Raw genomic sequence first — 72,089 nt, 5'->3', positions numbered from 1 at the left:
GTTTTTTATTTCAACTAACAGCAGCCTATTCTGTGCACCTTTAGGGATCTGACATATGTGAGCCTTCAGCCTTTCCTAGTTACACAGCTTCAATCATATATTATACCTGGGGCAACAGGTGTGATTTGGTCATAGGTTGTTTGAGAAAGGAATTCTTTCCACACTGAAAAATTCTTCATCGCACTTCAATGTGTTTGCTCTGCAAATGAACTACTTTGTTAGGTGAACTCTAGAAGAGGATTACATGGAAAATATTTTATGACATGATTCTGCCTATTCTGCAAGACTCTTTTTAAGATTCATTCCTGTACATTTAATACTGACCAATTTAACTTTCAGTAGGTATAGTATATGAGGGGAAAATATTTAAAGGGATAGTTTGCCTTTGGGTTTCATTTTAGTATGCTATTGTATGTCTAGTTCGATGTTTTTGTAGTTGTTGAATTATATGCGTTCTTCTGACTCATTTCATTCCAGCTTTCAAATGGAGGTCACTGAACCCATCTAAAAAACAAATGCTCTTTAACTTTGCAAATGTGTTGTTATTGCTACTTTTTATTACTCATCTTTCTAATATTTCTAATCTTTCTTGAAGTTTTTTCTAAGTCCCAAAAAACGCTGGTGTCTTTTACTTTTTTAAGGGTGATAGGCTGAAAAAGATTGTACATTTTTTGGGGGTACCCTCCTTCCCACCTACATTTCCTATCATATGGCACATAAACTATACAGTGGGCACATGTGTAGGGCAAAATAACAACTCTATTTTATTTTATGAAGCTTTCACAGGCTTGTGTAATGTAATGTATTTGCTGCTACAATAGACTTGGCACAAAATGACATTCACATTTGAACATTCTCCAGGAGACAATTGGCAAGCTGTGCCAAATGCCAACATTCTTTTACTATGGGCATGGCGAAACATTCACAACGTATGTGTCATTGGTGGTATTCTTCATAGTATAATAACAGAAGCAAGCAAATGCAAGTTGTAATAGCAAACTGAAAACATACTTATTATCAAAGTATTAACTGGTAAAAAAGTGTAACTCTGGGATACTTGTGAGAATCATCTCAGAGTGGCAAAACATAAAAAGGGACTTAGTTACTCACAGTGTCTCACTATGATTACACTATTACTATTGTAGGGAATCCGTGCAAAATCATTGCACTTATCCCTGTAAGGGCAGAAGCCCAGATCCTGTGTCTGTGTGCTGTACGCTGTTACCTAGCAACCAGCTATTCAGTGATCTCAGTGCAACAGGAAGTGACACAGCAGCTAGTGAGTAGCAGGCAGGAAAAGGAAGTCTCTCCGAATACTACTGCAGAGTGGCTCAGGTTTGTACCGTGTCATCAGGTAAGCGCCACACGTGGAGTGTAACACCGACAAAGGGGCGTCGAAAGGGTTACACTCTTATAAAAAGGTTATTGACAAATCCAGGCACAAGAGGTCTTAACTGTAAGTTGTAGAGGCTGGGGTGGGGCTGACACATACAGCACTGAGAAAATTTTCTCACTGCAATTTTCAGACACAAATCAGCATGTTTTCTTACATACCAAAACAGAGTGATCCTTCTTGCATACTGCAATGTTGATAGTTTACTTCCCTTCAAACTGCTGTACTGAGAGGATCTAAGTAATGCAACTTTCATTTTTATGATAAGAACAGAGTATTGCCAAAGTATTGTCAGAGTATTGTCAGAGTGGAAAATTAGACCTTGAAGGAATGAATGTGTATTCCTTAAAAAGGCTCAGCACTCAAATAGATGGGGGCCACTAGTACACTGATGGCTGTTTAGATGTACTGCAAAACACATAGCCCAAAACATTGGTGTGCTCATTCTTAATGGAGGAGGGCAAAGTTTGTGTTCAAAGAGACAAATATATGTAGGGAGAGCTTAAAATAAAAGTGGCTGTTTAATTTCAAAGTACTATGATGGACATAATGCATTCCAACTTCTTATTACATCAAAGCCAATCCTAATGTGCAGCAAAATGTTTCCTACATTCCATCCAAATTGGCAAAATAAAACTGCAGATGACATGGACCAGCATGGAACCATAAGAGGGGATTGGCTGAAATGAAAATTAATACTTATTCTATGTTCCTTTAGCATCTATTTTCTAGAGGCTAAAGATATACAGTAGGACTGTCACTCCTATATGTGGCCACTGCCCTAAACATGCCCACCAATTTATTAAAAATGACACCCAAATTTGGTGGTACCTGGATGGGAAAGGCCTTCTGTATCAAATTCCCCCTTTACACATACATACAAATTAGAATCAAATCCATCAGAAGACAATTACCATACCAGAGGTATTCATCTGTGGTGGAACCTACACAAATGCATTGCAGGGTGAACATATATTTCAAGTAGTCCCAACATTGCCTTTTAACACTGCTAACCATCATACATCAGACTAAGGAACATTTTTTCTATTCAGATTTATAAAAAATGTTTATTTATGACAATCTTGATAAGATTGTTTTTGCCTTTTTACCTACATGACTTTTAATGTTTTCCTGCTGCTTGATAAACTATTTTTCAAAGTTCCTCAGGATTTCTAAACCTACTATATAATGGGAAAAAAAAACATTATAAGTTTGGGCCACAATTTGCCAAAATTCTGGAATTTTAAAATTATTCTGATTCGGTAGCACTATATTTAGGTAATTCACTATTGTACACTCTGCATGACCATAGCAGTGTCAAGGCATCCAGTAATTCCTGAGAAATTATTCTAATTAACATCCTTTTCCCCTTGAAAACCCCCACGCGTAAATTCACTAGCGAAGGAGATAGACTCTAGCGCTACTTCACACTCTACGCTCTGGCGAATTGACGTAACTACGCAAATTCACTAAGATGCAGATTTTAATGAACGTTACGTCTTGCGCCAGACTTGCCTTCGCCACCTCAGACTAGGCGAAGTGCAATAGAGTACATAGGAGTTCCTCAAGAAAAAATGAAAAATCCGCATTTTTCGAAGTCCCAAAAAACGCTGGCGACTTTTCAGTTTTTTAGGGTTATAGGCTGCAAAAGATCGTACATTTCCTTACATATGGCACATAAACTATACACTGGGCACATGTGTAGGGCATTATAACAACTCTATTTGCTTTTATTAATGGCTTGTGTAGTGTAATGTATTGACTGCAACATAAGTCCATTGAAATTTAACTTCCCGCCGTATTCAAATTAGCCAACGCTAGTGCAACTTCACTTTGTTTGCCAAATTAACGCTAGCGAAACTTCGCCATTGTTAGGTGCCCTGGACATAACTTCGTATTTTAGTGAATGAGCGTTGCCCTGGCGAATTTTTGCATGGCGAAGTGTGGCAATGTGAGCGAAGCCATCGCTGGCAAATTTCCAGAGGTTACTGAATTTGCCCCTAGGATGGACGTAACAGGCCACAACTTTGTTCATTATTGTTGTTATATAAATAAGCAGCATGATTTATAAAATGGTAACCATCAACCCAGGAATGCTTGTCTATTAAAACTCCAGAGGACTGTCACTTCTATATGTGGCCATTGTCCTTCCTTTCTTTCTCTCTCTCTCTCTCTCTCTCTCTCTCTCTTTCTCTCTCTCTCTCTCTCTCTCTCTCTCTTTCTTTCTTTCTTTCTTTCTTTCTTTCTTTCTTTCTATTTGTTTATTACTTTTCCCTCAGTGCTAATTCAGGCTCATGCTACATTGTAAATGTCTAGCCAATATCTTGGTTACCAAAGCACAGATATTATTCTAGCCAAAGGTTAGATTATTTCACTAGGGTTGATACACAGACTGGCTACAGCTTCATTTCACAAACAGGGTTATTTAGTTCCCAGTGCTATTTTCATCCAACTATTTCTGGCAAGAAGATCCCAAGTTTGGTATAAACATGTGTATTGCTAAAATATACAGAAAGGATCGTGTTGTGGATTTCTGCTTTAATGAATGTCTCCACTTGGCAGAGCAGTATTTAGGTCCAGCGCCACCCTAGACACCTAAATGCACCCCCCAGCGTGGGGAAGTGACATCACACACATCTATGAATGACGCTTCATCCTGATGTTACTTCCATTCTATTATATAGGTGCCTGAGGTGCCCCTAAAGCTGCAATGCCTATATATAAATATAATCCTGCCACTTGGCAATATTTGAGTACAATACCTTTACTTTATAGCATTATATCAAGGTCCATGTGGATCCACATTCAATACTACCTGTTTGCCTATCCCGATACAAGATAAAATATACACTAATAAAAAGACTACTGTAATCTGTTTATACTGTATGTGCTAAAAGTATTTTTGGGAAGGTAATAGGTACGATGAGCAATAAAAAAGTCATATTATAATTATATTTAACTATATTGATAAATTATATAAATACATAATTGTAAATGTTTTTCCTGTTACCCAGTGATGCACCTGTTATGCATGTTCAATGGAAGGAACAGATTTCTGAAAACCACTATTCTGCTTATGGATGAGAAGATTCAAATGAAAGCTTTCAATGGGTTTATGAATTCAGTTTTGTCAACAACAACAACGTATAGAATAGCCATTGAAAAAGCTCATGCTGTTATGTCTTGAAATTAAAAAAACAAGTAAGCCTTTTATCATATATTGTAGTTTATCATTATATGTCACTCGTGTTTGCAAGGAAAAGGAAAGGCTGTGGCTCACCAATTCCATTAGATCACATTAACAAAGTTGTTTCACCATCCAATCAGTTAACAAAAAGCCATTTAGAATGTATACAAAGGAAAATGACTTTAAATATCATGTCTGTGATTGTGGTGCACAGTAATAGCAAGTGACTTGCCAACACTCATTGGATCATTTATAGACATTTCCAGTATCTCAAAGAAAGCTCTGCTTAAACTAGATTAAAAGTGCCACTTGTTACCCAAGATAGGACAGCATTCTAAACCTTCCTGCACAAGGGCATGCTTTTCTTAGAGTTCCTTTACAACAGCAGGTGACACTGCATGTATGTGAGTGCAAGGCAGGCAGTCAGTATAAGGACCCCTATGCAACAATAGTGCAAGGGCCTCCTGGTCATTGGCCCCCATTTTGAAAAGCAGTAAGTGGAGGCCTGCTCTGCAAGGAGTAGGTTGCACTCAAACTACCAGAGATACATGCTTGTGAGGGCCCCTATGCTTTCACAGCAGATGTTGGCCCTTGTATGTGTCCTTCTGCCCCTCAGAATTCAGTAGACCCCGGGGTATGAACAAATGCTACAAAACATGGAGGTTTTCAAAGGTGCTGAGTTTTGACTTGCCGTCTGTTTATCTCCAGAATCACACACCTCTAATTCACCATTTCAATTACACCATTTCATAGTATTGCTGAACCACTCATCAGTGGCAGAGGATAAAACCTACATATGTGCTAAGGTTTAGTCTGCAAATTGTTAACCCATATAACATATCACAAACCTCCCATCTATCCAGTATAATTTATTCTATTTCATACTTCATACACAGCAGCACATTGTGGGAAAGGACAAAATATTTTCCTAGGGATTTTCAAGGATTCTGAGTCTGCCATCTGTTTACTCCAACATCACATGCTATTTGACCAGTGGCAGATTTCCCGGATTGTGCCCAAGGCAGTGATCCCCAACCAGTGGCTTGCGAGCAACATGTTGCTCACCACCCCCTTGGATGTTGCTCCCAGTGGCCTCACAGCAGGTGCTTATTTTTTGGTTTCTGACTTGGAGACAAATTTTGCAGATAATATATATTCTGCATCACTGTAAATACAAGGGTGTATTTATCAAACATACAAATAATGACTGATACCTGAGGTAAATAAAGCCCATCTGATTAGAATTTAGGATCTAAAAGATTATCCAGTATTTATAAAAGGGTGTAGGGGGGTCTTACCAAATCAGTAGAATATGTGTCATAAACAGAGATTACTGCTGACTCAGGCTACTTGCACACAGAGAGACCATCTCTGAAGTGAGTGAAGGTTCCACCATCCAAAAGATGTTTTCTCTACATTGAGGAAATGCTGTGGAAAGAGGCATGAAAAGTGCTGCAGTCTGAATACACTAGAATTTGAAATGTGTTTGCCATGATTATGACTAAAGATTGATTTTGGACAAGGGTGTCTTGAGCCAAAAGGGACTGCCATCTCAGGGCCCCCAACCCAGTTGAACTCTTGCAATGCTGCCAGCCTAACATCTGCCCCACCCAACCCTTGCATTGCATACATTTACCTCCTTGCTGCCATGATATGGGGTGGGAATGGAGTACCCAAAGTTCCTGCTGGGGAGCAGGCCTCGGTTGGTAGGGCCCACTGGGTTTTCCTGGTGTCCTGCCAGCCCAGTCACTGCAATCAGCTTAGTGTGAATCAAGGATCAAACATAACTGGGTTGTAGGGGGTCTTACCCAGAGCTAACAAGAAATTGCATATTCAGTGAAAGAAAGCAAGATAAATGCAGGCACACATCACCCCTTTTCATTTGAGAAATGGGACAGAACCTTTAAAAAAACCTTTACTTGCAATATTATAAAAGCAGATTCTCCATTATGCACAGCATGAAAGCAGGTATGAAGAGTGTCATTAGCCATATCCTTTTCCTGTTATTATAATGTTGACTTTTTTAAACAACTGTTTGTTTCTAGTCTTATCTGAATCAGACAGCAAGAAGGGATTATCATTTATTTTATAAATATTATAGTTTTTATTCTATAAACAATTAAACTTTAACTTTATCGTTGATTTCTAAACAAATACTGAAAATAATGACAATGGGGAAGTATTAATGAAGTATTTATAATATATTTCTTTTTTCAGTTGTATAAACCTGTTTTCATTGCAAAGAACAATCCAAATTATGAATGATAAATTGGCTGTGATAAATTAGAATCCCCCAATAGGTACCAGTGGCATAACTACAGAGGAAGCAGAACCCATAGCCCAGGCCCTGCAGTGAACTCTGGGTCTGATTCCTCTTCAATTATGTCACTGGTACCAGGCCATTACCTGAATATGCCTGAGGCATGAATAGCCTACCCTGAATATGGGAGTAATTTCCTAGGGAAAAGAGCATTAGCAACATGTATCGGAATACTGAACAGTTCTATAGTCTTGACAGTTGGTTACTAAAGCTTACATAACACATACATGCTCTCTGCTATAAATTCTGCATACTAGAACACCATGGCTGTCATCAAGCACCAAACTTGGTATGCATACAGTATTCCCTGTATCATATATCTTTCTCGTTAACAACTAACATTTGTCAACCCTTTTTTACAGATTGTAGGATTTGCTTTATCGTGAACTTTTTAAGGTAATAGTTGTGAACAGGTTTCTTTTATAATTCAATTCCATATCACAATTACATTATATTACAATATTATTCAGCTACAATATAATGTAACTGGTACTAGATCTAGAATTCAACAGTACAGTAAATAACCCTTCTATAATATTTCTGGTTAATTACATCTGTAAAAAAAATCACCATTTTGCACCCTTTTGTTATACAGATATGGGACCTATTATCCAGAATGCTCGGGACCTGGGGGTTTCGTATAACCTCTATGTTTCTCTAGCATGGCTATACCAGTTGGCTGTTATCTTATTTTAACACATATTATTAGAATACTATAGGGATGAACCAAATCCATAATTTGGTTCAGGATTTGGCCAAATCCGAGCCTTTTTCAGCAAGATTTGGCCAAGTCCAAGAGCTTTGCTGAACCAAATCCGAACCCTACAAAATGCAAATAAAGTGCACACTGTGTGTACATCAATTTGTGAGAGTCTTGCATGCACACCGTCAATTTCTGCCTGAGCTCCAGCAATTTCCACCAGCACTGAGGGTTCCGATTCAATTAAGTATGCAACCCAGATTCATTAAGAAGGATTCAGCCAAAATCAGATGAGCAGGATTTGGTGCATTTCTAAATGATACATAATGAAAGTTACTCTGTCAACAGTAAAACAACCATTATAACATTTCTCATGTATGTCATGTCATAAGTGAAAATTAGCAACCCGAACTTCTATGATATTCCCAGCTGAACTTCAGGACAGGATTCACTCTATGTATTGTGAACTCCTCAGTTCCTTGCACTGCACCTTCACAGTCAGCAGTGTCCACGATTTGATATCACTGCTCATATGCTTTATGGTGTACCTCCTCCCATCCTATAAGGGTGAACACATCTAAAGGGTCATTTGAAACTAATAAAACATGGTAGAATTAATTATTTATGTATTATCCTTGAATAACATCAAAACATTTGCACATAACTTGACACAGACTGATTCTCATTCTCATTTGTCTGCTAAAATTACACCAGAAGTCAAAAAACGTGGCTTGTGTTTTTGTGTGGCAAGGGCAGGATGCTGCATTATTTGGGTTTTATGCTGCAGACCTATAAATTCTTTAAAAATAGTAGCATCTATAAGCAAATTCAGGACACCAGTGCTTCAAGGCAGAATTCTAATCACTGAGCCAGCCTGCTGAATGCTATATACAAAAGTCTTTTTGCACCACCCTAAAAACCAAACAATGCAGCATCCTACCTTGCTAACTTATCAGTTGCTTAACTGCAAAAACAGGGGAAATACTTTTCAGATTGAAAATGTTTCAAATTTTAATCTGTATCCTTTACGTAAATGCAAAGTTCTTAACATGAAGTGCATTTACTTGCCACATGTACAGTGGACAGCTGCATGAATATTTCCATATGGAATCCACTATATATATTCCTGTGCATTTGCATGGTCGTTGACTGTGCAATAAATATATTACAGACCTGCCAGGCGCCAGCAGTGCATAGAAGCAAACAGAATTGTGCACTTGTCTCTTTTACACATTTGCCTGAAGATTGTGGCATACGTCTACTTATTTCTTGAGTGGCATCTCATTAAGAAGAAGAAGCTGAATGAAATAAAAACAATAATGCACAATGAATTTCTACTGTTGAGCTGCTCTGAAAGTAAACATCAGATTGGTTGTTATGAGGTACATTGTTATGCATCTGCAATTGCAATTCTCTGAGCCAGCATCTTCCAGCTATAGGGCCAGATTCAATCCAGTGAAAAAAAGGTTTATCACGTGAAAAGTTATGGATGAGATTCAATTTGAGATGCAATCCAGTTCAGAAAACCTCAACGGTTTATCACTATTGAAGTCTATAGGGAAAAAACTGGAATCAATTAGGATTTGTTTTTTTATCCTCAAATTGAATCTCACCCATGAACTTTCACTTGGAAAATACATACAATACATACACATTGTTTGCTTAAAAATTGACTCTATGGAACATTCCAAATTTCAGAGCTTTTTGTAAAACTGTTTTTTGGATAAAAGTCTGGGCCATGCAGTCTGAGTTTCAAAATGTTTACGTCAATGAATGCTTGCAAGCACCAGACAGACACAGGCTACGATTGGTTACCAGGGGAGGACAACAGGCTAGACTTCCCCAATGCATATACTGAAAATATCTAACAATCATTTTTAATTTCTTTTGTACTTTTTTACCTTTATACTTTTTTCTATGCATTTTTTTTTCTCAGACTGGGATGGTTAAATCACAGAACTCACACATTTTATATATTTTATATCTGGATTTTATGTATGAGTTGTTCTAAAAAAAATACTGTGTTTTAAGCAAAATTTTAGGATAAATATAAACAATACACTTTCTGTTCGGAACATTCATATTTTCCTATGGCATTTGCTGAGTAATTAAAGCTTTCTTTCCATTTCTTGCCAGCCCTGAGGATCTGAAAGTTTCCAGAAATGCTTGAAAGGAGAAAATTGTCTTATTCTTCATGCTGGTATAAAGAGGAACTTCAGCATATCCAGATAGACTGTTTGCTAATGAAGTCTTAGTGAAAGGAGTCCCCAATAAAACATTCCCATCGTAGGGCTAGATTTATTAAAGGGGACCTGTCACCCTAAGAAATAATTTCAAATTCTTTTCTATCATGTTAGTTGAGCAAAATAAACTTTACTTACACTGTATTTATTATTTAAATTTTGCTTCCTTCTGTTTTGGAATTATACAATCACAGCAAGCAGGCAGCTGCCATTTTGCGGACACAGTTATTAAGGAAAATTGTGTATCACCCCAAAATCTTGTGTATGAACCAGAATGAGGGACCTAATGTCCATGTGCAGTTCCGTACACAATTATAGAGCCTGAGGAGGGAAGGGGGAATGTGAGGAGAGCAGTGACATCTAGGAAGTGCTGAATGGAAAGTGAAAGTAATTGACTGCCCCTCCTCTATGCCACGGGCATAGAGGCGGGGCAGGTAATATTTGATTGACAGTTTAGATATTTAAACGCCTTTATAACAGGTATGGATGTTTTAATGAAAAAAAATTTTGGGGTTCCATATTTAATTTGGAAAGGACTTTCATTATGCAGTTTTTTATATGTAGGTGACAGGTCCACTTTAAAGTGGGCTCAATAACACAGATATTGAATTTTGCTGTGTGAGATGTGGCAATTGAAAGATTGCAGTTTTGGTGTTAGAACTACATCTGCTGTACAGAAATCAGTTGATTCTCTTGTGCTTTTTAAAGTGACTTTTTTTTTGTGACTTTTGAGAACAAGACAAAAACTACATTAGCACTAATAATTGGTCTTTTTTGTTTCTGCTTGTATGCTGCTTACATAGGGATAATACAAAACAAATAGAACAAAAATGCAAATGCTCCATTTTGTGTGTTCTGAACCTTGCTTTTTACCAATATAGGTGCTAAATTACAATTGATTCTATGTTTGCGTTCATGATCAGGCACATGATCAGTACAGAAATCCTTGAGGCAAGGGTTGCCATCAGAAACATTGGTGCCCTGTACAAGTTAATTGTCTGGGGTCCCACATTAACACAAGTAACAAGATTTTTGGCCTCACCCCTGGTAGGCTCTAGACAAAAGATCAGATAGCTGTAAGGTAAGTTTTGCTACAACACAAATTATGAACCTGTATATTTTTTTCAACCACAGCTACTGTTATACAAACCCCCATATCATTTTACTGTTCAAATATCTGTATTGTCTGCCTCTGACTCCCAGCACCCTAGGAGGGTATTACTTCCACAATATCAGGCAGAAGGACTCAGAACATGTTTTTTTATTCCTCACCGCCATAAGTGGTACAGTCACAGGATCAAGGGATTCATTCATATTCATTGTCAGGCTGGGGCCCCTTGATCCCACCTTAAGCCCACTTTACACCTAAAAATGAATCAAAAAGACCCCTGTTGCTAACTGATGTGTCTCCTGGCTGTACTTATCCCATATTCTAAGGCCAGTGGCTGATGGGGAGATTTTTCATCTGCAATAAAAATGCACAATTGACAAAACTTTGGACAACTTCAGAAGAACGAAGCGATGCATTGATTTTACCACCGGCGATGTGCAAAAAATTTAGCCAATAATTACAGACCACAAATCTCCCCGTCTAAGAGGGTGCTAGAATTGCTAATTTTTTGTGGCATTTCAAATTCTTTTTGGCAAAAACTCCTGATTTCAAATTACACCTTCAAAACCACTAATTAATATTTATTATATGCAAAAAGTTAATTTAGAAGTCAATGGGAACGATCAACAGCAAAGCAAGTTTTTAATTTTTTTGACCAATTAAAAATGCTCTATAGAGTACAAATTTGAGGTATCTGAGTTTTTTAAAGAGTTTAACCAATCAAGTTCTATATAGTTGGATTTTTAATAAACTCTAACATTTAAAAAAGTTCATATTATGATAACTATGCCTTTGAAATCTGCATTGCAACTGCCCAAGGGCAATCACTAATATATATAGGTATGGGATCCGTTATCCAGAAACCCATTATCCAGAAAGCTCCAAATTACTGAAAGGTAGTCTCCCATAGACTCCATAATAATCAAATAATCCAGATATTTAAAATTGCTTTTCTTTTTCTCTGTAACAATAAAACAGTAACTTGTAATTGATCCAAACTAAGACATAATTAATCCATATTGGAAGGAAGACCAGTCTTTTGGGTTTATTTAATGTTGATTTTCTAGTAGACTTATAAGGTATGAAGATCCAAATTATGGAAAGATCCGTTATCCAGAAAACCACCAGGTCCCGAGAATTCTGGTTAACAGGCCCCATATCTGTATATACAGTAAAGGGCTGTTTTATGAACTGGGGGTCAGCACCTAGGGTTCTAGGTCTCACTCGTTCAATACTTACAGAACTTGGTGCAAAGCAGGGCCCCAGTGATCCATGTTCAACCTACATCAGGGACCCTATGTGTGCTCAGTGCCAGGATTAATGCTGACTTAAATTCTTGTGAAAGTGCTGTTATGTAAATTTTAACATAAATTTATACTTAAATTGCACAATTTACATAACTTTGCTCTTTGTGGGTGGGCTCCTTTCAGATCGTAATTTGACTGGGCTCCCTGTACTGCACAATGGTGGTCAGCCTGAACTCATGGAGGAGATACATGGGAGCCTAGGGCAAAATGGTGACAACTTGTTCTGGACAAAATCACCCTGGGAAGGTGCACTTTTTGAAGAAGAAGAACAGTTAGCCAGTATAGGATAGCATTTAAAGTCACAGATGCCTAACAATTTAACACTTCCCAGTGATTTTACATTTCGTTATCACTAACACTAAGTGCAATTTTTTTGTAACAATATAATACATGTAAAATGTAAATTCAGTGCTAAAAAAAAGTTGCTGTAATAAGAAATTTGTGGATTTTCTGGAAAGACTAAATATAATAGCACAGCTAGCAGTGGCAAACCCACTCAACTTAGCAGTACTATTGTGCTAATTAATATATGAGAAATTAAAATTCCCGCTAATATGGCTTACCTTACCTCTTATTTTGTTTATGACTGCCCTTCTTTTTCAGCCCAAGCAATCATCGAGGAAATCCTCTCTACCAACATTCACCCCTCCTGGTCTCCCCCCCCCCCGCATGGCTGTGATCGGGCTTTGGGAGTGGTGGAGGAGCATCTGCAGTGCCTTGGGTAGCAGGGCTGGGTCCAAACCTGGAACTAACTAACCAGAGTAATCTATTTCCATACAATGATATATTTCCATACAATGTGAACAAGCCTGGACTGGCCATTGGGTCGTTTGGGCAAATGCTGATGAGCCTCTCCATTTATGGGCCAGGGAAGTGAAGCCGAATGGGACAGGAAGCTGCACAAGACCCCAAAAGAGACCACAGAAAAGAGCCAAAACTGCTGTCATCTAGGAGGAAGACTGCCTGCCAAATTTTAAAGGCAAGTTTTTTTTAATCCCTGGCCTCAGTGTTTTTTTTTATTTTTATAGGGGTACAGCCCTGACCACCAATTTTTTTTTTTACTTTATTGTGGGACCCTGGCCACCAATAGTTTTTTAACTTTTATGAGGGAGACCCTTGACCACCATTTTTTTTTTTACTTAATAGGGGGCCCTGACCACCAATGTTTTTTTTTCCGTCTTATTGGAAGCCCTCACCAGTGTTGGACTGGCCCACCAGTATTCCAGGAAAACTCTGGGTGGGCCTAGGTGTCAGTGGGCTGGCTAGGGTTGCCACCCGGCCGGTATTTTACAGGCCTAGCCAGTAAAACACCTGCCAAGGCCGGGGCCGGTAATACAAATTTAGTTGCAGGTAATTTGTAATACCCTTAAGAAAAACCCTTGGCCTTTGGTGGAAACTTACCTTTTCGTCAGCATAACACTCCGTGTAACATATTAGCCCTAATGTGCCCAAGGATAACAAAATGCCACAGTCTGTCACAGTTTCAACAACAATTGATGTTTGTGTGCAGAATGCAAATTTTGGCTTGTAAACCGCATAAAATATGGGAATTTAAAAGAGAAAGCAACACATGATGCATATAACCCCAATGACTACACAACATAAAGCGAAGGCAAAGAAACGTGTAACCAGTTTGTGTCATTCATTCCAATGCACAAAGTTGTCTCCCCGCCCAGCAGCTCCTCCCACTCTCCAGAAGAGCCAGGATCCCTCAGCACCGCTAGTGATGTAACACAACAGGCCACGCCCACCCGGCGGAGCGACACACGAGCGGCACAAGTAACGGAGCAGCCTCTGGCAGTCACAAGCGAGAGAGTATCGGGAGTGGACTCTAAAAGCAGGAACCGGGCTGCACCCGCGCCAGAGACATGGGCCTCGAGAAGGAGACGGCAGATGCCCGCATCTTTATGGATGAACATGAACTGAGTCACAGCACTGTCCCCATGCTGACTGAGAAATCCTTCCACAACAGCCACGACCGTGATCCCAAGAGGTTGAACTCCCACCTGAAGGTAAGTGATAGATTTGTCTCTGCTCCGAACCTGCCGACTGCCCATTGTGGAATCCACTTGACATCTCCTAGGTACGTCTATACTGACATTAGATCGCACGGGCTGAGGACGTTAATACAATGCTGGATTGGATAGACACAATCCTTTCCTTTTTATCCGTGTCAGTCAGTGGCACCGACAGTGGAACTACAAACAAACAAGTTACTGGCACATTTGTGGTTAATGCAGTGGTGTATAGTGCAATGCACACAGCCAGTATCCTACAATAGGATTGATGCCATATCTGGGCTTTATAGTGTACTGCTGGGTCACATGGGACATTCATCCTAAACTGCCAGTGCTGAACTGCAACTGTCAATAGCAGCAGGCAACTTTTTGCTATGAGGGAATGGAATGAGTGGCACTCTTTTAACCAGGTTTGCAGTATCACCTGCCACTTGCAGATGTGGAAAATAGTTTTCCTGCATCTAATTTACACCCATCTCTAAAGTCACATTCCGCTTCTGGCCCCTTTTAGTCTGAGACGTCAATGATTGTTAACGGTATAGTAAGCACTGAGCTTCCTGAACAAAGTCACTGGCAAAGCTGGGGAGGCCCTGATACGCTTGGGGTGTATGTGTTGCAGTAACAGAGCTTGCACTTTATTTTGCAGATAACATTTGAGGATGTGATTGGAGAGCCGGATACAACTCACAGCTTCGACAGGGTCTGGGTGTGCAGCACAGCTCTGTTTGAGATCAGCAAATACCTGATCTACAAGGTCCTGACTGTCCTACTTGCTGTGCCGCTGGCATTTGTTGTGGGAATTCTGTTTGCAGTGCTCAGCTGCCTACACATTTGGTAAGTAGCAGAAGCAGTTTCACCTCAGTGGAACTAATTGGGTTAAACTTACCTAGACATCAGTGCGCTCCAGTCTATTGCTTCATTTCATGGTGTCTTCCAGTGTTTGCTGACTGTGCTGATCAACAAACTGACCATATACACCTTTTATTGCACTGGTAATTGGAATGCAGTTTAATAGATACAATTTGCAACTGCCAAAGAATTTAAATGGTCAGAATATTGGAATATACTCTTAAGTATACATGAATATACTCTTTTAATTATAACAGGCCTGATACACATCTGTTATCTTATTGCAGTGTCAAGTCACCTCATTTAGATGATTGCACAGTAATAATCACATTGTGCCCTTTCATGCCAGCCATGTTATCAGTAGCAGTTATTGGAAGGGAGTTCCTGAAAACCTCATTCTAACTCTACTATTCAGTCAACGTATTACCCCATTTGTTTTATCTATGGGGTCCTGTAGAAATTAGATGATACTCCGTTTCCATGGGACTAGTCAGGTTAGATCTTAAGGGAGAAGAAAAGTTTGTTTGCACTTGGGGGTGCCAAATGTTAGGCACCGCCAAGTGATTGTACCTGAAGCCCGGGGCCAGTGCTCCTATCAGCAGAAAAACTGCACCATCCTGGGGTTTTACCAGTCAGCACCACCGAGTGATATTCTTCCTCCTTCTTCTTTCTTCGCGCGGTTGCGCATGCGCAGTAGAATGAAAACCGAACTTTAACTAAAAAGTCAGCTATTAATTTCTACTGCACATGAGTTTGCCCCAGGAAATTTGAAGAAAGAAGAAGTCGGAAGAAGATCTTTTCGTAATGCTCGCTAGAAAAACCCCAGGCCAGTGCAGTTTTCTGCTGATAGGAGCACCAGCCCGGATTTTCAGGTAAATCAATACAATCACTTAACATTTGGCACCCCCAAGTGCAAACAGACTTTCATTCTCCTTTAAAGGAGAACTATTGCGAAAATGAAAATTTAATATAAGCTTCATCATACTGAAATAAGAAACCTTCTCAATACAATCAATTAAAAATGTTGTACTGTTTCTGAAATAATAAAGTTCATCTTCACTATTCCTCTCTCAGCATCTGTTTCTCTTCATTCTGCCTTCATTCAAGAGTGGGTGTCACATAATCATTGACAGTTAGATCCAATATATCTTATAGAGGGGTCTCCTTTTGCATAGAAGATGTATTAGTTCACTCTGCAAAAGGCAGTTATTTTGTTAGATCTTGTGTGTACTGGAATCAGTTATTTGAGTGAGCTCTAATACATCTGCTATAAGATATTGGATTTAACTGTCAATGAATATCTGACACCCAACAGTTTTTTATTTCAGTATGATGAAGCTTATATTAAGTTTTCATTTCCGCAATAGTTCCCCTTTAAATTAAAAGGTGAGTCTTCCAGAGCTGCAATTAATGGGTATCAAATAGTTGCTTGTGATTATCTCCTCCTGGCAACTCTAAGACAAACTTATAGATGGAACAGACGCAATGACAAACTAATTCAGCTTTGTATTTCTTGCCACTAAAGTATTGCCTATACCCCCACAGAAAGCATAAAGGAGAAGGAAAGGTCTTTTAACTTGGGGTGCCAAAAGTTAGTCACCCCAAAGTGATCACATGTACCTACCTGAAACCCTGGGCTGGTGAAAACTGCACCAGCCTGGGATTCTTCCAGCGAGTACCACAGATCGTCTTCCGACTTCTTCTATCACCAAATTTCTCGGGGCAGACACATGCGCAGTTTGGCTCCTCGCACTACTGAGCATGCACATCCACGAGAAAAAAGTAGTAGACGGAAGACCAGCGATCCGTGGTGCTCGCATGTAGAATCCCGGGCAGTGTTAGCGGCATGTACAGTACCATCTTTGGGGATGACTTTATTAGGGATGCACCGAATCCAGGATTCGGTTCGGGATTCGGCCAGGATTCGGCATTCGGTATTCGGCCGAATCTTTCACGAAGGATTCGGGGGTTCGGCCGAATCCAAAAAAGTGGATTCGGTGCATCCCTAGACTTTATCATACTGCCTTTAGCAAATAATATGCAATTGAGGTGGCCCCAAATTTCAAATGCAGTTACCTACTGTCCATGGGCACTTTAAATGTCATACTTACAGGAGATACATGGATACCTGAAATTTAAAAACACTCACAGAGGAAATAGCAAGTAGCAAAGAATATGAGAAAAGCCTGACCTATGATTCCACAGAACGTAACCATAAAGACCTGCCCACATCCTATGATAGTAGTGACTGAATGGAGCTAGGTAGGGCATACAGTGGAAGTATAAGGCTGGAACTTTTGTATATGAAATTACACAATGGTAATCAGCTTGCCACACGGATGTCTCACCTCTTTGATTTTGTAACCGTTTTAACATGAAATGGTACAATACTGTGATGCACCTATCACCTTACCTAACAAGATTTTTAACATGTGCAATCAGAATTTATGCAGTCATGGAAGGAGAAAGCCAATGCTTTGAGTATATCTGTTCATGTTTAGGTACAGTATAGAGTGACTTTTATGTGCAAAAAAAATGTACTAAAATACAAGAACCATTGATTCTGTATCTAGAAACCAAGTGATGTCATTTACTAACTGGATATTCTCCATTGCAGGATTATGATGCCTTTCGCAAAGAGCTGTATGATGATGTTGCCCTCTGTACAGAAGATATGGAAGGGTGTGACAGATAGCTTTATTGCTCCCATATTTGCAAGCATGGGACGATGTTTTTCTAATGTTAACATTCAGCTGGATCGGGATTAATCCTCTGTACCCCTCGGTAATACTGAATGTGTCTGCCTTCCTGGTGCTTAATCACTCTGCTCCGTCATGTACCATGATCAGATGAAATGAAGCTGCTCATAGTTTATGCCCTTAACACCATCTGTTTCAATTCTGCTTAAAACTGAAACCCTGGTTCAAGTCTAGTAACCAATTAAGAATGTCAGAATTTGTATAATTTACCACCTTATCAGTGGGCGTGTACTCAAAAGGGCATAGTATGTCCATTCAACAATGTGGGGCATAAACTATTCCCATGCAGCAATGTCATTTTGTATTTCTTATGACCCCATTTTTTCTTAAACTGACATCACATGTGTGGGTAAATATGTATTAAAAGGGCACATGTTGGCTAAAAATATTATCCCCAACCAATGGTTCAGGCTAATACAGCCCACACTCTGGTTTGGGGTAACAGTAGTTTGTTTGTTTTTTAAATTCCCCCAACCAGCAACAGGCCACCCGCACCGGGAGGGAGCTACAGGTGAGAGCAGCCATGTTGGGGCATACCCATGTGCATAATTAGAGATTACCGCAACTTGATCATTATGAGCATGATATCAAAAGCTGTGACTGATATGGCTGCTCACACCAGGCGCTCCCGTTTCAAGTGTCCTAGCACTGGCGGGGGGGCAATTTTTTTACAAAAAAAAAAAATGTGCCCCATGTTGGGGCACATATATTCGCATAATGAGTAAATGCAGTAACTTTCTCATTATGCTCATGCGCGTGACGTAAGAACCACATTTGCATATACCCTCTGAGTGATTTTTTTTCTTCGCTGAAAATTATCAGAAAAACTCCAATTTTTTTTTTGGATTGCACTTTCAACAATTGTGGTTTCAAAAACCTCTGAATTGACCTAAATAAGCCTCCGCATATAGTCCATTGTGGATTTTGACCCCAATAAGACTGAAATGATAGGGTGAATGCTTATTTGCTATGCTGAATAACAGCAGTGAGTCTGTCAATGAAGACTTGTAACATAAGCCAAGGGAACCTGACCACATTTTGGATTACAAAAGAGCATTTTAACCTAAAATGTCTCAAAGACACTGTCTAACTCATATACAAATTGAACCCCCATTTTACGTTTTTCAGTGGACCGCAAAAAAATGACGTAAAATCCAGGAAAATGTAAAATCAGGGAAATGTATTAAGCATAATATATAAGTGGGACCAATAAACAACAATGTAAAATGAGGGAAAACTTAAAATCAGGGGATGTAAAATTGAGGTTTCACTTTAGTTGGTTTCTTGAGAATCCCCTATGGCAGAACTCTACTCTATTACTGAACATTTACATCCAATAATTATGCCATTGAGAACAAGCCTTGTTTTGCTACTGGATTTTATGCTACCCTTCTACTGATCTTAGCTAACTGGCATTAAACGAAACCTTGATATCAAGCCTATGCAGAACTGATGTAACATATTTCTGGAAAATGTTCAGTTAAGAAACTTACAGACAATACTAAGACTCAAAGTGATATCTTATACAGATCACGTATTTAATGTTTATGTACTAATGGCACAATGTAAATATCGTGTTAATTATATTAGAGCAATGCACTGAAATAATTCTATCTGTAGAGTTTAAAGAAATATATTGAAACATTTCTTAACATGCGTGTGTATCTATGGAGTATTTATTTAAAGAGTATAAAATCTATTTCTATATGAGCCGTTGCTATACCAGTAATCTTTAGTTAATGGATCCCCAGCTGTTGCATGGGATCATGTGTCTTCGGTTGACAATCATTGTTCAATACTGCTGTAAATAAAATAGAAGTCAAAGCTTATGTGTGGGTTTGTTTCTCTGTTAGGGATCGCTGGCTGTGCTTTAATAGAATTCAGCCCCTACAGCAGAATTGGCTTGAAGTTAAGATTTGCCTGTTAATAGCCTACACATACTCCAATGTCAAGCATAGACAGGTCTCCACATCTCCACATTCATTTTACGCCTACCAAATACACCCATTCTATATCCCATAATAAAACATCCAAATGAAATAGGCAATCATAAATTAGTAAAGTAAAGCCACATTCTAATCTTAGTATCTGTGTCCCTGTTCAAGGGTGATAGGGGACCCCTAAGAAATGCCAACATTTCCTAGCAGTGATTTTTATCTAAAAAATAGCTCTCATTGACACAATATGATAGCCCCAACCTAAATTCAATTTGGTATGAGAGCAATGAAGTAAAATAATTAAAGGTGCAGGTCTAGTAACCCACAGCAGATGTTAGTTTTCAAACAGCACCCCAGCAAATGCTACCTGTGATGGTTTGCTATGGGTTAAACACCTGGAACAAACTCTTTAACTGTAGTTTTGCTTACTTTAAATACAATTAGGATCCAAGATGCACTCAAATGGTTCCATTAGGAATTTGAAGGAAAGGGGCCCAGCATTAAAGGCCAAGCGGGAGCAGATTAGACTAATTACATTGCTATCCATAACACCCATGGTCTGTTTCAGGGTGCTTATAACAACACTTATATACATATAGGAGGGAATATACAATAAAATACTTACAGAGACCAAAAGTCACTGCTTTGCCACCCACCACAAATGTACAGTGGAGCTGAATTGTACATTCCCCAACTAAATCCAACTAAGTAACACTGTGTTCTAAATACACAGGACAACATCACTGGTGCACTTGGATAGCAGCATAAAAACCAAAAGGTTTGCTGTTCTCTAGTAGATAAAATGCTCATGGCATGAGGCCACATATCTTTCACCACTGACATTATGTTCACATCTTATCTATTTGCATCCCATAACAAATAGCATCTCCCTGTCCTATAAAGCCCACAATTAGACCAGACCTGGTAGATGCTGTGGACATGGATTTAAAATACAGTAGATAAATCCTCCATCTCAGTATTGCATATCCTTCTTGCCAGCAGCATGGCAAAGAAAAAAAGTGTATTTTTTTTATTAAACTTTCCCATTCAATGTTATTTGCAGACTATATTTTCTGCCACACCACTGATTTGATTAACTGACTTCCAGTCACTTTAACTGCTCAGATACGCTGTCCAGGAGGGCTAAAGAGTATTGGTATATAAAATGTAGGCATGATAGGTTTGTCATTTTAAAGGAAAATTATACCCATGAAAATGTAGGTCTCTATAAAAATATATTGCATAAAACAGTTCATATGTTAAACCCTGCTTCATATAAATTAAACATTTTCATAATAATATAGATTTTTTAATAGTATGTGTCATTGGGCAAACATAAATAGAAAATTGCCATTTTAAGAACTAAGGGCCATACATGTTAGGTTATGAGCCAATAAACTGACACAGTTAGGTGTTTTGCTTCCACACTTCTTCCTGTTACAGTTAGAGCTGCAGTATTTCTGCTCAGGTGTTCGGACAGAGAATATCACAAAATGGAGGCTCAAGGTAAAAGTTGTAAAAGGACAATATTTACTTAAATATGTATGGTAGAAATATGCTAAGATTCTTTAATATCCCACTTAATATTAATAAAGTTCGATCAGGCCCGGATTTGTGGCGAGGCCACATAGGCCTAGGGCGGTGAAATTTTTGGGGCGGCACGCCGTCCAGCCGCATCTTTGAAGCACTGGGGACTTAACGTTCCCCATCGCTTCTACCTCAACAAGCGCCACAGCCGCCGATAGGACCCTGCAGACACAGGGCGGCGCGAGTTCGATCACCCTTTACATACAAAAATAGCCTTACGTGCTTCATGGAGCAAAGGCGCTTCTATAATAAGCAGTGATAGTACAGATTGGAGTTCAGTTTGTGCCAGGCTAAATTTTGCAAGAATTAATATTTGAACTTGGCCACATAAAATACATTTCAGTAGGCATCAGACTCCTCCCCTGTTAGGCAACAGAAAAATAATTAGTAAATTGATTTGGGTCACCAATTTAACCAATGTATGGATTACTACAGGTAGTAGTCATACAATACCTAAATTTAGGATCTAACCTTCCTCTAGCCATATTATTGTATGTACTACCCAGTGTAAACATCCCATAAAATGTGCTCAGACTCCTAGCAGAGTGCTGTAGCAGCATTTCCAAAAGTACATTTTAATTTAATTGACTGAATTGGGTTTTTAATATTTACAAGGTATCCATACACTTTATAGAACCTAACTGAAACTGACTTCTTCTGTGAAAGGACAATTTATTTACTGTATTTGTGCAAAACTCCAGATGGCTTCCATCTGAATAGTTAGAGTTTATAGCATTGCTGAATCCAGCCATGGAATTTTATAATACATGCCATGTTCCACTAGTCACTCCTGCAACAGCCCTGCTTTGCTGTGTAGCAACTCTGACACGTCCCATGTAAATAGCAGCCAGTGCTATAAACAAATAGACATTAAGTGCATATATAGTAAATACATTTTATTGATATAACACAGGCAAAGAATACATGTTCCCATTCTTAAATGGACAGATTACAGACACATACAGATATTATATTTGTAATATATGGTATGGAAAACCAAAGGGGACATTTTCAGAACTGCTAGTTGAATCGATCACTCACATAATCTCTGCTTTAATTTGCCTGCTTTATATAGTAAAAGCAATTTAAGCATCAGAGAACATTTGTTGGAAAGTCATTATTTTTAGGACCCAAGAGCAATTTCAGACACTGGGAAAAAACCTGGTGGGCCCCGATCCTAATGGGTCCCTGCCGGCCCAGACCTGCTACCCTGGAGCTGCCCCATAGAGTAATGAACTGCGTTGCTGCAGGCGGCGCATTCGTGCATGCACACTGTGAACCGTCTTCTCGCATGCGCATAGCGCAACTATTCTGGCAGCCAGGCCGGGAATTGGATGTCGGGATGGGGCCTCTGGGACTGCCAGGAGAGTCCTTCATTTGCAGCCCCAGTGGGCCCCCAAGGCTCCAGTCCGATCCTGCCCAAGAGGAACAATTTGAAAATGGACCTCTTGCTTCAAAGCTACCAAATTTAATCAAGCTTAGATTGTAAGCTTTTAGGGGCAGGGACTTTCTTTCAACTGTGTCTCTTACCACATTGTGCTTTATCTTTATGTATTTATTATAATAAATATAAAATAATTATACATATAATTACATATAATATTCATAAAGCGCTACATATCCTAGCAGCACTATAAATAGTTACACATACTGTACATAAATCAGATCCATCTCGCTCTCTTTCAGAAATACTTTTTTTTTTATTTTTAAAATTCCGTGGTGGAGTTTATGCTACATGCAGCACATATCTGCATATAAGAGTAAAGATTTCCACCTCTCTGTTTGATGGACTGTCACTTCAAGGGAAATCCATAATGAAGTGTGAATGTAAACTAGTTTGAGGAGAAAGGATTTTAGAGAAAATACTGTATACACACATGACCCAGTTGCCACCACAGGACTAGAATAAAATACTGAAAACATTCCCATGGAAAAAAAATCTTTTTTGTCTGTTTATGGTTACCAGTGCTCAGTACAATTTCCACATTTTTTCCATTCTAATTTTTGATGAGGGGTGTGACTCAAAACTCTCTAAGTAATTCTGTACAGAACTGAAGCACCCCCCCCCCCCTTCAGCTGCAGAGAATCCAGCCAGACACTTACTCATACATTAGTTACTATGAAATGTTGCATATCCTGGCATGGAAGGAGGTATATACTGTAATATTCCTTTACAATGACTGGGAGAAAAACGACCCACCCGCTGAAACATCTTAGGAATGTGTAGGATACATAGTAGCACTAAAATAAAACATTATGGTGGTGTTCCCGACCCCAACTTTTATATATTAGCTGTTGTGGGCTTTTTTCCAGAATTTTAGTTTCATCAGCAACTTTTGCTTTTTTCCCCTCTTACGTACAGATCTACTAAAGAAAAAGTAGGAGACTGCTCCAGAATGTATGGCCACTTTTGAGGAAGTGGCCTTAGCCACGAAACGCGTAAAGCGTGAAGTTTGTGTACTGTATGTGTGCTTTATGATTTTATTATTTATCCAATAAAGAGATGGTTTTAGTGCCCCACTGGTGCTCTGTGTCAAATGATTTTTTGCTCCAGAATTTTAGCATGTCTTAGATAAATAATAACTGGCACATATGCATTTCAGACTTACATCCAATTTGCGACTATTTGCAAGTTGCACACAAGATTCAGGATCTGTAGACGAAAGGGAGCTCTCAAATTAACACCTACTTTGAGGAAGTGTTGCCTCCGGGTTTCACCTATCATGCACCTATAGATACAACTTGCACCTAGTGCAAATAATTCTATTATTGATGCCATTCACCAGGGCCGGAACTAGGGGTAAACAGAAGAGGCAGCTGCCTAGGGCGCAATGAAAGGGGGGGGGGCGCTGGGCAACTACCTCTAAAATTGTCTACCCCTAGTCAGTGTTCACACCCCTCAGTCGTTTTCCCCTCCCTCCTGTCAACCTCCCCTCCGTAATGTTGTAATCTAGGGACAAGTCAGTCAAATCAGTGTGAGACAGGACACAAATATCATGTAAAGTTTCCTACCTCCATATGTAATAAAAGACACAGAAGTGTGCTCAGGTGCAAAACCCACAAGATCCAATATGATGTTTGATTTAAACATGTAACCAGTAAATGGTACCTGCTGCTTGGCTGCTCTAGGTGACTAAAACTATAGCACACTTTGCATCCTTTATTACATAACCATCCAGGTAACTTAATTCTGAAATTAAGATACTGTAGGGTATATTTATATCTGCCTTTTCAAATGCCGAGCCCCCTTGCACCAGGCACTTACCTTTCCAAGCCTTGGAACAGGAAGAGTGGGGTGCATCGCTTGTCTCAGTCCTTATTGTAAATGCATCGCTTGAGTTTCTCAATCTCATGGCAGCAGTGTCCCTGTATCTCTCCCAAAAACAGTGTAAAATAAGTGGCGTACTTATAAAGCTTTGTTGTGCATTAATTAATACCATACATGTCAATCAAGTATTGAATCCATTGCAAAGGGCTAATCAGCATATGAATAAAGGGATTTTGGGATTTGGCTGAATCCATAGGGCTCTTACTGACGAGCGTTTTTACCTGCGCTCCCCTGCGTTCCGTTTTTCTGCGTTCAGCCGCAGGGGAGCACAGGAATAGACGCATTACATTTTTTCCAATGGGGCTGTACTCACACAGGCGCGTGTAGGCGCCGAACGCAGGAAAAATGCAGCATGTTGCGCCTCAACCTGCGCTCGTCAGTAAGAGCCCTTAAAGGGATACTGTCATCGGAAAACATGTTTTTTTTCAAAAAGCATCAGTTCATAGTGCTACTCCAGCAGAATTCTGCACTAAAATCCATTTCTCAAAATATTCAATTTTGAAATCTGACATGGGGCTAGACATTTTGTCAATTTCCCAGCTGCCCCTGGTCATGTGACTTGTGCCTGCACTTTAGGAGAGAAATGCTTTCTGGCAGGCTGTTGTTTTTCCTTCTCAATGTAACTGAATGTGTCTCAGTGAGACATGGGTTTTTACTATTGAGTGCTGTTCTTATATCTAACAGGCAGCTATTATCTTGTGTTAGGGAGCTGCTATCTGGTTACCTTCCCATTGTTCTTTTGTTTGGCTGCTGGGTGGGAGAAGGGAGGGGGGTGATATCACTCCAACTTGCAGTACAGTAGTAAAGAGTGATTGAAGTTTATCAGAGCACAAGTCACATGACTTGGGGCAGCTGGAAAATTGACAAAATGTCTAGCCCCATGTCAGATTTCAAAATTTAATATAAAAAAAATCTGTTTGCTCTTTTGAGAAATGGATTTCAGTGTAGAATTCTGCTGGATCAGCACTATTAACTGATTCATTTTGAATTTTTTTTTCCCATGACAGTATCCCTTTAACTGAATCCGAATTCAGATTCAGTTCAGACTGGCACTTGGATTCTCAATCCTGCTGTAAAAGACTAAATCCTGGCTGAATCCCAAACCAAGTCCTGGATTTGGGGCATCCCTAGTTGTTTTTATTATTATTTAAGCCAAACTAACACGTAAGATACACCATCATTTTATACAACCCTAGACCTGTCATAAACAATTGTACTCAATGTGAATTGCCTGTACAAAAAGGACAAATTTAAGCAGCAAATTGCTGAAAAAAAAGCAGCAACACACAAAATCAGTTTTTAAGTCATTATTTGTAAGCTAATACATCTTTTCATGGCACAATTATACTTTGACATAAAATAATCACATAGATTTATGTCACAACTTTTGGCGTATGTTACCTAATTTTTTAGACATCTTTATAAATATGCCTCTCAGTCCTTATTGTAATACCCTTTAATATGTAAATCAGTTCTGAAATTGTGCAGGTCGGTATTTTGAAGATTTGTATAGATGTTGATTACTTATTTAAATGATCAAAATAACAGGTAATGAATAACAGCAACTATAAACAACTAATATTAATGAGTAATTAATTGACACATGAACATTTGAGATAGAAGGTAATAGGAAATTGCCTTAGGTGTGTCTAATCTTTGGCTTTCCTGTTGCAACCTGCCCATTCCTATTCCCAAGTAACCTATAGCTCGTCAAAACAAAAGAGCTGAATTATATGTTAACCTTTCATTTACATTTAGGATTATATATAAAAATTCACTTTTAAGGTTTAGAATATATATATATATAAATATATAAATATATATATATATATATATATATACAGTATATATTTATATATATATCTATTACACAAAAGCCATGAATATCTTGTACTCACTGAAATTTGTGTATTATAATAAATAAAGTACCCCCAGTTGCAAAATAACAGGATATCAGAAGTTACCTCGGAGTTCCATGACCTGTTTTCCATGACCAGTATATGTATAAATATATATATATACTTCTTCAAAACTGGAGCACTCTTGTAATCGAAAAGCAGCTGCCTGGGTGCAGGATTCACAATATTATGTAAACCAAAACTGTACAAGAACCGCACTCACAGGACTTGTAAAAGTGCAAAAAAGGTTTATATATATATATATATATATATATATATATATATATACAGTATTTTTACAGTATTTATATAATATATATCAAATAAATGTAAAAGCACATGTTACATTTCCTATCTTTTAATTTACCATTTACTAACTATTCTGGTTTCCGAACCTAAAGCTAAACTCAGGTCCATTCTACAACTTTCAAATCCTAAACCTGAAAATTTATGGATCAATGTATTGTGTAGGATACCCAATCTGACTCAATGAAACAAAAATCACACCAGTAATAATAGTGACAGAGACTCACCACAGAGAATAATCGATTCAGGTGCTCAAGTTACAAAAGATACGAACACAAGAACAGTATAGGCAGGCACAAACTGAATGACAGCAACAATGCAGGGTAAAACTATAACTTTCAGTAATACTCAAAATAGAAAAAGGTGCCACAGATCTCTAAATGTTGATACACTCACCAAGTCTAGCCCATGACTAAGTGCCTAGGAGGCATGAAACGCGAGATGTTCTTTTTTTAATGTAAATCATTAAAGTGAGATATTTTACTTTATACTTGTAGGCCCAGTGGTTTTTCCAGTGGCTCCGTAGCCCCTTTCATTAGTATAGCTAAAAGTATAATTTGTCATCATGAAAAAGTCTTAAAGGGGTCATGCACCTTCCAACACTTTTTTCAATTCAGTTGATTTTGGATAGCTCACCAGAAATAGACTTTTTTCAGATTTTTCTTTTCTATTTTTCACCTTTTTAAAGCCGCTAAACTGTTCTAAATTGATACATTTAGTTGATACATTTCTTATCTTTGTCCCTGCTGAGCAGATTCCCTAAGTTTTGTTAAAGGCAGCTGTTAGAATTGATACAATAGTTGCTAATATTCCACAAATACTCCTGACTACTCCAACTAATTGTTGCAAAATTGTAATATCACTGAGTCTGCACCTGCACAAAAATGGAAAGCAATTGAAAAAAGTCTTTATTTCTGGAGAACAATCTGAACACAACTCAACTGAAAAAGTGTTTGGAAGGTGAACCATCCCTTTAAGCATTTTTTATTCTAAAGGGCTCTTAATTATACTCTGTCATTGGCTATTGTGGTCATAACTAGTCCATGTTCATTTCACATGATCTTACAGAAGCAATCCCATGTAGGACCCATCAACTAGCCGAAGTGGTCCTGGATTGCAGGAAAAATGAAACCTGCCCGATCAATATCAGGCCAATTTTTGGGGGACACATCGGAAACCCCCACACAGGAGCAGATAAGATGCCGAAATGGTCTAAAGTACTGATATTGGCAGCTTTAATCTGCCCGTGTATTAAGATCCTGTAATTTATTGGCTTCCAAACATATGATTACTTGTGATTTTATTACTTTCTTTCCAACTAATGTAAGCTGGTGAGGCTATAAATTCTAAAATTCTAGAATTCTGCCCCTAATATAACAACAGGTTCAAATTTAGCATTGTGTAGGCAATGTTTATTTAAGGGTTATATTTAATAATATTGTGTGGCATGAGTTCACTTTTATATTTGCACAGCTATGCCGTAAATAAAAGAGGTGTAATAGGAGAATATGAGAAAAGCTCTAAGGTTTAGACAACAATATTTTTAGAGACTTCTAATCCTTAGTGTATATAAATCATAAGTGTTGTTTGGAAATGTTATTAGTAATTGGCTTCCTCCTATTGTTTCAGAACATTTTCAGTACTAGGTGTGAAAGCAGAATATAAAGCACATGCTGAGAGATGTGAAATGGGCACAGCACTGTCTGCTATAGTATTTTAATGTCTTGTACCTCTTACATTGCACAGTGTGGACTTGAATATAAAGTCTGTGGCTTCCAGCACCCTATTTGAGGCTGGTGTTCCATGAACCCTGGGGATGTGTCTCAGTTGAACAGGGCTGTCATCCAAGCCCAAACCATGAAGAAAAACATTGGAGCTGGGCCAGCAACAATCCTGCTCACAGCCACCTCCTTCCCCTCCTTCCTAGTTATGCCTTAACACAATGTACTATCTTTCTCACTGAAATCTTTTAAATCATAACTCCCTGAAATCTCAACCAGAGCATCCAGCAACTCAAGGACAGCATGTCTGGTGGCAAATACATAGATGAAGAGGTAGGACTGGCCATTGCTTATAGCTGGGAGTTGCTTAATTTATGCATTGTGGCTTAATCCTTGGACAGTATACACTGACGGCACTTTAACTATATAACTGTATTCATTGCATATAACTTCCCCTTACCAGATACTGTAACTGGTAATATCTACAGAATCCAGGCTCGGAACCCCCAGAAAAAAATGGTACTGCCCATTCTGGAATCAATCCCTGCCCTCCCTACCTCTCTGCATGCCAAGGAAAAAGTTACCTCCTAGAAAATAACTTGATGGATAATAAATGTGCAGGGGAAGTAAGAGATGGAATGTTACTTGGCTCAGTATATAGAGCTGTGCTTGATACGTTGAATATGTTGATAACCGGCTTAACACAAGGTTTTACACGAATCTTCACAACCTGTAGCTTCCCAGTTATTGCTGACAGTTACAGACAGTGGGAGCACACTAGGAGATGTAGTTCAGCAACAACTGGAAACCACATGTTGAGGCCTTTTACTGTTGGACACAAACAGTTAAACAGAGAAGAAATCACAGGCTCTCACTTTAGTGAAGTATATTAGTTTACAGCTGAAGACACTATGCATATACTGTACCATTTTAGGATGTAGGTGAGGTATGTACAGTGCTGTGTCAAAATGCCTCTGCTTAGTGATTTCAGCTGGATTTCCTCTGTACAAATATGGAAAAGAAGTAGACAAAATCATGGTTCCACTTGGATTCCTATTTGAGGGCTTTAAGTCAAATCATTTATTACAGATAAAGCAGCAGTTCATTTACATGTACAGTCTATAAACACTGTGTGATGAAGGGAAATATATGTACAATAATCATCATGGAAAGTAGCAAGTCATATTAGGATATATATATATATATATATATATATATATATATATATATATATATATATATACAGTGTGTAGGCACTTGGGGTCCATATCCCAATGCTTAAAGTGAACACTTTTTTATTATGTTGTTTTTGTGCAAATAGTAGGGAACATCGCATGAGCCAAACAGAAACTGCAGAGCAAATCCAGGGTGTCTGCTTTAAAGAAGTGGGCCTTCAAAATGGAAGAGTTTTATTCTAGCGATTAACATGAAAGAGGAATTTTGCTGCTGGGAAATGGGAAGAGGGTATTGGGGGATGAAGAAAGCGTGAAGGCATCTATTTAGAGATTAAATCAGAGATTAAAGGAGAATATTGCATGGTAGTGTTAATAGTCTGATCTTTAAAGGATTTAATGAGCTGGTTATTAGGGATGTGTCAGCAGGTAGATCTAGCAATACCATGGAGAAATTGAGATGGCATAATGGAATTTTATTTATTTAAAGTAGGTGTCAAAATGTTAGACACCCCTTAGTGAATAAATTCCTTTTAATGTTATGTGTTGCTTTGGCTTTCTATGTACCAGTTTTAGTAACCGGAATAAAAAAAAAGGGAAAAAAGCAAATAAGAGAGTTAGTAGGAAGCACGGTATATTAAAGAAATTTGAAAAAAAATTGTATTGTTCAGTGCTTGGCGTGTGGTGTAGAAAAACAGGAGGTTCCCAGTTGGAAAGCAGATAAATGATGTGTCAGGGAAGTGCAACCTGAGGATGTCCAATTTTTGTAAAATATTTCTTGGCATCACCAGTCCTGTTTGTAGGAGAAAGGGTTTCATCCCATAGATGTGTAAAGCTGCCCATATCTGGTCAGGCATTTTGGTTGAATTTAACCCTACTACATGAACATCTCGGCAAGTATGTGAGGTTGAGGCAGGGGATTCAATAGATCAATCTCCATTAGTGTTGGGCGAATCTGTGGTGCTTCACTGAAAAATTTGCGAATCTACCGGAAAATTTGCAGAACTTAATTAAATGCATTGAAGTGAATGGGCGTCAAAATAGTTTGGAATGCACAGCAATTTTGACGCGAGCGACAATTTTTATACGTGTGACTGTTGTGTCCAAAATTATTAAAGTCAACAGGCATCCAAATAATTCTGATGCACAACAAATTTTTCCCATCACAGCAAATTTTTCGCTGATAAATTTATGTCGCAGTTTTGTGAATTTATTTGCTGGCGGCAAAATGTGGAAATTCACCACGAATCCATGCCTGGCGAATTTATTCACCCATAGTCTCCAGTCCTGTTGTATCCCATTTGATAAACTCCAATGTGACAATATTTAACCTGCTGACCCTAAACCATTGTATCTAAACCAGGGCCGGAACTAGGGGTAGGCAGTGCTCATTGGTCATTTCTACAGTGATAATACTGGCACAGCTGGGGTTAATATGCTGATTAGTCATTTTCTGTACAAATTATACCAGCAAGTCTGGGTTTAATATGGCGATTATTCAATTTCTGTAGTGATTATGCTGGCGTGTCTGGGATTAATATGATTAATTTTATGTGGTATATATACTGGCATGTATAAGGTTAATATGCACGTTATCCATTTTACTAAGGGGTCCCATTATCTGTAGTAATTATACTGCGAAAGGAAACTTTCAGGGTGTGGCAGGGGGTTGCCTGTCTGGGAGGGGTCGGAGGGGGGATCGGAATCCCCTAGGAATGAGGAATATTCCCGATCCGCTGACCCCTGCTGGAGAGAGTCCGTGCTGTGGTTCCGAGGGGTGTGGTACATGGAGCCAGTTATAAGCCAAGCCTTAGTAGCACCGCGCGAGAGCAGTTAGCGCAGCTCCGTGTCACAGCTCTCACCCTATTCCCATCTATGGTGGCACTGCGCTAACTGTCACTTGTCTTTTCTCTTCTCCCCTTCGCCCTCTCGTCTGTCCCGCTGCTCCAGGGTGTTCTCTACACCACTCCGGTCATCAGAGAGCACGGCAACATCTACAAGCCCAATAACAAGCCAAATAACAAGCCCAGCATGGCAGATGATATGCTGACTGACGCTGATATGCGGGACTCGCACACCAAGGAGATCGATCTGGTCAACAGGGACCCCAAGCACCTCAATGACGATGTGGTCAAGGTAGGACTGCAGCTTGTTATTATTATTATTATTATTATTATTATTATTATGTGCCACTGTGAACTGACAGTTGCATTCTAACATTAACTTTTAGCTTACAATATAAACTCTTAGTTCTTACAGGTCCCAAATGGGACTATACATTCCAGATGGGGCTGTGCGCTCTCACTTGTTCTGCACTTTAGGCAGTGCTTCCCAAACTTTGGGGTGGGTCAGTGGGGTGTCTGAAGCACAGTTTGCCTAAAATTTAGGAATAATGTCTATTTGCATTCCTAGTTACTCCTGTAAGATCCATGATAAGGTCATTTAGGGTGAGATCTTTAGTGAACATTTACAGTATGTGGGGTTTGTTTTAGACATTCTTGTTACTATAAAGTCCTTGCGAATACAGCAGTGTTTATATATATATATATATATATATATATATATTAGTATATGTATATAGCCTTAACCTTGTTATTATCTGCGTGGCCCCTGATTAACAGTTGGACCCCAAAAGGTGGGCTTGAAATGAAAGAGTCCCCAAACCACTGTGTAGTGAGAATATAGTATATCCAGTTCTTTGCTTTCATATGATCCAGATGATAGGAGCACAAGGAGATGTAGCACACCTTGTGCTGATAAAGTGCAGGCACATCATGTCCTTATGGAGGAAGGGTTAAAGGGTTAAAGGCAGCAGGTCATGCAAGTTGTGACATTTTTACACGTGGGGCATTTGTTCTCGTCTCTCTCAGCCTTGGAACAAAATGTAAGTGTTTGGAAAGCTGTCAGAGAGTTGTTTGTGGGTTTTGTCTTGGAACTTGGAAAGTGAGTCGGGGAAGGCTTTAAGTGAACTCACCCTTTCCCTGTGAAAGTCTTATTGGCTGTAATATAGGATTTTATGGTGCCTCCCTTCAATGACCACATGCTGAGGCAAAATTTTTCCTTAAATCTGGGCTGTACATATTGTACCGTACTGCAGAAATCTGATAAACAGCCCTCCCTGCTATGATTCATTATATTTGCCCCTGCGTTTTTTTTTAAGTGCCAACTGTTGCTTTGTAACTGAGAATCTACATTCCCACCTACTGACTGCCAGGTATGTGGTCATATAGAATTCAATCCATCAATAAGGAGAATTATTTTTGAGGATGGGGTAGCATTATAGAAGCATTAAAGCATGTCAAGAATTGAGAGTATGTTTAGGGAAAGGTAGTAAGTGGCAACACTGCAGATATCATCTCCAAAGAGCTTGCATTTTAAATAAAAGAATATATGCCATGATTGCAATCAGGTCCGGACTGAGAATTAAAATAGGCCCTGATATTTCAGGTACATAGAGGTCCAATCAGCCCACACAGAGGCCCAAACAGCCCCACCAGCCCGCTAATTACTGACTTTCTATGGCACCTTATAGTAGCCCCTCTGGCATTTGCCAGAACCCACAAATTGCCAGTCCGGGCCTGATTGCAATATCCCAACACCACCCTTCTGACTTGCATGACTCTGTACTTGCATGACTGGCAGGAGATGTGCACTATGGGGGTAGAGTACAATTTTCTGATTGATCTGTCTTTCTATTCCACCATGAGAGACAAGTATATCGCTTTTCATTCATACCATTTTGTAAAGTAAACCCCCCCCCCCCGCAGTCTCTCATTTCTACTGGAAAGTCCCTGATTTTCTCTGCACTGAACATCCAGAAAAAGAATCCATGTTTCTAACTTAATTGGCTTTTGGCAGAGAGCCCAGAACAGCCACAGCTACAGATAAGATACTTTTGTAACAATTTTGAGATAAGCAAATAAGTAATTGTTACAATATAAGATAACAGGTTCCTTGGGAGAAGTTAGATTCACAGCTTAAGGGCAGGGGCACATAGGCAGATTCGGGGAGATTTAGTCGCCTGGCGACTAATCGCCTCTTCTTCTTCCCCCTGCCTTCCCCCTGCTAAAATGAAAAATCACCTGCGCCAATGCACTCGCGGCACTTCGATTTCCGAAGTTTCCTAGTGAGGCAACTTCAGGCGACTTCGGAAATCAAAGAGCCATGAGTGCCATTGCGCTGGCGTTTTCTCATTATAGCAGGGGGAAGGCAGTTCAGGGAGATTGTCGGCCCGCAAAAGAGGTGATTAGTTGACAGGCGACTAAATCTCCCCAAATCTGCCCGTATGCCCCTGCCCTAAAGGGCAATTCACCTTCATTAGCAAAACTGTAATGTACTGACTGTAAAAAATACAGAAATATGTTAAATAACTTTCATAACCCGCCAAATTTTGCAAAATGAACATGGTAATTACTAGGGAGTGTGGCCACAAAAACGGGCGTGGTCAAACTATTTTGCACTGCAACTTTTTTGTCCCTTTTTTTATTTCCAAAATGTTGGAAAGTATGCTTCAGTTTTAATTTTTACACTATTGGTTAACTATAGAATACACTACAGCTGCATGTCTGTTACAGCCCGAGGAAGCCAAAGGCTGGGTGAGGTTCCCACAACCTCTTAGCAGCAAGAGTGACCTACAAAGCTGGTGAGAACTGCAGCAAATAAATGGCCTAGTGCATGTATAGGATTTCCTGCATATACCTACATAACAATCATGTATAGTTAACTATTTTCTATTTCATAAAAATTCTGATTGTAGGGTTTCTTTTGTGCATACAATTGAGTCAAAGTTTTTTAAATACTCTGGGTCTCATTTAAAAAGTGCTGGTTGGGGCGCAAAGTGCAAAAAACAGGTTCTAAATGCTATTTTTTGCACATTTGCACACTGCTCTGCACTTTGCACCACAGGGTATATTTGTGCACTCCTTCCCTCAGTATATTGGCAGCAGTTGGCAGCGCAACAAGACCCTGAACACATGTATCGGCACATGAGCACGAAGGGGTGCAGTTTTGTACCCCTTTGTGTTCTAGCCTTTATGAATTGCCCCATATGTGTGCATCATTTAACCCTTTGAATGCCAGTAATCAGAAACATAGTGCTGTCTGTTAAAGAGAATTAAAGAGTCCATACCACACTATGTCCATTTATCTGTTCAGCATTATGAACAGAAGTGGGCGGTGTTTGTGGCAGATCTGCAAATATCTTGGTGTAATTAAACTTAGTAACATCTGGTTCATAGCCTAAAATAAATAACCGCTAAGCGTCTTACTTACATGATGTAATTGCAACAGGATGTGACTGAATATAACAGCACCACCATTTACTAACAATATGGATCATCTGGACCAAGTAAAATAACTGGAAAACACTGGGGATTTTTTTAGGACTCCCCAAAATTACAGGGCCCATTATAAAAAAAAAAGACCTAAGGGATGATTTCTCAACTATTGTCTCATGCAAATGAGTTAATGACAGCTTCTAATTAAACAGTTATTCCAAAGTAGAAAACAATTAACTAGTAACTAAGTAGCAGGTCTAACTGGTCACCTGGAAAAAACTTTTTGGTTTCTATGGACTACTGTACCGGGCAAACTTTTATTATAGATGGGGGCATACATGTAAACCACATTCAACGGCTTTGCTAAACTTTCCAGAGGCTAGAGCTCATGGTACGTGCCCAAAGGAAAAGGCCAGCCACCTCCATCCTGTGAGATCAAGGAATTTGCTTTGATATCCAAAAAGAGTTAGTAAAATGAATAATGCAAACCACCTGCCCAGACAGTTCAGTGGAAAACATTGCACCGACACAACATACACAGAATATGGTGTGACTTCCAAGCACAATTTGCAGCTGTATGGAAAATATGAAGACGCTCTCACTCTGTCAATGTGCAGAAACTGTTCACAAGTAAATGGAAACTAAATGCACATAAATCAGCTATGAAAGCTACAATAAACTCGGCAAGGAACCTGCTCTGTAAGCATCGCATTCCATGCCGCTAGTAGGGAAACACCTTCCAGGTTTATTTTATTTGCAATGACATGAACTTGTCACCTTGAAAAATGTTATCTCTGGATTTTATAAAAATGCTGTTCTGTTGTCAAAGAGGAAATCCGGCAATAAACCAGTGGTAAGTATTGTTTGTGCTACAGAATTTAGGTTAATGGCACACTTTCCTCCAGTGCAAAACAACAGTGATCAAAATGCCCCTTGTCCCTTCTGTCATCGCTTCTAAAATTAATGATTGGACTGGAGTTTGCTGTCTGGTGACCGTGGAGGGGCAGAACTTGTCACAAAAATGCATTTTCATTGCCACTGTTCTCTGCTCAAATTGCCCATTAATTGTGGCCTTTACTGAGCACAGTGAGCATGTGCAGTGCCAGTGACACTTAAAAGATGCCATAACAATTTCAGAAGATGGGGAGCTGCAGCAGGCAAATTTGAAGGCATGCATCATTACTTTGATTGGATGGCTGAATCTTTGGGCTAGCACAATACAACTAATATATGATTCTCATTCAAATGTTATCTACAGATTGGTTCAAGTGCAGTCCATGTGTCTCTGAACTACAGAGCCCTGCCTTGACAGCTGAATCTTCTCCCAGAATGCATCAGTAGGCAAACCTATGTATATCACTGTAGCACACATGCCTGATCTTGCTAAGGAAATAAGGAGCCAGTCCGGCTCATGTATTAACAAGGTACAAACTAATAAACAATGGTCATTTTATTTTCAGGACTGGTACAAAATGTGCTCAAGCAATTTTACATTATGTGGATGTCCTTCACTGTACCAGCTGGGCAAACTCAGATTCTCTCACAAAGCCATGCCAATCTTGCAGTGAAATGACTCCAGTTATGTTATCTTTATTATTAGAATCCCTTCCCACACACTACTTTGCTCTCTCCTCTGGGCCCCTTTCACGGTGAAAGGATTTTGTTGCCTTATTCAGTATATGCACAATGGATTATTGTTTGACAATCGTCTGTCTAAAATAATACTTCACTCAGTACACAGGTGGCGGTGCTTCACTTTATAAACATGGTAAAACTGTTTCTTTGGTTTCACAGGCAAATTGTAACTGGAAAATAATATTTTAATTACATTCTTTCCAAGTTAAGTATCACACAAGTGTGATACTGAGTGGAAATAACTGCTAAATGAGTTATTATAGCCTGTGCCTGGAACAATGGGCCATGAAAGCAGTTATGGCAACTTCCCACTCTACAGCTGTAATGTGAAATTCCACATCATGCCCTCGACATGGCAGAGAATGACTGCTGTAGCACAATAAACAACACAGAACTACAGGAAAGAAGCAAATAATGGGCCAAATTAAATTCAATAAAGAAAAGTTATCTCACGATTTATCAAGTGAAAACTCCTGGACGAGATTAGGGGGGAGAAAATGTCTCCTAATTTAGTTCCAGTTTTTTTCCCATAGACTTCAACTGAGTTTTCACGTGATAAACCGTGAGATTAAATTTTTCTACATTGAATTACATTGTTGTTAAGGGTGGGTCTCCATAATCCACTTTTAGAAAAATCTACAAAAAGCAGTTGTATATAACACGAGACAACATAATGAATTATAAACCAGTTTTTAATGTGGAGCTGATCTTATCAGGTTCCCCTGAGTAAGGTTTAGGAAACACTGCTATAAAGCAATTGTGTTTGGCCCTGAGAAATGACTGTTGCTCTAATACTAATAAACTGCAATCTATCAGCAAAAAATTGAATTATCTGTCTAACCCACCACTTCATTTATTAGTGAACTGGCCATGTATGTAGGTATGTATGACATTGCTAACTAGCACCTTGCACTGCCAGCCTGTAAGTCTAATAAATAATTATTGCCTTGGAATTCTCATGTAGGCAAAGAAATCTCCCTGAATCCCATACTTAGTATACGACCAAAGCAAAAATAAGTACAATCTAGTTTAAAGCATTTCATTTGTACTTGAAATTACATAAATATGTTGATTAGGTATTTAGCTGTTCTGTTTCTCCATCTGTCTTTTATTTTGTTCATACTCATCAATTCTTCCAAGCTTTGCAGGACTTCAGTTAAATGAGCAGTATTTTCAGTTGGTAGGCAGCTGCAGACAAATGCACTGGATATTTTCCTTTCACATTTGAAAGCAAAACTTATGATAAAATACAATAGAATTATTGCAATATGTGTTAATGAAAAACACTTCTAAAAGTATATTTTACATCTGTAGGGAAAATACAATTATTCTATTTTTATTAAATCTTTTAGGGCTGTACAGTACAGTATGAATATTTTAGGATGACAAGGCTTAAACATTATACAGATCATTTTTGCTGGCATCATACAATAGGAATGAAGTAATATAGATGATGCTGAGAATGAGACAGATGTGTTACATTCAGGGCATTCTGTGACTTTCCAAATGATAGCAATCATTAACAGAATTTGTACATAGACTATGGTGACTATTTTGATTGCTGTTGTATATTAGTGTTGTCATTAGAAACATAAAACTGAAGGCCATTAAGGGTGATGTTTAAGGTAGTTGTTAATTTGCTTCCCTGGATAACTCCTATAACTATAAAGCAGATTGATTTCCATTAGTGCAGATACAACTTTAAAATATTGAGGAAATAATAAGTTCTATGACTTTGTAAAACGTATTGGCATTTCTCTATGTTGTCTAATATCCATATATTTTACAATAGGGATATAGGTATGGGACCTGTTATCCAGAATGCTTAGGACCTGAGGTTTTCCAGATAACAGATCTTTCTGTAATTTGGATGTTCATAACTTAAGTCTACTAGAAAATCATTAAATAAACCCAATAGTCTTGTATTGATTCCAATAAGGATTAATTATATTTTATCTTGGACCAAATACAACTACTGTTTTTGTTATGTATTGGGTAGCCGAGGATGAGTAGAGTATAACAGTGCTTTATTAGCAGAGTCATGCAGGCATTACACAACAGTAACTTTCACTTTTAAGCTCTCCAGAAAGTATGCACAGTATGTGTTGAGCACAGTGACATTTACAGGCCATTTGTATAAACACCACATATTCCCCCTATAGTAGGAAAGCATTTGGGCAAATGTAATAAACAACAACAATGCATCTTAAAGCAATAATAAACATTATTCACATCACATAGTCCTTAGTCCATGCAGGTAGTTTTCTGATTCTCTCAGTACGCCTTATAGGTTCACTTTCATCAAATGGAGCTTCTCCAAAGTCATATCTAACAGGAGCAAGACGACTTGCATTCCATATGCATCCATCAGACAGTTCATATGTGTATGGTCCTCGCTGGCGTCTCACTTCAAGTGGTGTAGTAAATTTAGATTGTCCTTGTTTCAGTATTCCTGGTTTCTTAATTCTGACTAAAGATCCAGGCTGAAAGTACATTTCTCTTGCACCAGGTTTTCTGTCAGTATAAGCCTTGCATTTGGCTTGTTGACATTTCACAATGTCAGCAGTAGATGATTTTGTAGGCACAGTATTTTGTGGAAGTTTGATGTCTGCAACATGTAACTTAGTGTGCATTAGTCTGTCATGTAATAATTCAGCAGGAGATGATTGGGTTGTTGCATGGCACGTTGCTCTGTAGTTATGTAGGAACTCTGTTGTAAATACTTTCCAAGATTTCCCAGTAAGATTTGCTGTCTGTAGTGCTTCTTTGAGACTTCTGTTGAATCGCTTGATTTCTCCATTTGCTTGTGGGTAATACACCGAAGATTTCCTATGCACAAAATTACTCTCTCTCAGAAAGGATTCAAACTCATATGAGACAAACCGTGGTCCGTTGTCTGATATTAACTCCTTTGAATTACCTTCTCTGCTGAAGACTGTAGACAGAAATGTTATTACTGTAGCTGATGTTATATGAGAAACAAATGCAATTTCAGGTCATTTACTGTAATAGTCTATCAAGGTTATAGCAAATCTGCAGTCTATAGGAGCATCTGCAAAAGGACCAACAACATCAATAGCAAGTTTTTCCCATGCTGAATCAGGAAATGGTACTGGTTTTACATCTGGTCTCAACTTAACTTTGTGTACAAAGTTCTTTCCACAACCCAGTAAAATGTTGCTTTGTGGTGAAATTTTAGACACTGGCTGTGTGGCAGGCACTGGTGCTGCAGTAATGAGACCATCAACTAATTGTAGGTTTAATGCAGCAAAGAGATCCCCTCCAAGTATAGCAATACCCTTATTCACGATGTAAAAGTCACATTTTGCAGTATTTGATTCAAATTGTACAGTCACTGGCAAGCAACCAAGCACAGGGATTGGATCCTTTAAGTAACTGACCAGTATCAGGGCAGGTGCAACAAGTGGATCTTTTGCAAAGTATTTCAAGAAAATATACTTTGGTAGTAAAGAAACAGCTGAACCTGTAGCAAACATCAGGTTAATGGAGTGTCCCTTGTCAGCAGAAGCAGTACTTACTGACACTGACAGTGCATATAAACTTGTCTGGAATACATGTACCAGCTTTATCCACACTTAATACTGTAACATTTGTAGTAGTGACTTCATGAACATCTTTAGCAGAACTACGGTAGATCTTAGCAAAATGTCCTACTTTTGTGCATTTGTGGCACCGTTTAGCTTTTGCAGGACAGTATTTTCTGTTTGTATTTGATGTATGGTTTTGCAGTGTAGGTGAATCCCTTTCATTAGCACTGTATTTTGCCTGTGACTGTGCATTATTAGGCCACAGTGTTGAATTCAGAACCTGTACATTTCCAGCAGTTCCCTGACTGAGAGTTTTAGCCTCTGCCACTGCTGTTTCAAATTGGCTATCAACTGTAATAGCCTTTGCAAGGGTTAAATCCTGCTCTAGGATCAGTCTCTCTCTAATGCAATGTGAGTTTGTTTTTTCCACTATTTGGTCGCTTAGCATTTCATCTGTTAGAGTCCCAAACTCACAAGTAACAACCAGCTCTCTCAAAGCTGCTACAAATTGTTCTGTGGATTCGCCATTATATTGTACACGTTGGTGGAATTTATATCTTTCAGAAACCACTTTTACTCTTGGCACAAAAAAGTTCTTTATAGCAGTAAGAGCAGTTTCATAAGTATCATCAGGTAATGGTAATGTATAGAATATACGCTGTCCCACTGCTCCCAGGCAGTAAATAAGTAAAGCACGCTTTTGAGCAGCAGAAATCTCCCCTTGGTTAGCAGCAAGCAGTAAAAGGTATGGTATGCTCACCAGGGTTTAGAAGGAAAGGTGCAGGCTGCTGCAGAGGTAGAAGAGACATCCTTTTCGCCATTTGTTATGTTTTGGGTAGCCGAGGATGAGTAGAATATAAAGGTGCTTTATTAGCAGAGTCATGCAGGCTTTACACAACAGTAACTTTCACTTCCACGCTCTCCAGGAAGTATGCATAGTATGTCTTGAGCACAGTGACATCTACAGGCCACTTATATAAACACCACAGTTTTTAGGAAAATTGGATTATTTGGATTAAATGGAGTCTATGGAAGATGGCCTATCCATAATTCAGAGCTTTCTGGATAATGGGTTGCCGGATAACAGATCCCATACCTGTATATTTGAAACATTATTATGTACTAAGGGAGGTCTGGTAAAGGTCAAACATGAGTCCACAACAAGCCCTCGTGGTTCAACTCACCAAAAGTAAATGTATTTGCAAGTACATACGCCCCCTCTAAAGCTGTGGCCATAAATGTAACACAACATATTGCAACTACAGTGTATTTAATTTTGGACCAGTATTTGAAATCATCAACATACTTATAAGCATCTGATTTTTCAGATATGGGACAATTTACAGCACACCCCTATTAACCCCCCCATCCACCCCTCATCCTCCCCTTTTCCACCCAAAACATACTTTTTTGGTAAGCCTTCTCCCTGGGAGTCAAAATGGAATGTTTGTGTGGAGAAATAATGAGTTGCCTGTTTGAAGACAGACTTGGCATTTCTACTGTTTTTGACATTTGAGAAATTAAATATAAAAAAACATATTCCTAAACAGGATATATTTTCCCTTTAAATAGTTCATGCACAGCAGTTACATTTTTTTGAAGATGTTGACATGGGAACAGTTTTTTTCTACTTTCAGCCCACCGTTTTTCGCAGCAAAAAGACATTTTTATTGCTGTACAATTACTCATATGCTAACAAGAGGTTGGTAAATGTTTCAGGAGCATTCAAAGCTTAGGATACTTTTTGTTTTCTGTTCTTGCAAAGCGATAAGTGAATTTTGGATGGAGGAGATGAACATTCCATAACAGCTTAAGGTGAAAGTATTGCATTCTTCATGAAGGAAGATAAGGAATGAATTTCGCACTTAGAGCTCACCGACAAATATTTCTGCAGCAAGGGAAGGGCTGGGGAGAAGGTCTTAAATAATACAATTTAAATCCCTAATGGAACAAAAGATCATTTTGAAAGCAACTCTTCAAAAATATTTGTTGTTTGGAGTATAATATTTTACTCATACATATTAGATAATTTAGATCTACACACAGAGTTATGTGTTACATAGTTACATACATAAATTGGGTTGAAAAGAGATCAAAGTCCATAAAGTTCATCCTCTCCAAATAAAACACAGCATCCATACATATACACACTGACCCCTCCACACCCTCACATAAATTCTATATACCCATATCTATACTAACTATAGATTTTAGTATCACAATAGCCTTGGATATTATGCTTGTGGTTTACCTTAAGTGAAAATTATGACCTCAAGTTATCAGATTTTTCTGTTTCAATGAAGAACAGTTGATTTATGTGGCTAGCCCTGGGGAAACCTGCCAGGCCACCTAAAAGTAATATAAGAAGTTTTTTTAAAAACTCATAGCTTAAGGCTGATGGCAGACAGACACATTTACACTGCCTCCACCAATTAATTTAAATGGGACTGCTCAAGTAGAGTTTTTTAGACTGATAAGTGCCAGTTCCAGATTCCATCCAATTCAAATGAACGGGCAATAGGAATGTCAGATGCTTCTCCCCATATATCATACTAGAAAATAAAGAATGCATCCACAGAGGCTCCCAAATAATTGCATTCTGCAAAAGAAGTATGAGATCTATAAAACCCTCATTTAAATTAAAAAAAAAAACAACTGACTCACTGCTCTTTTCAAAGGCTTCAACTTTTTCCCAATGCACCAGCAGTTTGTTACAGGGACACGAGCCAGACCTGGATTCAACTGCCTATGCTCTGTGCTTACAATTACAAAGAAGCAGGCTAATGCTGTGCTAAATGCTGCCCAACAACCCCATTATGTTATGTTATGGAGGCCTTTGGAGTAGGCCTGGGACTTGCCAGTAGTCTTTCTTCACCCTCACTGGCCTATAACCCACTCTTTAGGGTTATAGGTGGAGGTATGTTTAAATTACTGTATATTGGAAACTGTCATCCTTTCATAGATTTAGGGATTTAGGGGACAGTTTGCAGTAGGAATCACTCCTCTGATGCCCCTAGCACATAAAATATCTTAATAAAAACATATTGTATAATTAGCTTAGCTATATACTGCATGCAGTCTTATTAAAATCAGTCAGTTTCAAACAGAACTGCATTTCTGGATAGAAGTCCTGATGGTGGGGTATGGAGTAGAGCGGCCTGAATACTAAATGCAATGGTATAGTACGCAGAGTTGTTAGATGCTTTTACCCTTACATTTTGTTTTTTAAAAACAATCTTTTCTTGTATGTTTATTTTATCACTGTCAATTTTGCTATGTATGCAGCTACATTATTTCATATTATTTAAAGACTAATCAAGATGCAGTATTTTCTGATATCATTTTTCAGGATTTTGTGGGATGAAATTATTGATGGTATCTGCAGTACTTGGCTTTGTATTGTGGTGGAGGGATTAAAGGAATCCTTTTTTTTTATTCTTCCAACAGAGTAAGGGGATATGCCTATTAAGTACTATTCTGTTTGTTTAGCTATGGAGATAGATGAATCATTCCCTAATCAAATACATTATATAATCGCAGACTAACTTTTTAACCTAATTTATACATCTGATGGTTATATTGGTGTAATGATATTAATGTCTCTGGAAATTTTCCAGGCTTCTGTGCTGTAACTTTCCATTCTTACAGACTTATTCATAGTGTTGCTCAGCCAAAAATCTTAGTCCCATACTCCCCTATCTACCCCAAAGCAAAAGCTATACAATTTTGCCTCTAGACTGATCTGTTGCAATTATATAGCCGGATTATATAATTACGTTCTTAATTTGGCTAGTTGTATATGGTATATATTACAGATATATGGTAATGGTTTATTAAACATAGGGTCTAAAATAGAGTAAATCATTTTGCCATTGCATATTGATATCCATACCTCCCCCAATCACCCCACCCACCCAAAGTTTCTGAAACTTAATTAAACTGAGGCTTTTTGGCAGAGAGCCCAGAACACTCCGCAACTGCACTTAAATACATTTGTAAAATGTAAGAAAATTAAAGATACAGTTGTAACTATTTCAGAAAAGCAAGTCTCTTGGGTTAACTGTGACTCACAGATTAAAGGACAATTTTATCTTTTTTAGCAAAACTGTTATACATAACATAAAACATGGCCCTAAAACTCTACTAAAACTTTCATAACCTGACAAGTTTTGTAAAATTGACATGGTAATTAGGGGGTGTGGCCATAAAATGTTTGTGGTCAAATATTTTCACTGCGCTATATGCAGCAGATCATTTTGTCCCTCTTTCCATTTCTCAGATGTTGGGAGGTATGCAGTAATCTACACAATTTTTAAATCTGGCCCTACTGATGTTACCTAGAAAGTATGTGTGCCCTTGGTTTATGTGTAAGCCTGGGTCCTTATTTAAGCCAGAGGGTGGCTTTTAGTGCTTAAAATATTTTTTTTTTCTGTATGGGATTATCATACTACTAGAAAAAAATTAGTAGGTAATAAAAACGCTTTATTTATTAAATGTATATAAAATAATGGTTTACATATAGCCAGGAACCAATCCTTTCCATCTGAGGCAACAGCTCCAATGCCATCCCCCCTCCCGCTCCACGTTTAAAACTTCAGCATCGGAGCAAGTAAAAGGGGGTTGCATTATTAGTGCAATGAGCGCTATAGTGTTCTCTGCACTAGGGGAGCAGAATTTCTGATTTAAAAACTGTGAATTTGGCTCTTAAAGAAGAACTAAAGCTTAACTGAAGATGTAGCTAGAAATGTTGTACATTATGTTTTGGACTTGTACATCACCGCAAGGCAACCACAGCCCTTTAGCAGTAAAGATCTGTGCCTCCAAAGATGCCCCAGTAGCTCCCCAATTTCTTTTCTGCTGATTCACTGCACGTGCTCTGTGCTGCTGTCACTTACTGAGCTTAGGGGCCAATTTAAAAAATACTGTACACATAGAATATAAATGTTAGATTGTAATTAATACAGATAACTACTACATGGCAGCACAGAAACCAGTGAAATTAGCATCAGAATTAACAATCAGCCCTGTAGCATCAGCTTATATTACAGACCAACCTCATTTTCTGCTTCATAATTTGCGACAACCCCTACGTTTAGCTTCTCAACAGCTGCTCAGAGCCCATTGAGCATGTGAGTGTCACAGACACATTCCAAGATGGTGACCCCCTGTGGCAAGTTTGAAGTCATGGATCATTGGTGCAATAAGTTCAGTATTATTTATTGCATTATTAGACATATTCATTTTTAGGGTTTAGTTCTCCTTTAAAGTTACAGGAGGCAGCTTTTTGCTGCTCCTGGTAACTGGCAACTCACTGCCACATGAGGCAATGTTCTCTCCTTGCCTTGTTGCAGGAGCAACACTGCAAAAAGTCTGTTTTATGATATATATTTTTATACAGTCCTGCAACCATTAGGCGTGTAGTTTCCTTTGAACATGGTTGAAGTTCAACTAAAACCACCATGGCACATCTTCAAGAAATTGCTACACATGCACTGGCAATATGTACTCTTGAATTAATGAGTTTACAAAACTACAAAGCATTCATTTATGCATAAATAAACACAGTAGGTTGGGAGTCACTTCACGATTCACTGGATTTAATTGTTTGTTAAAAGCCAGCAGTGGCAAAACAATGACACCACTAGGTCACTTATAGTTCAAATATGGCTCCCTGCTCCTTTACACATAGGGGATTGATCTTTGTATATATAGCATATTCTGATATATGGAAGGCATAGCTTCATCTTTTTTTCAATAATATGTGTTTAGTCTTTGTTGTTACAATTAAAAACTATGCAATAATGCAGTTTTTTAGTATCAAGGAATTTTGTACATCAGGCACACACTTAAACAGCTCACCAATTTGTTTATAGTTGTATTTAAAGGAAAACTATACTCCCAAAATGAATACTTAAGCACCAGATAGTTTATATAATATTAAGCAGCATATTAAAGAATCCAAACTGGAATATATATTTAAAGGTCACCTGTTGTCTAAATATATTGTCCTCGACCAAAGATGTGGGCTAATAGAGTCCATGCCCTGGTTGGTCGTAAAAGTAATTTAAAAAAAAAATTGCCCTCCACTCCATCTAGGTGTGAGCAGCCATTTTAGGGCACACACGTGTTTAATGAGCAAATGGTGCAATTTGAATAACATGACCAATCGCACTGGGAGCTCCCTCCTAGCGCTGGCAGGGGAAATTAAAAAAAAAAATACTGCTACCTGCAGCCCGAACCTTTAGTTGGGGATAATATATTTAGCCAACAGGTGCCCTTTAAGTAAGTATTGTCCTTTTACATCTTTTCCCTTCAGCTCCCAGTTTATGATATTCTCTGTACTGCTTCACCTGACCAGAATCACTGTAGTGTAAGGCCACACGAGGCGATCGCCTCGACTTTTGAGCGACTATCTCCCCGAACTGCCTCAGCGTTTTTCCCCATAGGTTACAATGTAAAGTCGCCTGTGCTTTTGAATGGCGACTTTGAATTGTAACCTATGGGGAAAAACGCAGAGGCAGTTCAGGGAGATAGTCGCTCAAAAGACGAGGCGATTAGTCGCCAGGCGACAAAATCTCCCGAATCGCCTCGTGTGGACTAGCCCTAACAGGAAGAAATGTGGGAGTAAAATGTAGAACTTTGTCTGTTTATTGGCTCATGTGACCTAACATGTATGGTTTGTTTGTGTGCACCGTGAATCTTAGGATCCCAGGGGGCGGCCTTTATTTCTTATAGGAACATTCCAGTGTAAAAATAAAAATTGGGTAAATAGATAGGCTGTGCACAATATAAAATGTTTCCAATATAGTTAGTTAGCCAAAAATGTCCCACATGGGACATCTGATTCAAAAAGCAAACATTTATGATCCATATGACCCACTTCAAGTCTCTGATTGATTCCTGCCTGGTAACCAATCAGAGGAAATCAAGAGAACTGCAAATCAAGAAGTAGTGTTCTGTTCTGTTATGCTAGATATCTCCTCACTCCAGCCTTTATAGAATACATTTTTGGCTTACTATATTGAACACATTTTTAATTTGCACACTCTGTCTAGTTACCCAGTTTTTATTGTTAATGAACAATTCCTTTAAAAAGGCAATTTACTATTTAGGATTACCCAATGATACATACTACTAAAAACTGCTATATAATTATGAAAATGGTTTATTTACATGAAGCAGGGTTTTACATATGAGCTGTTTTATGCAATATCTTTTTGTAGAGACCTACATTGTTTGAGGGGTATAGTTTTCCTTTAATATTATATCAGGACAGAATGAGTCTTCCTTTAATATTTCCTTTAATATTATATCAGAACAGTCTCCTACATGAATCAAAACACTTCCTTGAGGGTCAAGGGGATCAGCATGAATTCTCTTTTTTTCTCAGGTTTTGAATGGGTTTATTAAATAGAATACATAGCTCAATAAGAGCCTATGCTATCACTCCGTGTTTTCACTGTATCTCAAGGACATTTATTTCTCAGCAATCACACTTACAACAGAGAGCTAAACAATCATCTTGCATTTTCAGGTCTCTGAATATCAACTTTTTATTCTAACTGAGGCTCAGAGATAATGATAAGTGCAGATATAAAAAGATTTATTAAGAAAATGAATATTTCTGCTTCACATTGAGAAATTGTCAGTTTCTCCTGATTTATGTACCATTGAATATATGTTTATTACTGCCCTACAGTCCAAATGCATTCTGAATTGTTCATTTAACTATAATAAACGGCTTGATTAACAGTCTGTACACGAGTAAGCAAATGGTATTTTGTGATAATTATATTGTAGCTTTGCTGAAAATCCATCATTAAAATGCAGCTGACAGTTCTGAGGGCCCTGTCTGCCTGAATGATATTACGGTTTTTAATAAATTGGAAAATGTAAAACTTTCTTACTAATAAAACATCACTAGCAATTCGGAGAAATAATTCATGTAAGAATTCCTTTGATGTCATTCCCAGGAAATGACAGCTACCTCTCCCAGTGTTGCGGCTTGCTTTATATTATTCACTTTCTCTATCAAATTTCAATAATTTCACTAAAATTCCTCCCATAGCTGATGGGCAAAATGGATCTTCATATGATGATTATGTTGGCGTTAGCACCTGTGCTGATTGAGGTGATGCCCTGAGACCGTTTTTCGTTAACCAGCTGAAGGATGCTCATTTCTGTAATTCATCCTGAAAAATGTTATCAAAATAAAGATTTGATGGGTTGAGAATATATATATGTAAATTCTAAAGCAGTCTATCCAAGATGTCGCTTTAAAATTAGTGGGAAGAAAAGTCAGCTCCCTAGTGCCAAAGAAGCTTATTAACAATTCTATTTGCTATACATAGGTTTACTTATTTAATATGAGATGAAGGAAACTTTAGTAGATTATCACAGAAATATGATTTCATGGTTTCCTGCTGTATAATTTGAAGACACAAATTCGTAACCTTTGGAACAGTTATCTGAAGGGAACATTTGAAATGTTATGAACATAAAAAAATGAATTGGCTGGGATGTGTTAACATTATTAGCGGATATTATATTTACTCATCCATCATGATGAAAATGTTATGTTTTTTCCAGTAACAAAGCTGGAGCTTTGTCTTTGGTGCTGAAACTAAACTCGTAGATGAATGTCTTCTTGTACAAATAATGTTTTAGAGCTCCAAGAAAAATTCCATCAACCCTTCAACCTGCTTTCTGTTGCAGCATGCCTTCTTTAGATCACTAGCTAGCTTTTATGGAAAGAATATCCCACTTCATTCTTTGTCATTTTTTCATGTAAGGATGGATGCATCTAAATGGCTGGGGCCTATTTAGGGAAGTTACCCCTATCCAGATTATATCTTATTTGCTCACTCTTAGGCCACCAGCCCCCCTAAAATTGGAGTAAAAGTATCCTTGTGTGTTTTGCTAAGAATTTAGGAAAGTTCAGCATCTAATAATGTAGGTTATTATGACAAAAGTGTATTGAAGGGTATAATGCCTTTTCATGATTAATTACATTGATTATCCTAGGCACCCTAATTTTGATTAGCCCATTGTTAGAGGTTTATTTTAAATCCCTATTTTCCCCTTGTCTTATGTCTAGTTTGTTTTTGTTACAGATCGATTTTGAAGATGTGATCGCTGAACCAGATGGGACGCATAGCTTCGATGGCATCTGGAAAACAAGCTTCACTACATTCACTGTCACAAAGTACTGGTTCTATCGGCTGCTGTCTGCTATCTTCGGCATCCCATTGTCACTTATCTGGGGCATCTTCTTTGCCATCCTCTCCTTCCTGCACATCTGGGCAGTGGTGCCCTGCATACGAAGCTACTTGATTGAGATTCAGTTCCTTAGCCGGGTCTATTCCATCGGTGTGCACACCTTGTTTGACCCATGGTTTGAAGCCATGGGCAAAATGCTCAGTTTTATTAAGATTTCCTTACGCAAAGAAGTGTAGGTGACTATAACGGAGAGCAGAGAGTCATATTTTATCTGTTTTGTTTGTTTCTTTGTTTGTTTGTTTTTTTAAAAAAGCAGCAACAATATTTGAGCACTGAAGCAAGATCAAAGAATCACTAGAGTTAATATCCCTATGCAAATGATTTATCCCTGTAGACTTGTATAAGCCTTTAGGAAGTCTGCACATTGTGAAACAGATCCGATTTTGTTGGTTTAATGTGAAATACTGCATATATGTTTCCCACCCACATGTATTTCTTCTATTGGACTAGCATGAAGCAGCCCTTTTCTAACCCTATAATGCTGATGACTTTATTTTCTGAGCAAATGTATTTCATTGCAGTCGGATGAACGTCACAGCCTGGCAGGCTGGGAGAGAATGTTCTTTTCCTATTGTATAATCTGCTAACTGCTGTCATTTACTTCACTGGCTTGATTTTACATCCAACAGTGCAAGCAAATAGCTGCATTAAAGAGAGATTCTCGTCATGTGTAAATAACCAATATATGAAAGACTTTATTGAAAAAAGCCTTCTCTGTCGGGCAAAACCAATGCTGCAAACAACATTTCTAATAAAGGAAGAATAATTAGCAGAATACATTTGTTAGTGTCACTTGTGAGACGTTACTGCTTGCCAACAGAATTCACATACAAACACATGGCATATTTGTCCCAAATAGGCAGTCATCCTGGGGAAAGGGCATCTTTGGCTTCCCAGAATTTACAATCAGGAGTGGTGTCAGGGCATACATAGTTCTGTTTTTCAGACCTTCCTTTACTCGCCATGCTTCCATCTTTTTTAATTATTTCCCCTTCACAATATCAGTATAATTAATGTGAAATGTGTTTTTTTTACTTATTTAGTCAATCAGTCAATCACTTGTATAAGGCTATCTTGCTAACAAGGCAAATTCATAAAGGATATGGCACATTCCCATAGGCTTTTTGTTGTGAACAGTGCTCCCTGTGGCATTCCCAGCCAGAACATACATAAAGCTCCCAGCATCCATAGCCAACTGCTACTGCTAGCTGCAAACCGACAGCTCTCCCTTAATATAACACTTTGCTTACTAAAGCCAAATACAATGTTTTAAATTATACTGTAAAAGACACTTTTGTTGTTTAACATTAAAATGATCAGATAAGATTTTTATCATGCCCGCTTCATTGTATTAGATTTAGTTTATTCATCCAATTGCAATTTACAGCAATCACACTGAGTAATGAATACTGTGTAAAGTTTTACATGCCACTGCTTTCATTGGTTATTACTGTCTCATTAAACATTTTTGTGACTTTGATTAATCATTTTCTTTTTTTCATAGTAGTTGTCCAATTAAATAGCACCTAGGTCAGATGCATATTGATATTGTGGGGTAGGACCAAGTGTGCCAGAGGTGCTAGGCTTGTGCTTTGGTTTCATCCTTTTCCATTTCCATGAAGGGTTGCCAATTAATCCTGTTAAAGGAAAACTATGCTCCCAAAATGAAAATGTAAACAACAGATCGTTTACATCATATTAAGTGGCATATTAAAGGATCCTACCAAGCTATACAGAAATACTTCAGACAAAAATTTTATATCAAAAGATATATGCCCCAAGGCTTGTTTTCAGTAAAATTAAATTATTTATTAGTAGTCACGTTTTAAAAAATTTTTGATACATACTGACCCCACATGGCCCACCTTACGCGTTTCGTACCCTCCGGCACTTAGTCATAGGTGTAGTGCCGGAGGGTACGAAATGCGTAAGGTGGGCCATGTGGGGTCAGTATGCATCAAAAACTTTTTAAATTGTGAATACTAATAAATAATTTAATTTTACTGAAAACAAGCCTTGGGGCATATATCTTTTGATATAAATTTTTTGTGTGCCGATTGCCTTTGGAACCGGGGCATGTCCCTCTGGCTATGTCCAAAGATATACAGAAATCAGGTGTATGGACTCCCAGTTATAAAATGATCAGAAATACTTCAGATCCAACTGTAACAGGAAGACGTGTGGGAGCTAAAGACAGAATTATGTCCATTAATTGGCTCATGTGACCTAACAGGTATGTTTTGTGTGCTTTGTGACTGATAGGATCGGTGGCGTAAATAGAGTGTGGCGGGCCCCCTTGAAAAAAATCTCCAGAAGGGCCCACCACACTCCGATCCCGATCCTCTCGTTCACTTCCCGTCTGGATTCCTCCCACTCTCCACCTGGATCCCACCCACTCCCCACCCAGACTCCACCCACTTTCCATCCCATGCCAACATGCTCTGCCCCATCGCAGGAAAGAAAGTGGCTGGGGAAGGGGAGGTTCTTGTTGGCTTTCAGACCTCTGCTTCCTCTATAGTTAATCCACTGCATAGGATCCCAATTTTCTATTTACCCAATGGCACATACTTCTAAATAAAGTACAATATTATGAAAATGATTTATTTATATAGAGACCTACATTGTTCAGGGGTAGTGATGGGTAAATTTGACCCATTTCACTTTGCCGAAAATTTGCAAAACGGTGAAACATTTGTCAAATGCATTGAAGTCTGTGCATTGAAACCTGTCAAAAACATTTCGCTCATCACTATTCAGGGGTATAGTTTTCCTTTAAAATCGGATGCTTATTATTATATCCTCATACTGGGCCTGCACTGATTTCTGCTCATTCATATAAAGCATAATTAATAAGTAATTCATTTTGAACCATAAGGATTTTATTGGAGTTCATTTTTTGCAACCATATTTCCCACTCCAGCTATAAAGCCTACATTCACCACTAAACTGTGGTGCATCTGTAAATTTGTCTGAAACCATTCATGCTCTGTGTAGGTATCCTACTTCCGGATAATAGATTTTTCTGTAAGTTGGATCTTCATGGTTTACGTCTACTAGGAAATCGTTTAAACATTAATTAAACCCAATAGGCTGATTTTGTTTCCATTAAAGCTTAATTATATCTTAGTTTGGATCAAGTACAAGGTACTGTTTCATTACAGAGAAAAAGGAAATCATTTTGATTATTTGGATGACATGGAGTCTATGGGAGACTGCCTGTCTTAATTAGGTTGCTTTCTGGATAACGGATCCCATGGCTGTTTATTACTTTTCAACAATTCTTTTAAAGTTTCCAGATTTTCTACATGCTTGTGAAGATAATACGATTGATTCTTAGTAAAAATTTTTACCATTTTCACTAGGAAAACCATATTACCTATAAAATAAAGAAATAAAAACAAAATATATTTTGTGGACTTACAACGTATGAACCATACACCATTGTACTAAAATCACTTCCTTAGATGTGTTACTTTTTAAGTAAATTAACAGTGAAGACTTTATTTCACATTGCAATGCTAAATACCTGTATTGAATCAGATTTTCAGCCTATAATTCTTTAGAAATAACATTTGGAGAACATTTTGCAGTCAATCGTATCTGAGTATTGTTATCACTCTAGAGGTCATCTCAACATTGTTCTTTTTCAACTATGCCTAGAAAGAGATTTACTGCACATAGGGATACCAAGAACCGCACTATAACTGAATTTATCTTGACCTCTTAATCTCAGGTGCCACTATGTTTCTTTTGGAATCTTTCTTTTTAAATACAATTACTTTGCTAATTGCTGAAGACTTTTCATGTTACTGCCCCAAAACTTTTGCCTCATTTCAATTATGCAGCAAATGTGAAGGTGCCATAAAACAGCAATGTTTCAAACTTTACTTTTTATTAACCAAATGCAATATTTCACTGTAAATAAATGCCCTAGTCTACAAGTGATTTTTTAACAAAAAAAAAATCACCTTTGCAGTAAAATTTCTATACATTGACTTAGAGCCTATGCATTTACTTATATGTGTGACGTAATACATGCAACATAATGTACTCCAGGCAGTCACATCAAATGCTTTGTCTAAATATTTGAAAAGTACATTTTCAGCTGTAGTCTTTACTCTGTGAGGTGTGAGCACTGTTTATTTCAGATGTGTTCTGATCTAATTCCCACTTTACACTGCTTAGTGAGAAGACCATTCTGGGATTTTGTTGATTTATGTTAACATTTAAGCTTTTGTATTAATAGCCTTTCAAATTGCTCCAGCATGTTAAGTGTGGTGTAAATGTTAAGATTCAAATCTTCATATAAGGCAATGTAGCAGACACTTCAGATTCTAATTTATTGTGTTGGCCAGGAGGTGAAATACATAGTGCTTTTATTATGTTACACAGGGGTTCACGTCTAGATTTCACCTACTAGTAATATTTACAGAGATTTTCAGATCAGTTTCAGATACGTTTCAAGAAACAATGTGTAAGATATTTTTGTCTAATGTAATATTTCTCAAAGCGGTCATCCCCAAAATGTTACTAAATTTGGTCCCCCTCCATTGCACGTTAGAATGATAAAATAGGATGTTTTGCTTTAAAGTGGCAGTGAACTGAAACAAAGCTCTGACTAAAATGATTTGGACATGTATTTCCAAAAACTAATGACTTTGTAACATATTTTATGGATGCACAAACACAGTGGAACAACTCATCTGTTTTAGGGTAGGACTACATGGACGATTTCGTCACGATCCGACGCGCTGCGACAAGTTGCATGCAACAGAAATAAGGTAAGAGATAGAAATGTTGGATGAAGTCATAGGGGCCCATTTACTTAGCTCGAGTGAAGGAATAGAGGAAAAAAACGTCGAATTTCAAATGTTTTTTTGGCTACTTCGACCATCAAATGGGCTACTTCGACCTCGACTACGACTTTGAATCGTATGATTCGATCTAAAAATTCGACCATTCGATAGTCAAAGTACTGTCTCTTTAAAAAAAAACTTTGACCCCCTAGTTCGCCACCTAAAAGCTACTGAAGTCAATGTTAGCCTATGGGGAGGTCCCCATAGGCTTGGCTATCTTTTTTTGGTCAAACAAAAATCATTCGATCGATAGCTGCTGAAATTCCACATTGAGGAACTGCTGAACTAAAAGTTAAATAATTCAAAAACCACAGAAAATAAACATTGCAAAACAAATTCTCATAGTCTTAGACTATGAATGTTTATATCATATTAGTAAAAGGTGAACAGTAGTAAAATAAGTAAAAGGTGTAGCAAGCCACCTTAGTGTAATTGGATGCTATATATTGCAATCGGCATGGGGGTAATCTTTTACTTGTGTGTATGTATAACTTTATTTCTAAAGTACTTCAAGGATACACAGTGCTGTACATTCTTATAATGTATACAAGTAAACACAAGTAAGTGAGTGAGAAGTAACATAATAAATATGAACAAATAATACAGAAATCCCTCCAGACTTCAGCAGCCATGATACAGGCGGAGCAGATGACATCACACAGCACATCATCAAAGGGAGGAGCAGATGACATCACACACTCCATATCTGGCAACTTAACTGAAGGCAATGCTAGAGTGTACTGGCCAATGAGCTGGGGAGCTGTGTTTAGCCTAGGAGGAGGTGTGTGGCTGGTTTGTTATCTGTCTGGGAGATAGAGCTGCCTGGAAGGCATCCTTTGTTCCCTATTCCTCCTGTGGAAGACAGCCAGTAGGAAGGAGATCCCTGCTCCGTAGAGGTTACAGTCAAAGTTGGTGGGAAGGGAAACTAAAAGGAAAACTGTGCCCCTAAATATTGTAGGTCTCTATAAAATGTATTGCATAAAATAGCCCCAGAGACGGAACTAGGTGGGGACGGGCCCTGGTGCGGGCCGTGCAGCCCCGCCCCGCCCCCACTCTCTTCCGTGCGGAGCTGCAGCCGCTGCAGTGGGTGCATGACTGCTGGGGGGCCCTGCGGGGGTGCGGGCCCTGGCCTAATTGCACCCCCTGCTCCCCCGGTAGTTATGCCACTGAATAGCCCATATGCAAAACATAACTTCATCAGAATAATCTGTTTTTAGTCCAGTAAAAGTAGTATTCTAGTCTAGAACCCCACAACAAACAAAAAAAAATAGACTTTGATTTATCTAGTGCAGTTAGAATGCTGAAGACAGGTGTCCATTGCAGCTGAACCAATACACACTTTGCCCATGTTACAAGAAGTACAGATTTTATTATTTTCCGATTGTTTATTACATTTTCCAGATATTCTCATATACATTGGTCATTTTAGTAGATATCTTAGTTTACTAAGATACATTTATTTACAGGTGCATAAAATCTATGACAAATGGTCACCTCAAGTTGTAGGCAGCAATTGTTAGTAATTAAACTGTGCACTAAATGACTCCAGACTCCTTAATGTATCCAAATCCGTGGAAACTGCAGTATTAAACAAAACCTCATTTTGTATTTGGGTTTGGCTTGGATACCAAAGAGCTTAGGACATTATTTATCTTAAAGGATAACATTACCCTAATCTTTTTAAAAATGCCTATAACAAGCAGATCTAAAATAGGAGGAAAAAAGGAAAAATGTAAATTGTTTCAACCTGCTAAGATAAAGCAGTGGTCGTTAATAATTAGAGGTTAAGGTGGCCATACATGGAGAGATCCCTTGAGGTGTGCAATATCGGATCCTAACGATGGCTAACGGGTGGTCGGATCGCGGGACCGCATCAACTAACAGATGCGTCCGCAATCCGACGGGATTTTTAGTCCCTTCGGCCAGGTATCGACCGGGGAAGCCCATCGGAGGATCCCATACATGGGCCAATAAGCTCCCGACTCGGTCTGTCGGCAGCTTTTATCAGCCCGTGTATGGCCACCTTTACTCAACATACTATCGTGCCCATCCTGTTTCTTCAGATGATTGGAAAAAATGGGGGTGGTCTGCCAGATGTATTTGTCTTACAGTTACAATAAAATAATAATTTATTATCTAAAAAAATCAGTTTTATATGAATAATCTCTGCTCAGAAACCATAATGACTTCATCCTACGAAGATGTTTTCCATTACAGATAGGTACTTTCTTTGGTGGATAAAAATTATAAGGGGTTCCTGGAGCTTGGAATAAACAAATGAAGTTAGTTTACTTAAGAGGGAAAGGTAAATGATCATATACAATGTCAGTGATTCTCAACCTTTTTGTACATCACATGCTCATCATAACTAACCCAAAACTCACACACTTGAAGTATCATTAACTAATAAGTGGATATGTGTATTTCCCCTGCAAATAAGAATGTCGCTGCAATGTTTTTTGGAAAAAAAACAATTATACAGTAAAGTTAAAAGTGGGAGCCATTAAAGTGCAGAAGAAGAAGAAGATGACTGAGTTTTACTGTATATCTCATTTTAGGCTCCATGAAGAAGGATAGAGAGCAAGGAATCTGTTCAGGCTTCAGCAGGTTTGTAAGCAAGCCTGACATGTTAGTCTTCCTTAAAACAATGCACTTAAATATTCATAGACCTAAAATAAAGAACAGCAAGCAACAGTTCTTGTACACTAGTAACATAGTAGAAGAGATTAAAAGATGTCTATTAAGTTCAACTTTTTTAAGTGAAAGTCTGAATGAATTTCCTGAAAGGGTTGTGCAAATACATAGCACTTAAACCCATACGCACAGGGCCTACATCAGGGGGGCACAGGTGTGATTGTTGCCCCGGGTCAGAGCGATTTCAGGATATATGGGGGGCCTGGTCATTGTGAAGATTTACCCTGGTGGTCTAGCGGGCCGGCGGGGATGCCTGCCGTGTTGATCCTCAGCTTTCCCTCGACGGTTCTCCTATGGAACGTGCGGCACGCACTTCTGGGTTTTACGTGTTGTGACAAGTTCCTCCCCCCCCACTGGTAGTTGTTCGCCACTCACTTCAACATCTCCCACTTTTGCATGCTACCCTGGTTACGCCCCACCTCCACTCTGCTCCCCACTCCACTCACCTCTCCTGGAGCTCCTGCTCATCTTTTCAGGAACTAATAAGCCAAGATGGGAGCAGTAGCAAAGTAGTTCTTTAATCCAGTGTGCCGAAAGAGTAGTGCACTTTTCCCAGATATCACTAAAGTTTTGGCAGCATGGAAATATGTAAGTTTGAGACATAGACCCAACCTAAAGTATGTTGTGGGTAGGGTAAAGTAAGGCATGTTTTCTGTAAGTTGTAATATGATGTGGTGTATAATTGGTGTCACTATAACAGAATAATACAGAAAATGCATTATATATTGCAAAGTAAATGTTGGTGTAGGAGGTTCTGCAGCGAGCTTGGACTGTGCTCAGCTGATTAAGTCCAGTTTTATTGTAACTACTATAAACCTAACAGTCTGAAAGCATAGCATAAGAAACACTACATACATTGTATGTGTTCTTTATTTCAGTTTTTGGTGCTTGTTAATGGGATAGAACTAGCCCCTTTTTATACTGCCATTGATTAGCCAATTTTTTTTCAGCACCCTTCACTGAGATCCAAGCTGAGATTTTTCAACCTCTCCTTCCGTCATCTCAGCCCTCTGCAGCATCAGATATTTTCTATGGATCATACCATGTGGGAACTGTAATTCTGATACATGATAGCATGTGCTAAAGGATCAAATGGCACATCCTGAACTGTACTGTTTTTTTAATACCTCTTTACATTTTTAAGGCACAATTTAAAAATGGTACACAGTATTTCTAATTGCAGATGAAAATCAGCTGTAACCACAGGCAGTAAGAAGAATTTTCAGCAATTAAGGCAGGAAAAGTAGTGTGCCCAAAAAGTAGTCAATTGCCTAATATTTCTGACATGGTAGATTTTTTAGAATTTACCACTGACCATTAGGGGTAGTCAGTTATTACTGAACAGTTACAGCAATACCACACAATGCAATACAATTGCACAACAATAATGGAAAGTTGCTGATCTTTTGAATTTTGCAGATAACAAGTTGTCTAGTTCCAGGCAATGTCATTCTGTGGCTACTAAAGCAAATAAAGTTCTGTCTTGTATAAAAAGGGCATTAACTTAAAGGGGTTGTTCATGTTCCAAACCATCTTTTTATTTTTTATTGCTTTCAATCTTATATAATTTGTCTTCCCACAATTTAAGGAGCATTCTGAGCTGTTACAATTTGCTACATTTAGTTGATACAATTAGTTGATAGATTGCTCAGCAGTATCTGTGGAATATTAGCAACTATTGTATCAATGTATTCTGCTGAGCAGGGACAGAGATAACAACTGTGTCAACTAAATGTATCAAGTTAAAGACCCCCCCCTCTCCCAGAGCTGCTTTAGAAGGTGACAAATTAAACTTATTACATTACATTACACTTCAATGTTAGAAAAATAGTCACAATTAGAAAATAGAAAAGTAATTGGAAAAAAGTCTTTATTTGTGGTGAACAATCTGAAACCAACTGAACTGGAAAAAAAAATGTTTGAAGGTGAACAACCCCTTTAAGGGATGAAAACATAATTTTGCCTCTTTATAGGTCCCTGGTAAAGCGTCATCTGGAGTATGTGATGCAGTTTTGGGTTCCAGTCCTTAAGAGGAATATAAATGAGGGTTAGAGGAATGGGAGATTTAAATTATGAGAGTAGATTGTCAAGGTTGTGAGGGGACATGATTACACTTTATAAGTATATAAGAGGACATTATAGACAGATAGCAGGAAATCTGTTTTTCCATAAAACGTATCATCATACCAGAGGCCACCCCTTCACACTAGAGGAATGAACTTGTATTTGAAGCAACGTAGAGGGTTCTTCACAGTCAGGACAGTGAGGTTGTGGAATGCACTGCCGGGTGATGTTGTGATGGCTGATTCAGTTAATGCCTTTAAGAATGGCTTGGATGATTTCTTGGATAGACATAATATCAAAGGCTACTGTGATACTAAAAGCTACAATTAATATAGATATTGGTATATATAGTTTCTGTGAGTGTGTGTAAGTATGTGTGCTGGGTTTTATTTGGTTCATTTGGTTAACATTTGGTTATCTGATTTATCCTAGTGGCAGGGTAAAAGTTATGATAATGCTAAATGCAGCATCAAAACATTGTCCTTGAGATGTTCTATCTGAATGTAACAAATGTAAAATTGTAAACATTAACAGTTTTGTTAATTTGTAAACCATGAATGTGGCCTGCCTAAATTGTTTCTTGTGCTATTTGAACATTGAAAGAAAGTCTGCAAAATTGCTTAGTAGTGTTTTTCTGTGGCTGCACTTAGAAGAGTGTAATTTGTATGGAATTGTTGCCTTAGCAATGGCTCAAGCTAATTTGTAGATAATGTAAGTGCACAGTGCTTCGTAGTGCTTCCTCCACCTTTATTTTGGAAGAGACTTATTTAGAAATAAATGTAATATTACCCATAAATACAGTATATATATATATACACACACACACACACACACACACTGTATGCGTGTATAGACAAATACAAGAGCCCCTCTTAACTCAATCCATTACCAATAAATTCAAGATATTTATACATTTTGTGTCTTAAGCTAAAAAAAAATGTGGGATCACCTGACTATAGCTGGGAAGGGTGACATTTCATTTATTAAATATACTGCACTATATTAGTTTCTAACTTCTGTTGCCATAGGCACTGGTCTCATATATTGTGTATTGGAAGGGTGGGAGCTACAACATGGAGCTGGTCACTGCTGCTGCTGTATAACTATAACAAACAAGGGAAAGTTGTGCTCACCATGTTAAACGGAGTTGCAATGAGGCTGTGAACAAAAAATTGATATGGACAAATAAAAGTCTTCTGCACTCTTGTAGCTTCTTTGCAACTCATTTTAATATTTCAAAAATTACTGGTGAGCACAGCTTTCCCTTGTTTGTTATAGTTGAGTTGAGTGAGCTGAGTGTATGACATAGTTGGCCAGCTTAAATATATTGCAATATATGTACAAACAATTGTTTGTATGTATTTTTTTGTGACAAAATATTTCATGAAACTGCAGAGCAGGTGTTGAAGGTTCGCAATGTGCAATTAAGGCCTAATGAATTTTTATTCACAAAGTTTTGCTGTTTGCAAATTTTATTACATTTCCCCCAAAATGTCTCAATGTCTTAAATATATTGATAATGGGTTGAGTGCAGAGGACCTCTTGTATTTGACTATATGTATTTTGTGGTCACAGCCTCATTGCATAATTTCCCTTGTTTGTTACAGTATATTCTGGAAGGAAGTTGTAAAGGTAATTGGGAGTATTATGTTCCAGGTCCTACACTACACTTACAAAACATCTCCCAGTATATTGCACTGAGAAGATTAAACAAAGCAGGTAGTTTATACTTCTCATTTTTGGCGTACAGGTAATGGCACACTCGACACATCATATTTTTAAGCATCCCCAAAAAAGCCACAAAACCACCTGCACTCGATTGTCTCAGCACCTTTTGTCAATAGTTTCCTAGAAAGTGTTGACTTTGTATGCGTTGCATATTTTGGACAAGGCCAGGTCATGTGCAGTGTGAGGTATGTTTTTATTCCTTTTATTTTTAGAAAATGCTTTTTATTGTGGTAGCTGTACTTCTACGGATGTGTGTTGCATTTGTACACATGAGGTTAGAATCATTTACACTAAAATCCCACTGTTGTTACATGCTTTATATGTGCCAGTTTTCTTTAAAAAGTGCATCAGTGCATTGAGATTGCTACAAGTTGTTAGGAGCATGTGTACAAGTACAAGTACCGTGTGAATAGGGTAAGTGTTAACTTCGTTTTTTTTTTTTTTTTTCATTTTATTGCTTTGCACAGTGTGTTTCCACTGTAAATAAGGCCTATAATATTTTTCCAAATTGTGTAGAATTAAGGTTCTTTTTCTGCACCAAACTATAAGCACTATGTCAGTTATATATGAGCTATTTACCACTTTGTTTGGCCAGCACAGGTACCACCAGGAATATGTACTGTATAATCATGTTCTACTTTCTTAACCTATACCACTGTGACAGATTTACTCTATAAACTCTTATACAATTACAACCATCCAAATTCACTGCATCTCAAAGGCAACAAATACACAAAAGAAAAAAGCACCAGAATTACTCCATCTTCATTTTGTGACAATAAGCACCTGCCATAACAATGTAAGTAACATTAACATATTTGTTCAGTAAAATGTATTACCCTTTTTGTATTCAGTTGCTGATAATGCATTTTGAAATTGTGAATATGTATGTAAATATGCTTCACATACTGTATATAGATACGAGTATTATCAATAACAATATTAACAGATATTTTATTGTCTAATCATTAAGCAACTATATTTAGCATTTATTGAGTAAACCTATTTTTATGCAGAGACTGCCATCTACTGGAGTTTTAAAAACATATTAAAAAGCATTTTTAGACGAGAGCAAGCTCCTACGTGTGCATCCCTCTGTGTGGATGTTTGTGTGTATTTCTGCATCTACTTTTGTGATAAAGGTAACCCTTCTTATGCCAAGGATAAGCCCTTGCAATTCAAAAGAAACGTATAACTTGTGTTTTGTTATGTCTTAACTTGTTGAGCAGAAATATTAACAGCTGGATGCTTTGTTTTCTTGCATTTTGCTTTTACTAGCTTTTGCTGATGTATTATTGATTAAGCATGCATCAGACGAGTCCCTGGATCAACTTGTACTATGAGCTATCTTCCGTAACCCTGTATTCCTTCACTTGCTAAAAAGCCATCCAACCCCTTCTTAAAGCTATCTAATGTATCAGCCTGTACTACTGATTCAGGGAGAGAATTCCACATCTTCACAGCTCTCACTGTAAAAAAAAAACCTTTCCGAATATTTAGGCGGAACCTCTTTTCTTCTAATTGGAATGGGTGACCTTGTGTCAGCTGGAAAGACCTACTGGTAAATAAAGCATTAAAGAGATTATTATATGATCCCCTTATATATTTATACATATTTATCATATCACCCCTTAAGCACCTCTTCTCCAGTGTGTATATCCCCAATTTGGTCAGTCTTTCCTCATAGCTAAGATTTAACCATCTTAGTTGCCCTTCTCTGCACCTTCTCTAAAACAATAATGTCCTGTTTAAGTGATGGAGACCAAAACTGTACGGCATATTCTAGATGGGGCCTTAGCAGTGCTCTATAAAGTGGAAGAATGACCCCCTCCTCCCGTGACTCTATGCCCCTTTTAACTTGAAAGGGAGAATGATGTAGCTGCCTAGAGTAATAACAAAGATCCCAGTGCTACTTTTTTATTAGCAGCTCAGGGGCACAATCTAAATATAGGCCTATTACATAGTAAAGGTTTACTGTAAGGTGAAATTTCCCTTTTAACAAAAGCAACAACCAAAATTGCACATACCCTATAGGCAAATGCAACTTTTATTCACAGTTAAATAGAAGTTAGCATGGAAAATCTTATCTTATTTGCCAAGTCAAGCGTATGGATATAAGAGCTCAGTATAAACAAAAACCTCCCTTCCCAAACCTGCAGCCTTTGTTAGGCATTCAAATAATGAACAATTTATTATACAGTGGTTTATCACTGGTCTTGTAATTTGTTTTACCTTTTAAGCTGACCATACAAGTAGCAATGAAATTGCACAAGGTAATTGTATTGTGGTCTGTTTCCAATGCATAACCATTAGATATGGATATTGAGTGGTTCAGGGATTGGGCATGTTTAAAAATCTAATGTGTCAATGCACCATATCTGCCAATGTGTGTAGCATCAGCAAATAAAGAAGTGATGAGGAGCTCCAGTTCATTTCCACTTGCTGCTGTTCTATCATTCGGCTGTCTGCCCAGAATGATTTGATGGGATAAAGTGGGTGTATTGGTTAGATTATGTAAAAGGTTAGTATTTAGTTCTATTCAGACCTTGACTAGGCAGAAGATAGAAAGTTGTGAAAGTGGTTTCAATTTCTTGCTTAAAGGAGAAGGAAACTCTGTAAAAAAAAACCCCATACCCAACCTTTCCCATACAATACATTTCCAACCTTCCATAGCTTTTCTTATTTTATTAGAACAATGTCTTTATTCCTCTGATTGTTCATCACTGACCCAGACAGAAATCCTGGTACCAGAAGAATTTTGATTTGAAGATGTTGAAGAGAGCATTGAAGAGATCTACCCATTGAGTTCATTTGTCCCGATGATGTTTCTATTGGCAGTTGCCATTGACTGGACTGTTGGCCATTACTGGATGCATCCCTACAGGAGGAGGATGGGTTGGGCCCATCTTTTTACATTCATGATCTTCACGGCACTTATTTATACCCATCAGGCATCACTGGAGTTCCATGAAGGAAGCCCAGACTGTGAAGATATAGATGATGATGAAGATGAGGAGACTGATAATAACTTACTATTTTATCTCTTTGTTCTCCTGGTATTTATCTGTGGATTAGTCATTGACTGGTATTCCAGTTACACAACTAAGGAGTACACTAGTGTTTCTCCCAGACAGACCAGCCATAGGAAGCTTTTAGAAGTGAGACTCTTGGTTGGTGAAGGCTTACTGGGAGAAGATGAACTGGAACGATGACTTCCACAGAAAAGTCTTTGAATATTTACCGGCCCCTGGAATATGAATGAGAAAAAGGATCTTCCAAACAAACTGGATGATTTCCTTTTTCCATCAGGTGCCGAGTCTGCACAAGACCTGTATGTTATTGGGGTACAAGAAGGCTGCCCCTACAGGCAAGAATGGGAATACTGTCTTCAGCGGACACTGGGTCATCGCTATGTCTTGCTCCACTCGGCAGCTCACGGTGTCCTGTACCTGTTACTGATTATCAGATGAAATTTTGTGGGGTTCTGCTCCACAGTTGAATGTGCAAACATCACCACCAGATTCTTCCCAATGATCAAGACTAAAGGGGCTCAGGCTGCTTCATTTAGATTCTTTGGAACCTCTTTATCAATGCCCACTTTGTGGCAGTAGATTCCAAAGTAAAAATAAGTATCCAGAACTACCAGAAGATCGTCAAAGACCTGCAGCTCCCTAGAAATGTTTCCGACACAAACCCTATTTACTCCGATCCGGACGATGTGACCAGTCGATTTGATGATGTCTTCTGGTTTGGGGACTTCAACTTCCGCTTGAGCAAGAGTCGGAGTGAAGTGGATTCCATCCATGAGAACCTTCCAGACAAAGACATGAGGTCCCTTCTGCAGCATGACCAGCTGTCAGCATTAATACAACATTAATACCCCTGGTTTACTAAAAACTATACATAGGTTACATGAATACCCCAAGTTAACTCACAGCAGAGCATGAGTTATATGAATACCCCCAGTTTACTCACAGCAGAACATGGGTTACATGAATACCCCCAGGTTACTCATAGCAGAATATGGGATACATTAATATTCCTAGTTTACTCAAAGCAGAACATGGGTTATATTAATACCCCCAGGTTACTCAAAACAGAACAAGGGTTACATAAATATCCCCTGGTTTACTCAAAGGAGAACATGGGTTACATGAATACCCCCAGATTACTCACAGCAGAACATGGGTTTCATTACATTTAAGGGATTCTGTCATGATTTTTAAGGTGTAGTTTTTATTCCTAAATTACACTGTTTACACTGCAAATAATTCACTCTACCATATAAAATTTAATTCCTGACCCAAAAAGTGTAGGCAGCCATCTCATGTCATTTTGCTTAGTCATGTGCTTTCAGAAATACCCAGTGCTTTCTGACAGGCTCCTACTCAGTGTAACTACATGTGGGACATGGGTTTTTACGATTGCTGTTGTCTGGTTACCTTCCCATTGTTCTGCTGATGGACTACTGGGGGGGGGGTTGATATCACTCCAACTTGCAGTACAGCAGTAAAGAGTGACTGATGTTTATCAGAGCACAAGTCACATGACTGGCACCTTCGAAGCTGACAATGGGGTCCATTTACTAAAGTATCTGACTTAAAGTTTCCGCATGCTATCGCTGAGAATATTTTTCCGACAGAAAATTCTCAGCGACTAAGTTTACTAAACAGCGATGCGCTCAGAAGTCATTGCGATCACTTACGGTAACTACGTTCTGGAACCAGCTTACGTAAGTGGTAATTTTAGCGAGTTGCGAATTTTCTGGCGACAAATTACGTTTTTGCGGATATATATGCTATAAAATAGTCTTGTTTTATGGCGGTTATTATAGCAAATTTTACTGTGACATTTATGGCCAGAAATGCATCTTCAAAACTTAGAAACTTTATTGACTGATGATTATACCATCCAACAACATTACCAGAGTGACACCAATCAAACATTTATGCATCATATAAACCCTTCTGCCAATAGAATCATATGAACAAGAAATCATACCAGTCAATCTCTTTGCTTCGTAGAAATGCACAGTTTAATGTAGCCAATCACAATGAAACCAAAAAAGTGTAGAGGCTGACGAATCCTTGGACTTTGATGCCCGCTGCCAATAATACACCTCTGAGCTGAAACTGCTGCTGTTGCACCAGATAGAAGCAGAAGCCAAAACATCCTGTCAGTAATAGCTACAGATCTCTCTCCTGTCAGCAAAGAATGATGGGTAACAAAAAAAAGGATTATGGTATATTTCCTGCCCCTTGAGAATTTTCTGGCGAAAAAATACTTTTACGCCACTACATAGGTGGCGGTAGAATGTTGCGAATATTCTTGCGTAAATTTAGTCCTTTGCACATTTCGCTGTTTAGTAAACCAGGCGTTAATGTGTACGTAGAGTTATTTTCAGCGAATGCGATAACTGGCGAAAACATATTTTTGCGCAAGAAAATTCGAAAATGTATATTTACCGCAGGTTAGTAAACTGGCGAAAACATATTTGGCGACAAATTTGTCTATATTTTGTGCGAATATTTTTACCGCGCTTTAGTAAACGGACCCCAAAATGCCTAGTCCCATTTCAGATTTCAAAATTAGATATATAAAAAAAAATCAGTTTGCTCTTTAGGAAAAATGGATTTCAGTGCTGGTCTGCTCTTATTAATTAAAAAAAATGTTGTTTTTTTTTACAGTATCCCTTTGATAAAATACAAATGAAAGATATTTAAAAGAATTGGCAAAAAGGATGTTCATTGAGCTCATGTTAAAAAGGGGTATGCTGCTACCCATTTAAGGAAAATCATTTAAAATAGCACAAATAGAGGATCACTGAATACACTGTACACTGTACTAAGGATGAGGATGTCTTCAGTTATCATTTCTCGTATGTAGTAAAAGGTTTAAACACAGCTTCATCTACTGTATATGTCAATGTCACCATATAAAACGACTTTAAGCATTTTTATCCCCATTAGCCAAAAATACCACGTGAAGGTCCATATGAAATATTCTCAGTTTATTTACTAAACATCCTATCTCATATCACTAATTTAATTAAAGAGCAATTAATACTTCTAATAAAGGCAGAATGTATACTAAAATGTAGGAAATATGCACATTTTATATTGTTTTGTAGGGACCCATAGGGTAAAGTTCACCTATAGTCTGAAAATATCCACATGGTTGGAAATGCTCTGCTATGGCCAGCTAAGTTTTGGACTTAAATTGTATCTGGCTATGGATAGAACCAAATGGGCGGTGATTAGTGATGAGCAGGGGAATTCAGCATTTCACCACCTGCAAATTGACTCTTGAAACTGTTGCCAACTGTTTGCAGCAAAAAATGTCACTGCAACAAAAAAAGGCGCCACAGCAAAACTGTCACAGAGACAAAAAAAACGCCCATTTACTTTAAAGCATTTGGACAAAAAGTCGCAGAGACATTAAAGTTGTTGAGACAAAAAAGTCACTGCAAGAAAAATGGCCATTGACTTTAATGCATTTGGAGTGAGAAATTTTTTGAATCCGTGTAAATAATTGAAGAGCTTAAAAAAAAATGTTGTCGCCTATTGAATCAGTTTCACGATTTTTCAGCAGTTTCACAAATTTTTTTTGAAGCGGGACAGATTCGCTCATCACTAGTGATGATGCACTTGAGGGGCTCGGGGATAACAGCACCCTGATAATTGTTTGGAGCTTGGGGGCAGCAGAGAGCATAAAGGAGCTGGCTGGTAATTGATTCCTGTGAAAGACGCTGGGATGTCCTCACACTCCTAATGAGTGTTTCATATTAGTCACATAGTAAGTTAGGTTGAAAAAAGACACATGTCCTTCAAGTTCAACCTTTTAACTATATATATAACCTGCCTAATAGCTAGTTGATCCAGAGGAAGGCAAAAAAACCCTATTTAAAGCCTCTCCAATTTGCCTCAGAAGGGGAAAAAATTCCTTACTGACTCCAAAAATGGCAATCAGACTACTCCCTGGATCAACTTGTACTATGAGCTTTGTTCCACAACCCTGTATTCCCTCACTTGCTAAAAGCCATCTAACAGCTTATCTAATGTATCAGCCTGTATCACTAATTTAGGGAGAGAATTCCACATCTTCACAACTCTCACTGTAAAAAAACCCTTTCAGAATATTTAGATGGAACCTCTTTTCTTCTAATCAGAATGGCTGATCTTTTATATTTATACATAGTTATCACCCCTTTCAATGCCTCTTCTCCAGTGTGAACAACCCCAATTTAGGCAGTCTTTCCTCATAGATAAGATTTCCCATACCTTTTACCAGCTTAGTTGCCCTTCTCTGTACCCTCTCTAATTCAATAATGTCCTGTTTGGAGACCAAAACTGTACAGCATATATGAGATGGGGCCTTACCAGTGCTCTATAAAGTTGCCCCTTTTAATACGGCTCAAGACCTTATTTGCCCTTGTTGCTGCTGACTGGCATTGCTAGCTATAGCCAAGTTTATATCTACAAGGACTCCAAGGTCCTTTTCCATAATGGATTTGCCTAGCGCAGACCCATTAAGGGTATAAGTAACTCAACCTTTTAACTTTTTTTTTAACCTGTCTAACTGCCAGTTGATCCAGAGGAAGGCAAAAAACCCATCTAAAGCCTCTCCAATTTGCCTCAGAGGGGGAAAATATTCCTCCCTGACTCCAAAATGGCAATGGGACTAGTCCCTGGATCAATTTGTACAATGAGCTATATTCCATAACCCTGTATTCACTCACTTGCTAAAAAGCCATCCAACCCCTTCTTAAAGTTATCTAATGTATCAGCCTGTACCACAGGGAAAAAAATCCACATCTTCACAGCTCTCATTGTAAAAAACCCCTTCTGAATATTTAGGTGGAACCTCTTTTCTTCTAATCGGAATGGGTGACCTCGTGTCAGCTGGAAAGACCTACTGGTAAATAAAGCATTAGAGAGATTATTATATGATCCCCTTATATATTTATACTTATTTATCATATCACCCCTTAAGCGCCTCTTCTCCAGCGTGAACATCCCCAATTTGGCCAGTCTTTCTTCATAGCTAAGATTTTCCATACCTTTTACCAGCTTAGTTGCCCTTCTCTAATACAATAATGTCCTGTTTGAGAGATGGAGACCAAAACTGGTCCAGTGCTTTATAAAGTGGCAGAATGACCGCTTCCTGCCATGAATCAATGCCCTTTTTAATACAGCTCAAGACCTTATTTGTCCTTGATGCTGCTGACTGGCATTACTTGCTATAGCCAAGTTTATCATCTACAAGGACTCCAAGGTCCTTTTCCATAATGGATTTGCCTAGTGCAGTCCCATTAAGTGGCTTGGATATTTTTACATCCCAGGTGCATGACTTTACATTGATCACCCTCTGTACCCGATCATGTAGCCAGTTTTCTATCCATTTGTAAAGGACTTCATTAAGCCCAATAGACCTTAGTTTAGAAAGTAGTTGCTTGTGGGGCACGGTATCAAACTTTGGCAAAATCCAAATAGATCACACCTACTGCTCCCCCACTGTCCAGCATCTTACTTACCTCATTATAAAAAGCAATCAAATTTGTCTGACATGACCTATCCTTCATAAAGCCATGCTGATTGCTGCTCATAATGCCATTTACTAGGACAAAATTTTGAATGTGATCCCTTAAGCCTTCAAATAATTTGCCCACCATAGATGTGAAACTTACTGGTCTATAATTGCCAGTCTTAGATAGAAATCCCTTTATAAATATTGGAATTACATCAGCTTTCCTCCAATCCATATGTACCATACCAGATGAAAGTGAATCTAAGAAAATCAGAAATAGGGGCTGGTCTAAAACTAAGTGTTGGAGCCGGCCTGAAGATTAAAATCCCGTGCGATGCTGTCGATGCCTGTACCAGTTGTGTGTGAGCCCTCAGTGAGTTTTGGCCTGAGGAAAGGTTATTGAAAAATCCCAGCATGTGTCCCTTGTGTGAGGAAGGGTTGATAGTCTGCTTTGTGGGAGCCACTACTCTATCCAAAGGAGAGGTATACGGGGCAGGTAGCACTAACTGGGGTAAAGAGCTCTTGGTACTGTGACTGTGTGTCCACCAGGAGTGGAGTGTGGGACTGTGTCCTAGGTAGACTGTGTGCCTGGAGTTGGAAGACCCCATGGGTACCCCATGGCAGGGTTGCTATGTATATGTAATTACACTTGCTTTTTTCCCAGTTATATAAATGTATACTAGTTACTTGTACATGTGTGTTTATTGTTTCCTAGTGGGGTCACCTGTAAGTGTATACCCAGATTCCACTAGGCAGAGGTACTGCCATTGAGAGAAAGTCCCAGTTCCCTTTTATTTAAAGGGGATTCAGGACATGTGTATGGTAAGATATTAATGCTATATATCCTATAATACATGTGGTTTCAAAATAGGGTTATGGTTTGTTAGAAGTTGTTGCCTCTATGGATATTTAAAAACCATTTTTTTAAAAAACATTTTTAAAAAAAATTCATGTAGTAATCTAAAAAAAAGTATAGTATTTTTTCTTTTATTTTTTAAAAAAATGTTCTCACAGAGAATTCACATTAAAAAATGTAATTCCTATTAGTAGGAGCTTCATTATTAAAAATCCCTCTTGCAATAAAATGTTTTGGTCAGAGCAAAAAATTGTAAGAGATACTTGCTGCTGAGAAAGATACCGAAAGACAGCACTAGAGGTCAGGCTGTAACCTTGAAATCATTATAGCAGCTCTAAGAAAAGTCTTGCAGTTATAGAAACATACGGATGTGTATTATATTGACCACTATTAGCTCTGCTATGCAGAGTGCTTGGGATTTTCCAAATAAGCCATACTGTAAGCATGAGTTCATGTTATCCATGTATCCCAGAGAAAAGGTAAATCTGTCAGAAATTAAGAATGTGCCAACAATATTGTAGAATGGTAATTTAAACCACTTGTTTTTGTTTTCTGTATCTTCCTCTTATGAAACATTACCAATTTGAAATGTATATGGAATAAATTTGTAATGCATTGTATAATATCATTAGCAATCCTTAGAGTTCAAATAATAGAAGTACACACACATTTTTCATGATATTTTGTCACCATAGAAATCTACGTATTATCACCTGATCTTTTTTGTTTAGATATTCACTACTTAATAAGGAGAAGAGGAGTCTTATTTATTATATTGCTGTATACCATCCATACTCTATACAAGGACCTGAGGATCCTATCACATATTTAATATACCACAATTCATGGCCAGGGAATGGAACATTCAACAGCATGAATTCACATTTATTTGCACCAAAAGGACCACCAATCAACTAGTATTTATTCCTATATAATAAATGCTCATGCTGTACTAGTATTCTGATGGAGCAAGGACTATTGCAAACTGACATTTTAGACTTACCTAGAATGTAGTTTTTATTTTAACTGACTCCAGCCGTCCAGTCCTAGTGACACCACCAATAATTTCCTCGGATCTTCTGTCTCCGAATGCCACATATTTTTTACTGATTTTGTCCACACAGGATTACTTAAATGCATACTACCACCTCAAGAAACATCCTGTATTATAAAACACCTATATTATCTTTTTTTTTTTTTAAAACTGTTTTAAAGCAGTACTACCTGGAAATACATTGTAATATAAAACAAAGAAAAGTGATGTTTCCAAACTTCAACTAAATCCTCCACCGCCCCTAGTAGTCTGTTTCAACTTTCTACAATGTTTTCATGCAGCAACAAAAACTTTTCATTATGTCCAAAGAATCCTATCTAATCTATTTTTATTCTGTTTCATATCCCTTTGTCCCACAAAGAAATCTAACATTCTCTCTAGCTTAGTAATTGAACTGAGCAAACTAAGCACCTGAAATAACAGACATCTGGCAAGTCAATGCATTCACCTACCTGTGCTCTGAACGAATGTCAAAGCAACCCCATTATGAAACATCACTATATTTTTGGTACATAATTAGTACAGTATAAAGATTAAATCCCTAAAGGCTTCTGATATAACTTGGATTCTAAAAGCATGCTTACAACAAAGCTACCAATTTGGCATTTTATTGTAACTTATAATCTAAGGAGAAGTTTATAAAAGTCTTCATTAAAGAGCAAGTCCAGCCCAACAGAGATAAATGTCCTTCTGAAATGTTTTATGAGCACTTTGGCAGAACATCAATGTCTAAGATG

At 38.2% G+C, this 72,089-nt stretch overlaps 2 protein-coding genes across 3 annotated transcripts; both read left to right on the top strand.

Annotated features, from left to right (window-relative positions):
- Positions 1–14,078: 14,078 nt before the first annotated feature.
- Positions 14,079–19,711, top strand: cav2.S (caveolin 2 S homeolog). The gene is given in 3 exon segments (NM_001091937.1): positions 14,079–14,273; positions 14,926–15,113; positions 17,746–19,711. Coding segments are annotated over 3 exon segments (483 nt in total). The 5' UTR covers positions 14,079–14,129; the 3' UTR covers positions 17,897–19,711.
- A 9,181-nt stretch (positions 19,712–28,892) lies between these two features.
- Positions 28,893–51,054, top strand: cav1.S (caveolin 1 S homeolog). 2 transcript variants are annotated; one of them, XM_041587559.1, is made up of 3 exons: positions 28,893–28,997; positions 31,787–31,972; positions 49,409–51,054. In XM_041587559.1, exons 1-3 carry the CDS (start codon positions 28,968–28,970, stop codon positions 49,748–49,750), a joined length of 558 nt encoding a protein of 185 aa, XP_041443493.1. In that variant the 5' UTR covers positions 28,893–28,967; the 3' UTR covers positions 49,751–51,054.
- Positions 51,055–72,089: the final 21,035 nt, after the last annotated feature.

This window comes from Xenopus laevis, chromosome 3S, assembly GCF_017654675.1.
Source record: "Xenopus laevis strain J_2021 chromosome 3S, Xenopus_laevis_v10.1, whole genome shotgun sequence".
Classification (NCBI taxonomy): Eukaryota; Metazoa; Chordata; class Amphibia; order Anura; family Pipidae; genus Xenopus; species Xenopus laevis.
The sequence above is the reverse complement of the archived record's forward strand: the minus strand, read 5'-3'. Positions and strand labels throughout refer to the sequence as shown.

Coding starts and splice junctions, on each gene's coding strand:
- cav1.S (XM_041587559.1), top strand. CDS start 28,968: ATGTCTGGTGGCAAATACATAGATGAAGAG. Junction 28,998..31,786: donor GCAAATACATAGATGAAGAG/GTAGGACTGGCC, acceptor CCGCTGCTCCAG/GGTGTTCTCTACACCACTCC. Junction 31,973..49,408: donor TCAATGACGATGTGGTCAAG/GTAGGACTGCAG, acceptor TTTTTGTTACAG/ATCGATTTTGAAGATGTGAT.